At 41.7% G+C, this 65520-nt stretch overlaps 1 protein-coding gene, 1 non-coding gene and 1 pseudogene across 2 annotated transcripts; 1 reads left to right on the top strand and 2 right to left on the bottom strand.

Annotated features, from left to right (window-relative positions):
• Window positions 1-23828: 23828 nt before the first annotated feature.
• LOC122659226 lies at window positions 23829-27210 on the top strand (annotated as a pseudogene).
• A 630-nt stretch (window positions 27211-27840) lies between these two features.
• On the bottom strand, window positions 27841-35543 carry LOC122659225. Its single transcript, XM_043854360.1, has 4 exons — window positions 35299-35543; window positions 34986-35139; window positions 28018-28101; window positions 27841-27906 (listed from the first exon to the last, which is right to left on the bottom strand). The coding sequence occupies exons 1-4, from the start codon at window positions 35472-35474 to the stop codon at window positions 27841-27843; spliced, it is 480 nt and encodes a 159-aa protein (XP_043710295.1). The 5' UTR covers window positions 35475-35543.
• Window positions 35544-36823: 1280 nt separating this feature from the next.
• Window positions 36824-36896, bottom strand: TRNAR-UCU. The gene has a single exon. It is a non-coding gene; the product is annotated as a tRNA-Arg (tRNA).
• Window positions 36897-65520: the final 28624 nt, after the last annotated feature.

Raw genomic sequence — 65520 nt, 5'->3', positions numbered from 1 at the left:
GATACAATAATGATGATACGGAAAGGAGAATTGGAGTGCAAATGCTGTTCATTTCCATGTGGGTTACTTCTCAGAATCTGCTTCCATTTGCAGCTTGAAGGCATCGTAGTAACCCACCTCACGCATCTCACCTCTAGCTTTGTATTCTTGAAGTTTCTTCAGCCCTTCTCTGATCTTTTCCCGGTTGTTATCGATCCTATCTTGATTTCTCTATTTCTGCTTCTCTGACTCTCTAGCTGCAGTGAGACACAACATGGCTCTTGTGCTCTAGAAAACAAGCAAGTACGCAAGATATTAGCAGAGAGTATGAATTGTCCCGATAATGAAGAAAGGGAAAAAGGCAGGGAACAGCAAAACTCACCAGTCTGAGCTCCTTGATGGACGTTTCGATTGATCCCATCTCATTGCTACCAGCACCTGCTGAAGATAGAGGAAATTGCAGTAGAAGATGCTCTAGATCAACCACATCTTTCTTCCCCAAATTGACTGATATTTCGTTCCCATATTGCAAATGGTCCTTGAAATTTCTACAAGCAACTTCCGTGAGTGCTTCTCAATTTTCCCATTGAAGACTATAAAACAACAATTGGAGAATGGCATCTGGGTTCTTGACGGTGAACATGCTTCCCTTCCATGTGCAGAAAACATAGGTTCCGAAAGACCTATAAGGACTAAGCTCGATGAAGCTAGTAACTGTTTGCAACAACGAATTGGTACACCCCATGAATGTGCAAGCGGTGTGGCTGGCAAGGGACGAAGCATTTCTCACTACATCATAGAAGGACGACGATGCTTCTTGAGATCTAGCGATTGATTCCAGCTGGGTTGAGTTGAAGCATGGGAGAAGGGTCTGCAATTTTCCTTTGATGGATGAGAGAGGAGAAAAGAGGAGAGAGAAAATTGTGAATGGAAAGTAATTTTGAGGAAAAGCAAAAAGTAAAGAGAGGATATTTTTGAGGAAAAGCAAAAAGTTAAGGGGGGAAAAGTTACGTACACGGTTTACACGACCGTGTACGAAACCTTTCCCCAAATAAATATATCATCAACAATAACAAATGAGTTGAAACTTCACCTTGCGGCCCTTTGATTGATTTCAGATTCTCTTCTTTGGTGAGTCTCTTTAATACTCTACATAGAGCTTCCTCTGTGATAATAAAGAGAATAGGAGATATTGGATATCCTTGACAAAGACCTCACCCAACTCCAAAGAAGCCTACAGGTCTACCATTTAATGAGACATAAATCCTAGTAGAAATAAATAACTGATGAATCCAAGTAGAAATAAATGATTTCCTCCATTGAAGGGATTGCTTCAAGACTAAGGATATCCACATCATCAATGATCTTGGGAATACAATCTAAAAGCTCAACATGATGTTCGATTGGGTTGTACTATGAAAATTTTCATAATGGGTCAGTGATGTATTCTGCCAACTCCGAGGTATTTACCTCAATTGAACTATCAGGCTTAGATAGACATCTAATTTGGTTTTTGGATCTACGTAACTTCGTTGATAGGTGAGAAATTTTTGACTTCCTATCTGTTTGAGTTAATCATTTAGCCCAGCACGTCTCTGTCCAAAGTTGTTCTTCCAGTGTTAACTTCTTTGGTCAAAAAACTGATCATTCAATCATTTAACCTACCAAAATCAATAGAATCTTGAATGTCATTAAGAGCAACATTTGTTTCTTTCACTATTTGGCCCAGGCTTTGATAATATAGGCTTTAATCTTTTAATCTTTTGAGATAGCCTATAGATCGGGGATCCCTGATCGAATTTCCATACACCAAGAATTTTTTATAACTATCATCCTCCATCCATAATCTATGAAGCCTAAAGGGGCAATTTCGAGGCTTAAGAATAAATGTAATAGCTTGTGACATTCTTTGAGAACAGTCATGAAATAGATTAATCCAAGCCAGCTTCATTATAGATAGAACGGTCTAGAACAAACTTAATATTTACCAATCTTCATATTGTTGGTCGGTCCAGGTGAATTTTGTCCCATGAGAAGGAATCATGATGAGATTACAAGATTCAGCCCAAGCATCAAACTCAGTTGCAGATGGAAGATTGAAAGCTCCTAGTCCTTGTTTTCATGTGATTCAAGAGTAGCGTTGAAATCATCGAGAACAAGCCAAGGAGATCGACATGCCAATACTTCTGGTTTTGCCATTGCCAAGCATAAGTAGTCAGGGTGAAAATCCCTAATTATAGATTTCAAGGTCACTTTAGCATCATCCTGCTTTATTCCTCTAATACTCCAATAAATTAAGGATACACATTATCACTGATTTGAGGAGGATATATGGGCGATTAGACCTTTTTGGCAATTTGATCCTCTTTTCTTCTAGATTTTTGCTACACAATTTGAGAAAAACTAACTTCTTGTTCCTTCTCCAAAGCTGTTATTATCTACAACAGTTACTTCTTGAAAATTGATAGTTATAGTGCTCGATCGACACCATATCTTCATGGGTTGTATCATCACCAGCATTTTGTTGCTCTCCGGCCATCATGATCGTATGTAATACGATCATTGTTAATGTTATTATGTTGTCCAGCATCACTTAATTGGGAATTAGATCTTCCACCTCCTCTCGATTTTCTTCCTCCATTATACCGGCCCTCCCCTTGGAGGACCTCTAGCTCCACGGCCCAGGGGCTACCAACAACACGGCCAACACTCCTTCCCCAACCTTGACCTCTGCCTTCAGAAGGAGGCATAAATTCCTCATCTAGGCATCTCAATAGATCATCACGATCCTCAACATCAACATTGGCATCATTCCCTCCAATAGTATCATGCACGTCCACCATATGAGGATTAGATGCATGAGATGAAGAGTGAGACCTCTACAAAACATTCTTCGTAGGGCAATGTTTATCATCCAGATTGGAGATATCAGAATCAATCTGTTATTTTTCTTCTCTCTTTGAAATATTTGTTATGTGCGGCCGATCATTCTTACAAAATCAGTAATGGTCCTTATCCGCTCCTCACTAATTAAATTCCTCTAGACAAGGAGCACCGATTTGCCGATCGACAACAATACGGACAAAGTGACCAATCGTAGTTCCTCTAGTGAGATGATCGACTACAATTGGTCTTCCCACCACCTTTGCAAGGGAAACGAGAATATCCTCTAACCAATATTCAAATGGTAGATCTAGAAGATGGATCCAAATGAGTTGTGTCGTTAACTTTTTCGAGTTCACGTTGAAGTCAGGTTCCCAACGTTAAGTTGGAAACGCAGAAGGTGTGTTTTTTATGCTTATAGAGATTTTATTCTATATAGTAGCCAAGACTTCTTCGGGAGAACATCTGTAGATTAAGAATCTCCTTTACCGATTCGGATAATTTGAACCTTTTCTTTTAAACACCAAGATTAATCCTTGACAATCTTACGTAAAGACACCAAAGGAACCAGACGAAGACGAAGGTTAATCCATTCAATAAGAGCAAATCAAAACTTTAAAAAACACTTGGTCTTCATATGATTGTTGTAGTATAATAACCCTGGTTCGATTTCTTTCTTGGATAGGATCTGGGAGACCATCAAGAACTGGGAGAACGTTTCCTCTAGCTATGGAATCATTGGAAGAAGAAGCCTTACCCACTATCGCTGCATAAGAAATCTTTTGACCAATCTTAGGATCCATCGCACTCTTTGGATCATCATCAACACCTTTGATAGAGTCAATATTTTGAACACCAACCGCGCCTTTTACAGATTCTGGAAGCAATTGTATGAGGGTCAATTTGACAGAGTCATTGTTTGGCAAAGGAGATCGACGTCCTTCATGAAGCCGATTCTGGTTACCATCAAGATTGATATAGCAGATGAACACATCAGAAAGTCTATGATTCTCCTCTGTCCTCAAGGTAGAGGAAGTATTACAGTTATTGACGGCCGTTCGCCGTCAGGATCTGGCAGTCTGTCACCATCGCCATCACCGATAACCTTGTCATGAGAACCCAAAACCCTAATTCCTCCTGTCATACAATTAAACTCTAGATGTAGTATTACAAGAGATGGGCTATGATGTAATGATGTATAATACTCCCCCCCTCTCTCTCTCTCTCTCTCTCTCTCTCTCTCTCTCACACACACACACACACACCCACCCACACCGATTCTTTTTATAAATCTATATACTATCCAACCCAATTGGTGTGTGGGTTTTTCAAGATTTTTTTAACCAGGATATAATATGTTTAGATTTAAGGATTTGCTTATTAGGAGATGGAGATGGAGATAAAGATCATCTTGGAGACGATGATCAAGAAGGAGATGAAGATTTTCTTAGAGACAGAGATGGACATCCTCATGGAAATGATAGTAATCTTTGACATCACTTGTTGCATGAGATGTATAGTTTTAATATTACATTAATTAATTAATTTTCAATAAGCAGGAATAACTTTTGGAGGATATATTATTCTCATCCATCATGGAATCAAACTGACACATGTAAGATAGAATGCATTTTGTTTTCAGTTGCCTTCCCATTAATTACAACTAAGTTTATTTATTTTTATATATACATTAGATGTTTGCTTTATTTCTTTGTCATGAGAGAAGATACATACAAAATCACCTAATAATTCCCTCAGTAAGAAAGCAAGTGTGATATGGGAATTCTTAGAGGGTGAAAATCCCATTGCCTTTTATTTCCGGTGGGGATAGAAGTTTTGTTAACTGGGTCTTGCAGATGCTAATAGGATAATGCGTGAATTGACCAACGAAATGGTTTGCGCTCATCTCTTATGAGCTAGATAGTCGACACATATAGTGGGAGTGGGAGTGTAGTGCAATAGTGGGCATTCAATTCTATCATAATGATGTTATTCACTCAAAGATAATAGGTATGTGTAGGTACACACACCTATGGGGAGGTTATTCATATAGCACCCTAGACCACACGTGGATTTGGATGAGAGAGAAAAAGGTTTTGGGATTCATCACCTAGATGAGGGTCTAGAACTCATAAATATCTTTCTTTTTTCAGGGAAAGAGAATAAACTCTAGTGGATAAGGTTTTGGTTTGCCTATATCTCTAGGTAAGCTCACGGTTACAGGTTGGGAAGGTGTTAGGCACCCAGTCCGCCTGACTGGAGGCCGGTCTCCATGCTTACTAGTCTTACTAATTAGTCTTGTATCCTAACATGCTTTGTAAAGTAGTAAATATAATACGAGTTGCTGAAGATGCTGAAGCTGATTGATCTGATGGTTCCTAGTTACCATTGTAAAATGACTATATTTATAGCCATTATCAAAATCGATTGGACACTGGCAAGTTGGTATATTGGCTGGTATCAATCTGATTATTAAGTTTAACCTAGTTGCCCAGTCTGGTTGGGACTGGACACTTTTAGGAATCTCCAAGCAGTTGATCTAGTCAGGCCGATAGGAATTTAACCATTTACCCAGCTTCATCCAGTTTAACTGGACGGACCAGTACATAGTCAGGTTCTTCTCTGGCTTACTGGATTCTCATATTTCCAAGCAAAGCAAGGGGTTTAGATCTTGGTTCTTGAAAAAATATTTTCAAGCATTTTTAGGTATATTTTCAAATAAAAACCTACTTTAATTTCACTCCCCATCAAAGGTCATTTTATCAAAAAGTCTAAGTAATTAAGGATGTTCTGATAGTTTCATTTCTTAGGCCTTTTTGGTCTAGGAAAATCTCTAATGGCCTAAGTCATGAGAATCATTTTATATTCACTTAGGATTACATAATGAGATACAAGTTAGAATACAAAAGCCTAAGTTCTAGAGACACTAGCTTCAATTTGATGAAGTTAACTTGATATGTATCCTCTCAAAGCTCTTGACCCACTTATATTTTTTAACGTTTTTCAACTGGATGGACTTACAAGACTCTTGATCACTATTGAAGATGTCACTTCCTGCTGCATATAGGAAGGCCAAGCTCATCAGAATCTTGTTTGCCCAAGGATACCAATGCAAATGCAAACATCATGCACACTATGAAACTTAAGAGAGGGGTTAGATATACTAATAAGACTAAGTTTTTTCACATTTAAACTCAAGTACGGAATCACTAAAACCACTTATACACATGCCATGTCTCAGTAATTATGGGTGACTTTAATGCTATTTAGTACCCCCCCCCCCCACCATAAGCATGCGGAGGTAATCCCCCTTCTTTGAGCCAGATGTCATTATTTAATTGATTATAATTATCATATATACTAGAACACCTCCCATATATTGGGTTACTTAATTTCCACCTAGACGAATAGTTATAATGTGACCCCCAACACATGAAACAAAGACTTGACCATATTGTGGTTAATGTAATTTTTTTTAATTTTAAAATAGTTCATCTCCCCCGTACGTGTTGTGTGAGATGATCGATCACTACCCTATTTTATTGGATACTAACTCAATTCACATAGGCTTTTCCCCCATTAGCTAGTCCATTTTGGTTTGAATGCCAATGGTTACATCATTCCTCATTCTCTACGCTTTTTAAACCTTTATCGTTTGTCCCCCATTAGAGGCTCGTTTTGGACCGTATTGCACTCTTTATCTTGTTCATGCACTTCATGATACTATTATCCCTTTAAAAACAAAAAAAAAAAAAAAAAAAAAACACATTTCTCGATCTTATATATGTTGAAAATCCAACAAATTAATTTCATCTCAAATTCAGCATATTCAAGATGAGGTATGATTACTACACACCCCAAAGCTATTCTTTTAACTAAAAAGCATCATTTTTCAAGAATTCTGTCTCCAAACATTATACCAGGAACTCCGTTATTAAATGGAGAGATTACATATCGGTTGGATATATACAAGATGACAACATTAATGACACTTTTTTCATCATTCATACATGACTACTTCTCTTGAAATTGTGAAAACTTTATATCAGTATTTTCAATTACTTTTCACTTTCAATTGATTTCATCTCAAATTCATACTTTTTTCTTCAATTGAGGACTCTTTTTATTGGTCGGTCATCTTCAATCCCCAATCCCCAATCATGTGTGTAGAAATTAAGTATGGTTTCTTTAGTTTGGCCACTAATAAAGCTCCTACCCATGATGTTATTCAGTTTGAGTTTCTATCGTCGCATTTGAGATTGGGTGGAGCAGAGTATATGTGATATGGTCCTCTCTCTTTTTCACTTGGGAAGGATGCAACATTCGCTGAATTGTTCACATATACTTCTAATGCTTAAAAAAATTCTACGCCCCTTTCAGACTTTTGTCTGATTGTTGTGTGCAATGTTTCTTACAAAATATTAGTACAATTATTGTAGATTGACTCTGACCTATCCTTTCTATTCTCATTAACCTTAATCAGTTTACTTTCATTAAAGCTCACAACATATCCAAGACCATATCCTATTAGCTCATGAACTTTATTTTTGTACTTAAAAACAATTAGCTCATATTTGGTGCAATGGCTATTAAAGTGGATTTTCAAAGGCTTATGATCATGTTGATTCAGAATTTTTATAATGTGTCCTTCAAGCTTATCCGTTTCCACCTAACTGACTGAATTTATTATAGAATGTGTATGTTCTATTAGTTTAGCTATCTTGATCAATGCTTCCCCTTTTCGCACCTTTTTTCCTAACTATGGACTCCATCAAGGTGATCTTTTATCCTCGTTCTTATTCATTATGCCTCTCTAGCTCCTTATTGTTATGATAAATAAAGCAGTATCTGTAAGCAATACTACGGTCCAGGGATCAAACCATGGTTCCCTAGGGAAACCAATTCATTGAAAATTAGGGTTTTGCACACCCTGGGTTATCCCATGGTGTCCCATGGGTGCCCCATTTTAATTTTAGGATTTTTCATGGTCACCCATGGGAACCCTGGTGCGTCCCTGTCAGTGTTTCTCCTTCCCTCATGTGTCCCATGCAATTTTAGAACATATTAGGGACAGAGAAAAATACATCTCTAGTCATCACATGGCAAGAGGGATCCATCCCATACTCGAATGCGCAGCGGAACTAAATCGATTCGAGTTTCTTTCGCATCCCATAAATATTAAATAATTAAAACTGAAAGAATTAATCAAGAACTGCTAACCTGATGATCGAGCCTTAAGTGTTGCTCCTCCAATAGGCAGTGGTTCTTCCTCCAATAAGCACTCCAAACAAACAGATCTGAACCTCCAATGGCGCTATCAAGATTCTCCAATCCAATCCGAATATATCTCCAACCAGATCTGGGTTTCTAAAACCCTAGCTCTCAAAATTAGAGAGCAAGAAGATGAAATCACAAGAGAGGGAGAGAGGGAGAGAGGGAGAGCCAAAACCGTGGGAGGGGGTGGCTGTGAAAATCGTGGAAGCCTGTCTCCCTCCTGCGTTTTGGGTTCTATTTATAGATGGGTTTCCAAAACCCAGATGGGAAGAATCCCTGTGAGAGTCAAACACTCTCTCTCTTGATTTGCTCTATCTTTTTATCTCCTGATTGGCTTTATCTGTTTATCTCAGATTGGCTTTATCTGTTTATCTTAAAGTTATTTGCATGGTGAAGAAGCAGAATCTAATAGGGAAAGTATTAATTAATTACTTTATTTAATATCTATGGATAATTATAATTAGCACCATATCTATTAATTAAATAAAAAACCAATTAAAATAGTAAATTCCAAATAACTCCCTATATGATAACAAATTATCATATACAACCCCCCACTAATCAACACCATCATTATGGAATCTAAGGCATGTACACATGTACTGCCAAACCCCAATCCATAGTACATGTCTATATACGAGTGTCTGTGCATCTGATCGGATCTCGCAAAACTCGACAAAACACTTTGTTCAAAATAATCATAAATAATCTATCATTTTATGTAAAATAGATTTTTGCAAAATCATTTCCAAAACGGCACTGGATCTAGATTCTGATCCGACCATACACAGACAGTCTCAATCTTGGTGTTTTCCAATCGGGCAGCGGTGACCATGTTGGATAACTCCTTCACTCACAAAGTGTTCACGCATTCCTAGAACACAGGCTTTGACTCGCTTGAGTCTTAGTCATTGATGAACCAAAGAATGCGGTCACACTTTGCAATGACAAGGTTCCCTCAGGCATAGCGTGTCCTACATCTGGCAGTAATACATGAGGTAATCGACAAAGTAGACTCTTCGCCAATGCACACATCAAACATGTGAGCACTCGCATTCGTACCCTGACATCACATGTCTAGGCATACCCAATGCGACGACCATATGATAAGGGTGCCCAGCCCAAACCTTAGTCATGATTACCATTTTAAGTAAAACTTACGGACACATAATACTCAAAAAATTTATATCGCATGTGATAATATCAAACTAAAATGTATAAAAGTTCAATACAAAGGTGAACCGGGTTGAGCCGGATCAAACCGGGTTTGATTGACATACACTTGTCCAACAATATCATCTCATCGTCTTGTACGCCTAAAGTCTCATGATCTGGACCTCCAGTTTCCCACAGTTTCTCCATCGATGATAGCTTCTTTTTATTTAAGGACTCCGAGAAACCGTCATTCTTTTCAATATATTCTGACTAATTGTTGTGTTCTTTTGGGACAACAAATTAATTAATCTAAATGATCGATTTAGTTTAGTGCCAAATTTGTCCCTCGATGTAAAAACTTATTAGCCAACATCCTAAATATGTCTTTTGTAAAAGAACTAGGTAAATACATAGGATCCCCTATTATCATTGGTTGTGTAACCTCTAATATTTTTAATTCTATAATTCAACAGAAACATCACACTATCAATTAGTGGATGTCCCCATTACTTTCCTTTATTAGTAGGTATATCCTCATTAAGCGTATATTATCAATCTAACTTAATTACCTCATGCATGATTTTCTCATTCCTAGTTAACCATTACTAAACATTCTACTATATTGCGATCATTTTTCTGGGGCAAATCACACCCTCTCTATTCTATCAATTAGAACATTTCCTTGTCTAAGGAACAGGGATCTGGAGATTCCTCAGTTTCTCATGCGTAACAAATCTTTTCTAGAAAAATGGGATGGCGATTATTTCAACATTCACATCTTCTTTGGTGCCAAGTTCTAAGGAAACATATTTTTCTCAATCAACCATCTACGACGTTCAACTGTGTTGTCCTTCTTCTTGGGGTTAGAAGGGTTTTTTTATTAGGCTTGATGTTTTGAAACTAGGCCTTACCTAACATGTTGTTTCCGGTCACTATATTAACTTTCGGTCCTTCATGACTGGGTCTTTCCTAGTCCAACTTAAATTATGAGAACGAATGATTTTTCTTTTTCTTTTTCTTTTTTTCTTTTTCGAGAAGTAAGAATAAAAAAATGACTCAAATCATATTGACATAAAATACATAAATTGAATCATTCTTTCTCGAGCTGTACAAGGAGAAAACCTTCTATACAATTCTAGGGGGAGCATTGTTCATCTATATCTATCCTAATGAGCCATGTATCAAATCATTGCAATGGATGTTCGATCCCGAAGAGAAGGAAGACATTTTCAGAAAAATATTTCCTTACTTCTTCCCAACCCCATTTTCCTTGTTCAGTTTTCGACATCATTTTACATGGGCACTAGGATTTTACCTTTTTACAAAGTGTTTTGAAACCTTCGATATTGGCCCATATACAAGCTATTGCTATCTCCTTAAATGTTTGTTATAATACTCTCCTTTGGGATTAACATCAAGTGGCTGATTCCAACCTTTTCCCCATTTGGGGGGGGGGGGGGGGGGGGGGGGGGGGGGGGGGGGGGGGGGGGGGGGGGGGGGGGGGGGGGGGGGGGGGGGGGGGGGGGGGGGGGGGGGGGGGGGGGGGGGGGGGGGGGGGGGGGGGGGGGGGGGGGGGGGGGGGGGGGGGGGGGGGGGGGGGGGGGGGGGGGGGGGGGGGGGGGGGGGGGGGGGGGGGGGGGGGGGGGGGGGGGGGGGGGGGGGGGGGGGGGGGGGGGGAGGGGGGGGGGGGGGGGGGGGGGGGGGGGGGGGGGGGGGGGGGGGGGGGGGGGGGGGGGGGGGGGGGGGGGGGGGGGGGGGGGGGGGGGGGGGGGGGGGGGGGGGGGGGGGGGGGGGGGGGGGGGGGGGGGGGGGGGGGGGGGGGGGGGGGGGGGGGGGGGGGGGGGGGGGGGGGGGGGGGGGGGGGGGGGGGGGGGGGGGGGGGGGGGGGGGGGGGGGGGGGGGGGGGGGGGGGGGGGGGGGGGGGGGGGGGGGGGGGGGGGGGGGGGGGGGGGGGGGGGGGGGGGGGGGGGGGGGGGGGGGGGGGGGGGGGGGGGGGGGGGGGGGGGGGTGGGGGGGGGGGGGGGGGGGGGGGGGGGGGGGGGGGGGGGGGGGGGGGGGGGGGGGATTTTTGTGGGGGGGGGGGGGGGGGGGGGGGGGGGGGGGGGGGGGGGGGGGGGGGGAGAGAGATGTTGTTCAACACATTTATCATACTTTTTTCTTTTTCTTTTTCATTCATCCCTAGCTTGGAGGCATTGGTCTTATCTATTATGGAAACTCTCATCCCACCAAAAAATGCATCTCTTTTTATGACGAACCCTTGATGATAAACTGCCCACACGTGTTCTCCTTCATCACACTTATCATCAATTTTCTCCAACATGCCCATTACACAAACTCCTTATAGCTCAAAGACTATTGAACAATCTTTTATTATTGTTCCAAAACATTACCCTTGCAAAACTATCTCTGTCAACTTTTCTCTGCACGCTATTCATTTTTCTTCTTCTTTGTTTCTCCAGGTTATGTGTCATAAGTGTTATCCTAAAAAATTGAAAACATATCTCCCATTTTGGTTATGGAGCATATGGAAAGCAAAAAACCAACTGTCTACTTCAATCCTAACCTTTTTCATTATCCGGCACACATTCTTCATTCTATTTCTTTTCTTACTAAAGAATTTCTATTTGTTTGTTTTGAACATCATCCTACTTCCATTTCTATTCCCATGTTTCTCTCATGGTTCCCCCATCCGTCAGGTTTTCTTAAGATTATTACAGATGGCTTTGCAAAACCAAATCTTACTTACCATATTGGAATTGACAGACTCATATATATGCGACTCCAAGGGGACTAACTTTTATGCTTTCTCCGAATATATTGGCATTACAACTAACTTGGCCTCTGAACTATGGGCGCTTTGAACTACCTTATCCTATGTTGTTGCCGATAATATACAAAATCTTATTATTGAATATGATTCTCTTGTTATTATTCAATCTTTGCAGGATACCCACCGACATCTTCCACGGGTGTACAAGACAATTCTGATGGATTTTCAACTACTGCTAACCCAACTAAGATGATCCACCTTCAACACTGGTTCCGTGAGGAAATTTGACCTACTGTCTAGTGATCTCTCTGACCTTTTACAAGCGAGGTACATGATCTTCCTAGAATCCAACTTTTTCCTACTCGTAAATTGTTGGAGTCATGGGATCATCTCTTGGTTCAAATCATCCCATGGGGATGAGAAGATATCAAAGTTGAATTTTCTGGTATAATAAAAATTATTAAAACTATCTCTTTGTTCTTCCCATAAAATAAATTAGGGAAAAATAAAGAGAAAGATTCTCTTCCCATCACATGGATAGAAGAAACCATCCCATACCCAAATACACAACGGAAAGAATTAATTCAGGTTTTCTTTCGCATCCCATAGTTAACAAATACATAATTACTGAGGAATCAAAAGAACTTGCTGTTGCACCAAGAAATCGTCGAGCGGTCCTCTGCGAGTGCGTCACTGCAAGTGGACCGAGGGATCAACAGAAAGAACCGGTGTGGTTCCGGCCTGGGGCTCTCCGATGCCAAAGTTAGATCTCCGAGCAAACAAATGAATAGTGATTATTCAATATGAGTTTAGCTGTCCCCTTTTAAGGGTGGTGTACCTTTCCTTTTATAGTAGTGTATGGCGGTGTGGAGAGTCCCAGTTTGATGGCGAGTGTGTTGTTGAGTGGATAGAGGCCCTGAGTAGCAGGGCTCTATCCTGATTGGCCATCTCCCAGCGAGAGGGAGTGTCTTGGTGGTATCAAGATCCTTAGCGGATAGATACCCGCGTGTGGTGATAACGTCATTGGTGCTTGAATCCGTCTGGGTGATGTGACTTCTAAGCGATGGCCTAGACTCCTGGTGGTGACATGAGTCTGTAGTGACACGATTGGGTCATAGACGAGTGGCCCCGATGTCCGTGTACATCACGTCTGCATAAATGATGTCGCGTCTGGGTGTGAGGCCATGCCTGGGTGAGGCCGCGCCTAGGTGAGGCTGTGCCTAGGTGAGAGGCCACACCTGGGTGAGAGGCCACGCCTGGGTGAGGCCGCCCCTGGGTGAGGCCGGCGCCTGGGTGCAGGCCGTGCCTAGGTGAGAGGCCACGTCTGGGTGTGAGGTCACGCCTAGGTGAGGCCGTGCCTAGGTGAGGCCGGCGCCTGGGTGAGGCCAGTGCCTGGGTGCGGGCCGCGCCTAGGTGAGGTCGCGCCTGGGTGAGGCCGACGCCTGGGTGAGGCCGCCGCCTTTGTGAGGCCGGGCCTGGGTGAGGCCGGCGCCTGGGTGAGGCCCGAGCCTGGGTGAGGCCGCGCCTGGGTGAGGCCGATGCCTGGGTGTAGGCCACGCCCGGGTGGGACCCCCGGTTGGTTCTCCTTGGTTCTGAAGTAGGTCGCTTTGTGACACGTGGCAGCCGCTGACTAGTTCGGTGAATCTTGGATGTATCATTTGCCCCCCACTCTCTTGAGATAGGATGTCCAAGAGAGTAGATGCCTTTATATAGTGAGGGGTCCACTGCGAATGAACTTTCTTTGTGGGGCTTGCCTGTAAATCTGTTAGTGAGGTAGGAGAGGTTGGAGGTTCAAACCTTTCCTCCTACACTTTTCCTTCTTCTTTTTTGCTTTGTTTTTTGTAGATATATATCCCTCTTCTTGACTTTCTCTTTTTTCACTTTCTCTGCTTTCACTTCTCATTTCTCTTTCTTACTTTTTGTCTCCCATTTTGTTCTTCTTTGATTTCTCCTTTGCATTCCACTTTTTGTCTTTTATCCTCTTTTTGGTGCCCACCATGTGCTCGTCTTTGGGTCACCTAGACTAGTATCCATTTTACTTGATTTTGGGTCCTTGTGTTTGCTTTGTGCTCACTTGGTGCCTTGTTTACTTGGAGGGCTTGAGTGGTGCTTGGCTTGAGTGCCTTGCCTCTGGTGGTCTTTGTCACTTGATCGTGCCAGTGGTGTGACCGCTTCGTCGTGTGCCTGCCTCCCCGTGCGATCGCCTTCCCCCTGAGGTAAGTTCGACCCCTTCTCTTTCTTTTTCTTTTTTTTTTATGCAGGGCTGCGCCTAGGTGAGGCCGCGCCTGCCAGTGTGGCCGGTCCTAGGGTGGCCGCTCCTGTGGGGCGTGAGGCCGCACCTGGGGTGGCCGCGCCTGCGGCGTGAGGCCGCTGGGTCACTACGCCTGCGTGAGGCCGCGCCTGGGTAGCCGCCGCCTGCGGGTGTGAGGCCACGTCTATGGTGGCCGCAGCGTGGGTGTGATGGACCCTCATGCTTCTCCACTCTCCTTCTTCTTGTCTGTGATGGATCTACTGTTTATACTTTGCGAGTGGTCTTCATTTCATTTTTCTTGCTAGCTTCTTGTGTGGGAGATCGTTGCTCTGAGCAAGTAGCTAGTCTGCCTCATTATTTGTCCATGTCATCACCTAATAACTCTGATCCAGCTGCGGTCATGGTTGGATCCCTTGAGGAGTCTTCTTCGGGGTCGTCTTCCCCTGCGGATACTTCTTCTTCTTTGCCTTCTCCTGTTACTAGTGAAGGGGAGGAGGAGGTTTATGGAGATTCCACCCCTAGTAGGGGTCGTAGGGCCTCCAGAGCTTCTATTTCTATTGGTGACCTTAGGAGTAAGTTGGCTCTCATTCCTAGCGTCTTGACTTCCTTGGACTTGGCGGTTCGCATTCTGGAGAAGACCCCCGATTATGACTTCTCAAGGTTCCCTGAGGTCACTACGCTGCTACCTGAGACTGTTGTAGTGGCTCGTGTCTCTCCTGAGGATGATGTTGTGGTGACAGAGGAGGGTGCGGTCTTACCAGAGGAGAGTGTTGCTCGTCCGACTGAGGCTGATATGATGTCTCCTTCTGGATCAGAGGCTGCTCATCCACTAGAAGCCCCCTGATTTTATAGATGTTCTTTCTGGATGTTAACTTTTTGGATAATAACTTTTGGATTATGATGCTTGCTTTTGTATGTACTTAACTTTTTCTTTAGATGTTGATATGATTTGATCATTGTCGCTTTGATATTGATATATGCAATCTCATATAGTTGGCGGTCCATAGGGATGCCTTGTCTCGGTGGTCCCCGGACCTTAGTGGCATGACGCCTCAGTGGTGGCATAACGCCTTAGGCATAGAGCCTCGGTGATGGCATAACGCCTTAGGCATGAAGCCTCAATGGTGGCATAACGCCTTAGGCACAGAGCCTCAGTGGTGACGTAAAGTTTTAGGTATGAAGCCTCAAAGGTGGCATAAAGCCTTAGGCGTGAAGCCTTAGTGATGGCATAAAGCCTTAGGCATGAAGCCTCAGAGGTGGCATAACGCCTTAGGCATAGAGCCTCAATGGTGGCGTAAAGCCTTAGGCATGAAGTCTCAGAGGTGGCATAAAGCCTTAGGCATGAAGCCTCAGTGGTGGCGTAAAGTCTTAGGCATGAAGCCTCAGAGGTGGCATAAAACCTTAGGTATGAAGCCTCAGAGGTGGCATAAAGCCTTAGGCATGAAGCCTCAATGGTGGCATAACGCCTTAGGCACAGAGCCTCAGTGGTGACATAAAGCCTTAGGCATGAAGCCTCAGGGGTGGCATAACGCCTTAGGCATAGAGCCTCAGTGGTGGCGTAAAGCCTTAGGCATGAAGCCTCAGAGGTGGCATAAAGCCTTAGGCATGAAGCCTCAGTGGTGGCGTAAAGTCTTAGGCATGAAGGCTCAGAGGTGACATAAAGCCTTAGGCATGAAGCCTCAATAGTGACATAAAGCCTTAGGCATGAAGCCTCGGGGGTGGCATAACGCCTTAGGCATGGAGCCTCAGTGGTGGCATAAAGCCTCAAAAGTAGAATAAAGCCTTAGGCATAGAGCCTCGGTTGAGTAGTAGAAGAAGTCGAGTATTCCCGAAAATTTTTTCCCTTGAAACTGTAATGCCATCTACTGCTACTGTTGGTGGTGCTGCCACTCCGCTGTTGTTACTTCTACTGATAGTACTTCTTCAGGTGCAGTGAGTTTCAAGTACGGTCTACCTTCTTACCCCCTGGAGTCTTCAAGCGGTAGGTCCCTGGACGTATCTGCTTGGAGACTATGTAGGGTCCTTCCCAGTTGGCTGACAGCTTCCCTGCCTTCTGTGGCTATGATGCACTTGCCCTCCGTAGGACTAGATCTCCCTGGTGGAATAGCCTTTCCTTGACCCTGGCATTATAGTACCTGGCAGTACGTTGTTGGTAGGCGACGTTCCTTAGTAGTGCTCTCTCACAGACCTCATCTATAAAGTCTAGGTTCGCCCGTAGTCCGTCGATATAGGTACGTTCTTTGAAGTGTAGAACCCTATGGGACATGGCGCAGACCTCTACTGGCGCCAATGCTTCAATGCCATATGCTAGGCGGAATGGGCTCTCTCCTGTGGGTGTCCGTACTGTAGTTCGGTATGCCCACAGAACGCTTGGTAGCTCTTCAACCCATTTCCCTTTGGCTCCCTCTAGCCTTTTCTTGACTCCTCCCAGTAGTGTTCTATTGGTGACCTCCACCTGACCATTGGCTTGTGGGTATGCTACTGATACAGGTCGATAGTCGATGTTGTAGCTGTGACAGAATGCTTGGAATTTGGGGTTGTTGAATTGTTTGCCGTTGTTTGAGATGAGGATCTGTGGTACCCCAAACCTGTAGATGACGTCATCGCGGACGAACTTCTCCATCTCTGTCTCTGTTATCTTGGCCAATGGTTTAGCTTCGACCCATTTGGTGAAGTAGTCAATCGTGACGACCAAGTACTTTCTGTTTCCCAGTGCTACGGTGAAGTTGCCTAAGATGTCTAGTCCCCACATGGCAAAAGGTATGGGGTTGAGGATTGATGTCAGCTTGGTGGCAGGGTAGACGGGGTACTGGGGCGAACAACTGACATTGCTCACACTTCTTGGCATATTGGATGGCCTCCTCTTGCATTCGTGGCCAGTATAGTCCCTGGCGTAGGATTTTGTAGGCTAGGGCTCATCCCCCCATGTGGCTTCCACGTATCCACTCATGGACTTCTGCTAGGGCATACTCTGCCCCCTTGGGTCCTAGGCACCGGAGTAGTGGTGCTGTTGCCCCCCGCTTGTATAGTACCCCGTCTAGGACAGTGTACTTTGCAGCTCTCATCCTGATCTTCCTTGCCTCGGCCTTGTCTTCTGGTAAGATGTCGTTCGGGCGGTGGTTGAGTATGGGGTCCATCCAGCTGGGCCCCTCCTCAATCTCACTAACTTGCTTCTCCCGGTATGTTAGTTCATGTAATATTTTCACATACACTGCATTGGCCAGGTTTCTGAGTTCATCATTGGCTAGCCTGGACAGTGCATCAGCAGTTGCATTCTCAATCCTTGGAACTCGAACCATCTCAAACTTCGGTCATGGTTTGTCACCTACAGTCCTAGGACTCATCACCCTCATGCATGAGGATTTGGTTGTACCCGGAGTAGGCATCCATGAAACTCAGCATCTCATGGCCGACGGTGGCGTCGATCAATAGGCCAATCCTGGGCAGTGGGTACTCATCTTTTGGGCATGCCTTGTTCAGGTCGGTGTAGTCGACACACATCCTCCACTTCCCACTTGGCTTTGGTACCATGACCAGGTTTGTGAGCCAGGTTGGGAACTTCTCCTTTCTGATGAACCCTGATTGGCTTAACTTCTCGACCTCTTCCTTAATTGCTGCTTGTTAATCGAGGGTGAAGTTACGTCGCTTCTGTTGAATGGGCTTCCTGGTTGGGTCGACATGTAGTCGGTGCTCCGCTATGGAACGTGGTATTCCCGGCATGTCGAAGGTCGACCATGCAAAGACATCCATGTTCGCTTAGAGGAGGTGTCCAAGCCCTTCTTTCTATTCCTTGCTTAGTAGCGAGCCGACCTGAATGACCTTGGAGGGGTCGTCCCGACTGAGGGGCCATGGGATGAGGTCTTCCACTGGTCTTCCCCTTCTCTCTGTCAGTTCATCTCTCTGGTCACTGACCATGTTCTCTAGGCAGAGTGTCATTCCACGGGTGTTACCATTGTTCTTTTTCATGAAGGTGGCGTAGTACTCCCTTGCTTTCTTCTGATCTCCTCGGACTTCGCCTACCCCATTCTCGGTGGGAAACTTCATCTTCAGGTGAAGTGGCAATATGACTCCTCTAAGGGCTGTCAGAGATGGTCACCCTAGGAGGCCGTTGAAGGACACCACGAACTTGACTACCATGAAATTCACCATGATAGTCACTTGTCGAGGGTGTACCCCGAAGGTGACGGGTAGTTCTATGGTACCTCTGATGGAGGCGGTGGCACCTGAGAATCCATGGAGGTAAGTGGGCTCTGGTTTGAGCTGATCGTCCCCGAACCTGAACTGTCGATAGGCGTCCAAGGAGAGTACGTCAATAGACGCCCCTGTGTCTATCAATACCTTGTGTACAGGTCAGTTGGCTACCTCCACCTGTACGACCAGGGCATCTTCATATGGGAAGTTTAGTCCTTCCAGGTCTTCATCCGAGAAGGAGATCACCGCCTCGGCCTTGGCTATCTTGTTTGGCTTCTCTACCACTCCCACGAACCTGGTATGAGCTTTAGCTTTTCTGATGGACTCTTGCCCCGGTCCTCCAAGTATGGTGAGGATAGGAGGTCCCTTGGTGCCACTAGGTTCTATTGCATCTCTCCGCTCTTCTGGGCAATCTCTCTCTCGATCTGTTCTTCTTTCTTCTCATCTCGGTTCCACTCTGTCTCCGTTGTGACCTCTGTCTCCTTGGCCTGAGCGGTTGTCACGTCTCGCCTTCACATACTTGTTCAAGCTTCCTGCGCTTACAAGTTGTTTTATCTCTCTCTTCAATTGATAGCACTCCTCTGTGTCGTGCCCATTCTCTTTATGGAAGAGACAATACTTGTTAGGGTTTCGCTTCTCTGGTCCTGCTAGCATGGGTCGTGGCCAATGGAGTAGGTCACGGTCTTGGATCTGCATGAGTATCTGGGACTTGGTGGCGTTTAGTGGTGTGAACTCAGGGGTGCTTGCCCTCTCACTTCTCTCTGGGCGACGGTCTGTCCTCCTAGATGGGTGGTCGCCCTTCTCTTGTCGGCGCTCTGTCCTCGACCTCTTACCCTCTTTGCGGTCATCAGGTGCTGACCTCTTGTTGTCCTGCAGCTTGGCCTCGATTATTTTCGTTCTAGCTTGTAGTACCTCGGCCATATTTGTAAACTCATTGCACCGCTCCAGGAGCTCTTTCATAGTCCTGGTCTCATGACATGCCAGGTCCTTGATCAGGTCCAGATCCCTGATGCCTCCTGCTAGGGTTGCATGCTGTGTCTGGTCGTCCAAGTCTCGAACCTCCAGGGACTCCTTGGTGAACCTGCTAACGTACTCCCTGAGAGATTCCCCAGGGTTCTGTACCACGTTCAGTAGATTGACGGTGGTCTTCTTCTGCTTGACACTGCTTTGGAAGTGGGTGACGAACTATTTGCATAGCTCTGCGAACGAGCATATAGATCTCGATCGTAGCGTGGAGAACCATGATGTGGCTGCTCCCTTGAGGGATGCAGGGAATGCCCGACAGGAGACCACATCCGACCCACCATACAGCGTCATCATGCCATTAAAGTAGTTGATGTGGTCATTAGGGTCAGTGGTACCATTGTAAAGTTCAAAGGTGGGTAGTCGAAACCTGGAAGGTAGCGTGGCTGACATGATCTCTGCCGAGAATGGGTGTTGTCCAGGTATAAAATGTGTCTCGCCTTTGGTCTGCTTCTTCAACCCTTCCAGCTTCTCATCCAGGTCGCGGAGTCTTCAATCGAGCTCCTCGTCCCATGTCTGTCCCTCACGCCTGGCTAGACGTTCGCTGCGACCCCGTTCACGCTCTCTCCTGGATGTCCCCTCCCTCCTTGAGTGTTGGCGGGATGGTGAATGGTCACGTCGTGATGAACCCTGTCGTGAAGGTGAGGGGCTTTCCTCTCTGTAGGTCCGACTTCGTCGTGGTATGTGACCTTCTTCAAGTCGTCCGTCGAACACAGACCTCCGGACCAATCTCTGCGGGCTAGACACCCTCGCCCTGGGTGTTGGCATCCTCCCACATTCTGACCATGGCGAGAGGTCTCTTGTTCTCCTGGGACGCTGGGAAGGCTGCCCCCGCTGCGGAGTGGGGGTTGCCCGTTGCACAAGTCTCTCTGATCCCACGTCCCTAGGAGATGATCTCCTAGGGTTCGGCTCTTGTCGAGGTACGGACTCCACCCTTGCTGATGGCGACGTCCTTCGGCGGTGAGACGTCGCACGATGTGTCAAGTATTCTCGAAAGAGTCGTTGTTCATCGAGGATCTGTCGTTGCAGGTCGTTGATCTGACCCACAGTGGCTGGAGCATTGGGGTCAGGTATCACCTCCACCACCACATCGTCTGCCTCATCATTGTTGGGCTCATCGACCACAAACTAGTCATTAAGGGGGATCTCTTCCTCCAGAGGGACATGGTCCTGGTCATTGGCTCTGCGGCGAGAGCACTCTGGGGGTGGTGATCCATTCCTTGCTCCGTTGTTGGTGGTGGTAGTCTTCCTTCGTACCATTGAATGAATATGGAAGCGAGCTAGTAGTTGTAATGGCTAGCGTCGTTCCCACAAACGGCGCCAATCTGTTGCGTCAAGAAATCGTCGAGTGGTCCTGCGAGTGCCGTCACCTGCAAGTGGACCGAGGGGTCAACAGAGAGAACCGGTGTGGTTTTGGCCTGGGGCTCTCCTATGCCAAAGTTAGATCTCCTGAGCAAACAAATGAATAGTGATTATTCAATATGAGTTTAGCTGTCCCCTTTTAAAGGTGGTGTACCTTTCCTTTTATAGTAGTGTATGGCGGTGTGGAGAGTCCCAGTTTGATGGCGAGTGTGCCGTTGAGTGGATAGAGGCCCTGGGTAGCAGGGCTCTATCTTGATTGGCCATCTCCCAGCAGGAGGGAGTGTCCTGGTGGAACCAAGATCCTTGGCGGATAGATACCCGCGTGTGGTGATAACGTCATTGGTGCTTGAATCCGTCTGGGTGACGTGACTTCTAAGCGATGGCCTAGAGTCCTAGTGGTGACATGAGTCTGTAGTGACATGATTGGGTCATAAACGAGTGGCCCCGGTGTCCGTGTACATCACGTCTGCGTCCATGATGCCACGCCTGGGTGTGAGGCCATGCCTGGGTGAGGCCGCGCCTGGGTGAGGCCGCCGCCTTGGTGAGGCCGCACCTGGGTGAGGCCGCGCCTGGGTGAGGCCGCGCCTAGGTGAGAGGCCGCGCCTAGGCGAGAGGCCACTCCTGGGTGAGGCCGCTCCTGGGTGAGGCCACGCCTGGGTGAGGCCGGCACCTGGGTGAGGCCGGCTCCTGGGTGCGGGCCGCGCCTGGGTGAGGCCACGCCTGGGTGAGGCCGCCGCCTTGGTGACGCCGCGCCTGGGTGAGGCCGGCGCCTGGGTGCAGGCCGCGCCCAGGTGGGACCCCCGGTTGGTTCTCCTTGGTTCTGAAGCGGATCATTTTGTGACACGTGGCAGCCGCTGACTGGTTCGATGAATCTTGGATGTATCACTTGCTAACCTGTTGAGCCTCAAGTATTGCTCCTCCTCTAGATAGTGGTTCTTCCTCCAATGAGCACACTAGGTTAAACAATCTTGAACCTTCTTTGGTGTAGCCAAGGTTCTCCTAGTCAATCCAAGAATCTCTTCAGATCTTCAAGCACACATCAAGGTTTCCAAAACCCTAATTCTCAAAACTAGAGAGCGAGAAGAAGGGGAGAGAAGAGATCAAGAGGAGAGAGAGAGAGAGAGAGCCAAATTCGTCCAAAGGGGTGGAGCAAATTTTTGGCCAAGCCAGTGCTGGTCGTACCCTCCTTTGTGTGTTTATATAATTAGGGCTCTAAAAAAGCCCTATTTGAAATCCCAGTGAAAGTCCAACACTCTCTCTCCTCCTTGACTTGAACCTGTTTAAACCTGATGGGCTTCTAATTGGTAAAGAAGCAGACTCTTAAAGGGAATAGTAAATTATTTATTTATTTTATATTTAATGGATAAATAAAATTAGCATCATATCCATTAAATTGAATAAACAATTAATTAGCAAATCTCAAAAATTACCCTTACATAATAATAAATCATTATGTACCAACCCTCTACTAATCAACATCATCATTATGGAATCTAAGGCATATAAACATGTACTGCCAAACCCAATTCCATAGTACATGCCCATATCAAAGCGTTTGTGTACGTTATCAGAATCCACAAAACGTGATCACACATTTTTAATCAAAAACTACACATAACCTACCATTTTAAGTGAAAATAAGTTTTGCAAAAACCCTAAAATAGTATTGGATCTAGATTCTAATCCGACCATCCACAGACAATCTCTATCTTGATGTTCTCCAATCGAACAATGGGGACCACGTTGAGTAACTTTCTCACTCGCGAAATATTCGCGTATTCCCATAAACCGGCTTTGATTCTCTTGAATCTCAATCATTGATAATCCAAAGAATACGTTCACATTTCACAGTGACAAGGTCCTCTCCGGTACTGAGTCTTGGTGACACATGTTTATCTCAATCCTACAATTGACAATATACTTGATGAAATCAACACATTAAATTCTTAAACAATACACATCATAATGTGCACTCACATCCATACCCCAACATCAACATGTCTAGGCATATCCAATGTGATGACCATATGATAAGGGTGTTCAACCCAAATCCTAGTCGTGACTATCATTTTAAATTAAACTTACGGACACATAATGCTCAAAAAATTTATATCACATGTGATAATATTAAACCAAAATATGTAAACGGTTCAATACAATGTAAACCGAAACAAACCAAGTTTGATGGACACATAAATCAGCTCAGGAGAGAATGCTCTACGACCCACGACCAGCTTACTCAAATAGCGGCGAAAAGACTTGCTTGTTGTGCTACTTAAATAAAGTCATTTTCCTTTTGATATAAAAATAAATAAATAAACTGTTTTTGGAATAACACTTGGACTGATATCAGGCTACCAAACCCTTTTTAAAATTTTGAACTGCCTCGTTTTGTCTATGATAGTCTTCTTATATAATTCTTCTTAAAGTTTCTTGAGAGGTTTTCTCATGTGGAGTGTGAAGGGACCCAAGGGATTCAAACTCATTCCTTCTATACCTTCTGATCAGCACCGTTGTTCATATCATACGAATTTAACAGTACCATCCATGATCCTGATAATTACACGGCATATAGTCCAAGTCCACAATGAAGCAAAGCCAAGGCAGAAAAAAGGCACGAGAAACAAGAGCTGGTTAAATTCTTTTAATATTTTGCATTCAAAGATAAAGAAGCAGGCGCTGATTTTTAAATTTTTCATTGGAGAGTCCAAAGAAGCTGCTGATTTTAAAATTTGAGTTGCAGGATAGAAAGGATAATGCTTCACTCACTCAGAGACCCACTATAGTCCCTTTCCTATCTCCTTCTGATTCAAAAGTGAGAAAAGAGTGTTCACTTTACAAGCTTAATTCATAAAGGTAATGAGTAAGCAGTAAGAACCCAACTCTGAATCTCTTCATTTCTTCATCTTATTAACTTTGTTTTGTTCTGTTTGAAGTACTATGAGTGCTGGAGCTGTTCTGAAGACTTTTTGTTTCTTCTTCATAGTTATCTATGAAGTCTCTGGTTTGAGCTCTGATGGGGAAGTTCTGTTTTCCCTTTTCAAGAACTGGTTGGTACCTCCTTCAATCAAATCAAGCTGGAACCCCTTAGACTCCAATCCATGTTACTGGTATGGAATACATTGTGACCACAAACAGAATGTGATCTACATCAACATTTCGAGTAATGGGATAGCCGGTCCATTGGGACCGGAGATTGGCCGGTTAAGATATCTCAGCAAGATTGATATCAGCAATAACAGTCTTTCAGGTAAGATCCCGAAAGAGTTGGGGAATTGTAGTCTACTTGAACATTTGGATTTATCCAAGAACAATTTCACTGGAGAGATACTAGAAAGCTTGACAAAGTTGCAGAATCTAAGGTATTTATCCCTTTTTGAGAATTCACTTAGTGGAGAAATACCTGAATCATTGTTTTGGATTCCACATCTCTCAGAGGTTTATTTTAGTGTCAATGATTTCACTGGTTCAGTCCCATTGAACTTAGGAAACATGTCTGAACTTACATCTCTATGGTTGGATAATAATCGATTTTCGGGCACCATACCTTACTCCATTGGAAATTGTACTAAACTGACAGAAGTGCATCTGAAGAATAACCAGTTTGTTGGAGCTTCTTCAAGAATTTGATGCAAGTTTGAACAGTTTTATTGGTTCAATTCCTTTGGGTTCGGGCAAATGCAAGGAACTGAAAGAGCTGACTCTTTCCTCCAACAGTTTGAGTGGGCAAATCCCATCAGGCATTGGCAACTGCAGTAGCTTGACTAAATTTGCAGCTGTGAGTAATAGTTTAACAGGTCAGATCCCATCTTCCTTCGGGTTACTCTCTAAGCTTTCGTCTCTTTTCATGTCTCTAAATTCATTATCTGGGAAAATACCACCTGAGATTGGTAATTGTAGTTCCATGATTAAATTTGATTCATATGGAAACCGACACGAAGGTGAAATTCCAAGTGAATTGGGGAGGTTGCAGAATTTGCAGGAACTCTGGTTGTTTGACAATAATCTGACTGGAGAAATGCCAGTTAGCATTTGGAGGATTCCAACCCTTAAGGTTTTACTTGTTTATAACAACAGGTTAACAGGGGAACTACCATTAGAGATGACTATACTTCGATACTTGAGGAATATTTCCTTGTTCAACAACCATTTTTCTGGACTCATACCTGAAGGATTAGGTGTTAATAGTAGTCTAGAACAATTGGATTTCACAAACAACAAGTTTTCAGGCAAAATCCCACCAAACCTCTGTTTCGGAAAGCGATTAAAAGTTATGAATATGGGCTTAAATCTACTTGAAGGTAGTATACCTTCAGATGTCGGAAGTTGTTCAACCTTGAGAAGGTTGATTCTTGAACAGAATAATCTTACTGGATCACTTCCCAAGTTTGTGAGAAACCAAAATCTGCTGTTCATGAACATTCAGGGAAATAACATCATTGGAGAAATTCCATCAAGCATTGGGAACCTTACCAATATAACTTCAATTAATTTGTCTAGGAATAACCTGACGAGTCTCATACCTCGAGAGCTGGGGAACCTAGTGCACCTTGAGGTTCTTAATTTGTCTTGTAACCATTTGCAAGGTCCATTGCCTACACAAATCTCAAACCTTACCAAATTGTATTCACTGGATGTGGGTTTCAACTCATTGAATGGTTCAATTCCATTGAGTTTAAAGAGCTTGACAGAATTATCAGTATTGATACTGAAAGAAAATCAGTTCACCAGTGGAATCCCAGATTGGTTGTCAGAATTTGGAAAGCTTTCAGAGTTGCAGATGGGAAGAAATTTTCTTGGGGGAAGCATCCCTCCATCAATTGGACAATTGCAGAACCTGGTTTATGCTTTGAATCTTAGTGATAATGGACTGACAGGACCCATTCCCACACAGTTGGAGAAGTTGAAAATGCTACAGAGATTGGATATATCTCAAAACAATCTTAGTGGAAGTTTAGCACCACTTGAAGGACTCGACTCCTTGCTCGAGCTGAATATCTCATATAATCTCTTCAGTGGGCCAATACCGGATAAGCTGATGAAGTTACTTAACTCCTCTCCATCTTCATTTCTAGGAAATCTTGGACTTTGTATATCTTGCAGGCCAAGGGCTGGCTTATCTTGCAGTGGCAACAGCAATTTGAGTATATGTGGTCATGAGCAATCAACTGATCAGAAAGGCCTTACTAAAGTAAAGATCATATTGATAGCTCTTGGTTCATTTCTATCTTGTGTAGTAACACTTCTTTTGCCAATTTATATGCTGCTAAGGAGTAGAAGACCAAAACCAGTTGAAATGTATGATTGCAATAATTCTAATTTTCCATTGAATGAAGTGATGAGGGCTACTGAGGATCTGAATGAAAGATACATTATTGGCAGAGGAGGCCATGGAATTGTTTATAAGGCATCAATGGGTACTGACAGACTATATGCTGTAAAGAAAATTATGTTCGCAGGCCAAAAAGGGGCTAACAAAAGCATGATCAGAGAAATCGAGACCGTTGGGAAGATCAGGCACCGTAATCTGGTGAAACTGGAAGGTTTCTGGTTTGGCAGAGACTATGGGTTGATTTTGTACAAGTACCTAGGGAATGGAAGTCTTCATGATGTACTCCATGAGAACTATCTGGCTCCAGTTCTCCGATGGGAAATGCGTTACAGAATTGCGCTGGGAACTGCCCAGGGATTGGTTTATCTTCATCATGACTGTGATCCTGCTATTGTACATCGAGATATCAAACCAAAGAACATACTTTTGGACTCAGAAATGGAGCCTCATATCTCTGATTTCGGCATTGCAAAACTCATGGATCAGTCACCAGCTTCTGTTCACTCTGTCACAATTGCAGGCACCATTGGATATATCGCTCCAGGTACTCTTTCTGTCCTTGTGTTTCACTGTATTCTCGATTAGTCTTACCACTTCAAGTAATTTTGGATTGTCACAGAGTGTGCATTCACAACATCGAGGAGCAAGGAATCAGATGTGTACAGCTATGGAGTTGTCCTGCTTGAGTTGATAACTAGGAAGGAGGCAATAGATCCTTCACTACCAGAGGATACAGACATAGTGAATTGGGTGCACTCCAGATGGAGGAGTGGAAAATCCATTGATGCAATTGCTGATCCGAGCCTCATGGAAGAACTCATGGTCCCAGTGGTCATGCAAGAAGTGGTCCATGTGCTGCTGTTGGCTCTGAGATGTACAGGAAAACAGCCAAGTGATAGACCAACAATGAGGGATGTGGTGAAGCAAGTAGTAGATACAAGGGCTCAGGTTAGAAGACAAACAAGCTAGTTATGAAATCTGTTGCTGACTAATAACGCCCCCCCCCCCCCCAAAAAAAAAAAAAAAGCTTCCAAACTTAGTAATTAGTATTGTTCTTACTGTCAAACATCCTTCTGTTCCTAATCCATCTGTAACCTTCCAATTCCTAATGGCAGCTGCAAATAGACAATGTTTCCTCTATCAAAAAAAAAAAAAAAGAAGACAATGTTTCAATCTATTTCTCTTTTCTTTAATACTTAAAATCAATGTGTCAACATCAAGATTTAAAGCAAAGTGTTTGTCTTTGCTTTCTTGGCCTTGGTTTTTTTGTCTTTGAGTTCCTCTCTGTTTCAGTTGTAGGCTTCTGTGGCTGTTTGGTCCAACCCTCTTTTCTTCAAGATTTAAAGCAAAATATATTCTCTTATTTTTTATTTTTTCTCAAAAAGGATGTAAAACAAAATGTTACATTATTACATAACCTTGAACTGTAGATAATCAATATCATTGTGTATCGATGCCCTCTATAAGAGTTGTTGAACAGTGATGGCCACTGAGAGGGGGGTGAATTAGTGGACTCTAAAAATTCTTCCTTCAACAGGTCCAACTCCCAGTTCACCTGTTGATGTCCTCAGCACTCAACACAACCACTGAAGGTGTCCTCTCGAGTGCACAGTCACAAAGTCAATACTGCCTGACAACTTTGACCAAAGCACACTCAACCACAATCACTGACACTGTTGCCTCGAGCTGATGAAAATAATGTTGCCAAGAGCTAATCCTCACACTTTGCACCTCTCAATCAAGCACACAACCTTAGTCACTGTTGAAGTCCCTCCCTATCAGCATACATACACATACACAATCGTGTGACACACCTTTCCTATCAACCACAGGCAGGCATACAATTTCAGTGGCAAGGTCTACCCGGTGTGCATACACATCCTGCAGACAAGCACTCCAAAATACAAACATACATCCACAAAACAAAATATATGTGCTTCGGAAAGTTTCCTACATGCATGGAATAATAATCACACTGACCTCAGCATCTACTCATCACTATTTTCTAAGCATAGAACTGAGAGGCCGCACCCATGCCCAATTCAGGTAGTCAATACTACTAGTGTCCAGTACCCATTGAACACTCGAACATAAAATCAAATTTTGAGCTTCTATGAGTGCCCTACAATGAATTTCACATAACATAGGTCTACGACAGTACAACCTCGCTAATACAAGTAATAGAAATACTGTAAATCAAGTATACATGCTAACAAGTGTTGAAAGGCTTACAACCATGCTAGTCTCTGATCAGTGATGTCTAGCGATGAAACTGGGATCACAAACTGCTCACTAGAATCTTCAACTTCTCCTAATTTGATGGAGAACTAAAATCTTCAAGTGTGCATAATGTCTAGAGTCCATGAGTGGTCCCTAGCAGTGTGGGCAACCACTATTCTTCCCCCATTCTTTTCGATTTTTTTTCTTTTTTTCCTTCTTCTTCTTCGATCTTCTTCTTCTTCTCCTTCTTCTCCTTCTCTTTTATTTCCTTCTCCTTTTTCTTCTTCTTAATTCCCTTTTCTTTTTCTTCCCTTTCTATGTAATAAACCACAGTAAATGAACAATGAATGCTCACTCGCCATTTCAACAGCTTCCTTGAAGCTCTATGAATGCAAGGATGAGGTTGGTGATGGCATCAATGCACACAACAAGGACGGAAGGGTATTTCTTCAATTTCCGTACATATGGATGCTGCAACCCTCTTTTTCTCCTTTCTCAGAGTATAGTGCTCTCCAAGATGAGCATTTAGGAACTTGGAACCGCCAAATGTTTGTCGAATGAGAGAGTTATGACATGTAGAAGTTCGGCTAATGTGAGATCTCATAATGGAATCTCGGGAGTGAGTAGGGTGTACGGGCATAGCACCATAATGATGCCTAATCTAGTAGAATGCACGTGCAGGAGTATGCCTAATAGGGGTCATCAGATAAAAATCTAAAAACACACCTTAAATAACGTCCATCAGATCATGTCAGAGGTAGTCATATGGTTAGCATGATTTACGGACGGTCGCATCCCTTGGATTAGCATCTCGTGACGCGTCATCGTGTCACGAGTTAAAGTGTCAGGCTACGTATCAATCTCTGATTGGTCCGGTCAGTACGGCCAACTGCAGATCGTCCGATCTACAAGGAGTGCATGGGAAATCATTGTGACCATCAGATCTCTTCATTCTGTCGGGTTCAAACGTGGCTCGAGTATGATCTCAGAGAAAAGAATCTAGAACAAGTGTATGGTGCATGCGCTTTTCAAGGGAGCTGGACCACAGGGGTGTATTGACAGATTCAATGTCGTCTTCTGGATCGTAATCCAATTCCACGTACAAGATGATAGTCAAACAATCGGCATCTCAAAATGTCATACCAAATGCCCATGAAGCACCATAGAAGAGTCATAGGGGTCGCTTGATTCTGTATTACGTATCTTACCTTAATATCATTGTCCTATGAAGGATCGAAGATGAGTCTTGGGATCTTCTATTTCGTTGAATTATTATGATATGCACTTAAATCTAGCTGGAAGAAGAGCATTTGGGAAGAAACACATACCTTCTGCATCTATGATTTGCTCTTCTTCTGAATTGATGTTCTTAAGGGCTTGTTCAAGTTTCTCAACCTTCTCACGAAGGACCTTATTTTCAGGGGATTCCACACTAGGTAGAGGGCTTGAATTGATGACAACTTCATAATCGTGAGTTCCTACATTTGGTCTAGTTCCTCGGGTAGTTCAAACCGATGATTGTTGTGGAACTACCTGTGGTAATAAGCCCCTAATAACGATACTAGTCCATCGTTAAAACTGAAAGCATCCCAATTCCCAAGATACTAGATACTAAGCAAAGATTTATTAACATTCAAATAACAATTTAAACAAGTCTTTTTTTCATTGATTTAGATCTTTCCTAAAAAATGTCAATTGAATTGACTCCTTAAATCACGACGATTGAATATGAATGGGCTATTATTATTTCGAACAAGCCGTTATGGTGAAATTGGTAGACACGCTACTCTTAGGAAACAATGCTAAAGCATCTTGGTTTGAGTTCGAGTGACTTTGATTGAAGTTTGTCCATGTTGTTGGATGGTTCTTCGTTGTTACTCATAACTGAAGGTGTTGTAAATACTAGTGAAATATCTCTAATGATGATGGTTATGTGACTCTGACTAATCTTTAGCCAAGCGGCTCCACACCCGTGAGGGTGACTACCAGTGGGTTGTGAATGGTGCTTAAAAAGGTAACAAACTGATTAGATTTAGAGCACGGCCTATTCTAACCCATGATGTTTTAACTAAAAAGGTTCACAATATGGTACATAAACAATATTTAGTCAAATTGAACTCCCCAATTCTCATGGGTACTCCAAACGCCAATTATAGTTAGTTGTGTATCCTAGGGGTATGATTTCTATGTCCTTACATGATGCATGAATAATTCTGAAATAGGACATAAGGTTCCCCTACTGTATCAAGGAGCATCGGATAAGCCTACACCTGGTCTGCACCATGGTGGTCAAACAGTACGTTGATCATATACCCGAAGATATTGGGTTACAAGGTGGGTGTGAATTCGCCATGGGGCCCCATGTCTGTACTCCGATCCCATGGATAGCTCATGTGCTATTTCATGCATTAATGAAGGAGTTTGTGAAAAAGGTTTTATGCATGCTGCATGTTAATACATACAAATCCTAGCAAACATGTTTGGCATAAAAAGGCCCAAGCAAATACAAACAAATGGGTACAGTGATGTTTGACATTTAAGGCATCCCCAGTGGAGTAGCCACTTTGGGGACAAGGGGTTTGGGGGGAAACTTGCCCTCCAGGCCTTTATTGACAACGAGTCACCGTCGCTAGATTAGGGTCTAGTACCTTTACTAAAAATAAACAAACTAACTCCATTCGAACTAATCAAATCCAAAGGTTGGGATTTGTGTCAGTTTGCGGTCCAGGGAAGCTGTTAGGCACCCCGGTCCACCTGGTAAAAATCAAACTTCTACCCTAAGTTAATGTGTTATACATGGGCCAAACAATAGAGAAACAAACAAGCTAAATATCACACTCATTAAAGAGGGAAGGAAAATGACTTACCTTAATCTAGCTTTACCTATCTGATTAGTATACTAAATTTAAAGCATGTGTTCAATAAATGTAAGGGAAAATCTATGTCAAACATGCCATGGTCATTTACATATAGGTTGGAAGCACAATGAAGTGATTCCCCCATATTCATGACATTGTCAGGTTCCTACTAATTTAACATGATGTATGAGAGATTGTGCGATAGAGATACTTCAACACACATTGTAGACCTCTCATGAGGTGTTTAGTGTTAAAACATGTTTTCAATGGTTTACCCAAACCCTACCCAATCAAAGCAACACCTCATAATCATAAAATTGTAAGGGAAGTTCAGAAAAACAAACCCGAAAGATAATGTATAGTGGATGCTTGAGAAGGCCAGAAACTAGATTTCCAACTACGGAGAGAGAGGAAGCGGCCCGCAACTATCTAAGGTCCTCTATATAAGATAATCATCATGAGAAGAAAATGGGAAAAAGAACATTGTCTAGTTGTGTGGCCCCTATGCCTAGACATAGGAGTGTGTGAGATTACTGTTCCATCCCTCGTGAAATAAAAAATCCTATTTATGTTGAAGCCCCATGCATGCGCTCTCATTGGCCCCCACGTTGGTGCAGGGCCACGCAACCAAATAGAGATCTCTTGCCCTAAGAAAATTTAAATATATTAAACATTTTAAAATAATTAGCTAATATGTTTTTGGGAGAGGAGAGGCATACCGTGCAATTGCCACATACTAGCAAGAGGCATCAATGGGGCACAACACAAGGTATCATACAAAAGAGGCACATGTCATTTCAAAAGGAGATAAAACAAAAAAGGAAGAAAATTATTTGTGGGGAAGTGTGTGCCCTATGCCTAGACACAGAGGAGGCAAAATGATCACCCCACCCCCATGAAAGGCGGTAATGACCACCTTGTTGATGCCACTGTGTATGCTCCCATTGCCCCCACACCTGCAAGGGCCACACTCCCCACAGAGAACTCTTACCCAAAAGAAAACACAATGCTGACTAGCTAGCATACGACACACAGGTAGTGTGCCCAGTAGGGGTGTAAGTTTGGCCCTGTCGGCCCGAGCCTGCCTTGAGCCCAAACATAGCCTGAGCTAGATTTTTCAACCGTGAAGTCAAGTTAGGGTTGAAATTTTCAGGCCCGGTGTTAGGGGGGCTGGGTTAGATTTGAGGCATCGGTCTTGTGTTGGGTTATGCTTTACAATTTCGGGTTTACATCTAACAATTTTTGTTTAGTATCTAATTATCTATTGGTTTACAAAAGCAAAAAAAATGATTGAAAGTATTTAAGATTAAAAGTTTTGGACGAAGTTGTTTAACCCAAAGAAAAGTCTAATAGCCAATCATATATTTTTACCATGTGATTGGACTAAGCGTATATGGGCTTCTGGTCCTCTTGGACTATGAACTGAGCATCTCTCTGGCCCATCCTTCATCAATCTGTGTGCATCTTTACTTGCATCCCCCGATCTTGATAAACAATCTATTTCCTGGTTCTTCTCTATTTTCATTATTACTTGTTATTATATATGGTTTGTAAAGAACAATGTTGTTATGCGTGGTACTTCAGCTGACCCCTTACTGGTTATCAAAGTGTATTAAAATGGGCAAATAATCTACGTATCTCACCACCTACAATAAATTCATTTATGATGGAATCACCATATTATGGATCTCCTAATATATCTCATTCCTCTGTTTCTAAAACTATAATGAACCTACCTGGTTTAATTGTCGTAAGAGTTTCTGAACCCGCTTCTAAATTAGTCTAGTGGCACTTTAACATTTTGATAGATGGACAAAGTTTTCTAACAAATGCAGGTTTAATAAGTGTACAGGACCCCATGGAGGCAGAACTTTTTGGTCTTCTACAAGGATGGGAAAGAGCTAACAAGGAGCAGATCCCCATAAGACATGTCTGGTTATGCAACAATGACCTCTTTCAGCTTTTAATTTCCAAAGACTCCTACCTTTTACCCTGGAACCTTATGCATAACTTTTTTGTTTTAACTGAAAAAACTGACAGCTTTGAAAACATTACTTTTCATCTTTGTCAGCATCCGGCCTAGTCTAAGGCTCACCCACTGTTGTACTTAATTTCTTAAGGTTTATATATATGTTTTCCTTTCATCGAAAAAAAAAACCAATACCCAATTACATGTGCCTCTTATTTTTTTTATGCATTGGAGGACACAAATGGCAAAATAGTAGGGCCATTCAGGGTCAATCAGGACCAACCACACCCAGCCCGACCCAGTCATGATTAATCCAGACTGGGCAGGGGAGCCCGACAAGGTTAGGTCTGCACTGAGATATCTCAGCCGGACCTCAGGCGAGGTTGGGCTTGGGCTGAGATAAGAAGACTCAGGGTTGGGTTGGTGGGTTAGGGTTTTAAAAAACCCAGCCCAATCCCACCATGTTTCACCCCTAGTGCCTAGGGATGTAAATGGATAACCGAAATCCAAATCCGAATCCATATCCGTATCCGTTTAGGGACATCCATATTCGTTTAGAGATACCCGAAAAAACGGAAAAATAATCCGAATACTCCGATTAAAATCCATCCGAAAAAAAATTTGAATACTTAATAATAAAAAATTAAGTAAATAATGATTTTGAGGATTTTTAAAAATTCAACAGGTTCTAGAATATGATGAAAAGAAAATCATGATCTAAGAGATATGGATTGAGAATGAATTGTATCTGTTAGGGAGAGGAAGTTCTGGGTTACACAAGGCAGAGATGTAAACGGATGGTCGAAAATCAAAATCCAATTTGCATCCAAATCCGTTTAGAAGTATCCGTATTCGGTCAGGGAATATCCGGCTTCGATCACATCTGATCTGTATCCGATCCGAATCCGATCCGTTTACATCCCTACTAGTGCCCCGCCTTTGGAATACCTACACCCACCCCATATAACCAATAAATAATAGGTAAAGTACACGTACACCCCTAGAATGTACCCAATATTCCTCGTACCCCCCTAAGCGGCTCAATATTCCACATACCACCCCTCAATATTCCACGTACCACCCTTGCTTTACAACCCAAATGCCATTTAAGTCCACACCAGTTATTAAATGCTATAAAATGACCAAACTACCCTTTCTTCTATTCTTTCTTAAATTTGAAAAGACCTAATTGCCCTGACCTATTTGCTAAAATTTGAAAAGACTAAAATACCCTCATCTTCCCCAAACACCACCCCCCACCATTAACACCATCACCATCCCACCGCGAAGCCCTACCTCAGTGTCTCTCCTCCCCTCCTCTACTTCCTCTACCTCTCGTTGAGTTGGGAGCCGCAGGATTGGTGTATTCGTATGCATAGTTAGCAGCAACGGCGATCGACTGAGACGGGTGATGCATCGCATGGTAACCTAAAATCTGCTGCTGATGCTGATCCGAAGGCATGTGAATAAGCGGTGGAGCTGCTGTGGCAGCCGTTCTGTACACATGGGCTGCCGATTCGGGCTTAGCAGGAGGAGTTGCGGTCATGGGGGGATAAACAGGCGCAGCGGGCTCTTTGAAAGCTGCTGCTGCAGCAGAAGTGATCATGGCAGGGTTGGGTGATGTTGAGGGTCGACTAGATGGGACGGTTTGAGTGTCGCCTACATAGGATTGAACAGGCAAGTTGTAAGCTTGTGGTTGCCTAACAGGCAAGAAATACATTGGGTATTGCTGCTGATCGAGTTGGTGAGGAAGCTGCTGCTGCTGCTGCGCCGAAGGGTACATGAATCGCAAGGACCCTGTTGTCTCTAGCGGGAGATGCAGGTGCGACTGGATCTTGATAGAACACTGGTTTTGGGCGAGAATTGGCATCTCTACAACATTTTTTAAACAATTCAGAAATCGTTTTCCAATCAAATAAAAACTGAATCAATGTAATTTAACATCCCAATCCCTCAGAAATATAGAAATCGAGAAATCGAAATAAACATAAAAAGAACTAAGAAGAGAAGAAGCAGAGAGATTGAGGATACCTTGCAGCTGCATCTGGGGAAGGTAAATCAACTCCCATCTTCTGTTGCAATTGCGGCTGTGGCAGCTTCCGGAAACCAACAGGGGCTCCGTGACCTGATGGCTCATCGTCCGAGTAAACCCGGCCGGAGTTTTCACTAGCAACAGTGGTAGGGTTAACCGTAACAGCTGGCGCCATTGCTGCAGCTGCTGCGACGATGGTCGGAACAGGTCGCGGAGAAGTCAGGGAAACAAAACCCTCCTCTTAATTGTGGAAGCAGCGACACTCAGCTGTGAGAAATGTTCCTCTAGCCCAACCTTTTGATCATGCAAGCAAACACCATCCTCAACATGAACCCGAATCGGAGGCAAATTAGACATAGAAGGCGAAGAAGTTGTTGAACCAAAAGATGAATTGGTTTCCTTCATTGGAGAATCCGGCAGCGATTGAACATCTTGCCCAGATTTATTAACCTGCTTGTTACTGCCACCCAGGGAATCAGATTGAACCTCCCCATCACGGCACGGTGGGATGGTGATAGTGTTAATGGTGGGTGGCGGCGGCAGCGGCGGCGGTGGTGGGGGGTGGCTATGTAAAACAAAATGATGATTTGAGAAAGATGAGGGCATTTTAGTCTTTTCAAATTTTAGCAAATAGATTAGGGTAATTAGGTCTTTTCAAATTTTAAAAAAGATGGAAGAAAAGGTAGTTTGGTCATTTTATAGCATTTAATACTTGGTGTGGATTTAAATGGCATTTGAAATGTAAAGCAAGGGTGATACGTGAAATATTGAAGAATGATACGTGGAATATTGAGCCACATAAGGGAATACGAGGAATGTTGGGTGTATTCTACGAGGCTATGTGTACTTTACCCATAAATAATTCAGAGACAAAATAAACCACCCAGACGACCAGACCCAATCTCTATCTGCTTTTAAGTCATAGACTAAACCCATCTTTTTCTCAATTCTCCCTCGTGCTGCGTACTCTCCACTCCCCAAGTCCATGTGCTCTTGATACATACTGCGGCCACTTTCAAATATTTTGACTTCTCATGATCCTCTGTCTCAAAGGTCTCAAAGGAAGGTACTCTTTTTAAATTTTGGGCTGATAACGACTGATACGTATCAGTATCGTAATATATCATTGTAACCGTAATTTAATTCTGTGAACTAAAACTTTATCTTGAAGTAAGGGTGTCGATTTGAAACCAGACTAAAGAAGTAAAATCCAACCAAACCAAAGCAAATTCAGTTCCAATTTGATTTTGAGATGTAGAACCGAGTTCAGTCCGGTACCAGTTTCAGCATAAGAACCGAATTCCAAAATCATATGGGGGTGTGGAGAGAAGCAAGGGTTAGGGCGGTATGGGGGAGTGCAGGGAAGCAAAGGGTAGGGCGGTGGGGATTAGGATGGAGGGGAGAGATGCAGAGGAGGGCCATAGGGGGTAGAAATTTTAATATATATTAATATATTATTATAGTATAAATGTATAATATTTTTTTATTTTTTGATAAAAAATTTAATATTAACAATAAATTAATCACACCCGGTGGGACTCGAACCCACAATCGCCTGATTAGAAGTCAGACGCCTTATCCATTAGGCCACGGGTGCTTGTTGTTTTATAGTTTAATATATAAATATTATATTTACTACATATACAAATTAGATTTGAATCATGAAAGAACTAAAGAGATTCAATTTGAGTATGAAATTTCAGAATCGATTCGTTTCTGGATTTGATTCTAGATCACACCAAGACCCTATGGAACCAAATCGAATAATAGATTCTTAACCGATTTACACCCTTATCTTGAACCATCGCTCATGAAATCACTGGATCATTCAATAGCCAAATGAAAAAATAAACTCTTCTTCAGGGACTAGCATACTTAGGGTTTTGAGCTTGTCCAATTAAAACCTCTCTCAAATGTCTCAACCTTCCTCAAATTCTCTTTCCCCCTCTCTAATCGGCACTGTTTTCTTTGAATTAGATCAACATGCTACCATGGTTTTAAGAATGGGAATGGGATCAGTGAATTGGCGGATTCAGATCGGAATCAATCGTGACCGATCCAGCCAATTCTGGATGATTTTCGCCAATTCTTCTCCATTTTTGGTCAATTCAAATTGGAAACGGCATCGACCGATTCAGTTCCAGATTCTGTTTTTTGAAACCTTGCTTGCAACTCGTCTGCATCTTCTTGGTAAACCGACAGAGCCCTCTTGACCAGAGAGTCAGCTATATTCGTTTAACTCCCTTGAAACATAAGTTAACAAAAAACAGAGTGGAAAGATGAGATATATGATGTCTTCCAAAATAGACCTCAACTTCAGTGGTGAAGTCGTAATCCCCAGTTGCAAGAAATTAATAACACTCTTGTTAGGTTGCGTTTGGTTACTTGAGACTATGGGTGCAGACTCTGTCTCTGGATTAGAATCCATGAAATAAGTTTCTATGGATTCGTAATGTTGAAAAATTAACTGTTTGGTTACCCTGATTCTGTAACTTGAATCTTCCCGAATAATTATTTGATTACCCTGATTCTGTGACATGATTCGTCCTAAAAAATTGTTTGATTGCCTTGTGTCTGTCAGGTGGATTCATCCTAAATCTATCTAAAAAACTGTTTGGCTACCCTGATTATGTAAATTGGATCTATCCTGAATATATCTAAATAACTATTTGGTTACTCCGATTCTTTCAGTTGGATTCATCCATTTTAGAGTGTGAGGTTATTGGTCAAATTATATACTCTTAAGTAAAAATAATTTGGAATTTGAAAATTGGGTTAACTGAAATGCACCTTCATACCATCAAGTTAAGCCTAACTACTAATTAGTAAATAAAAAAAGAGAGACATATCAACCCTATATTGATGGTGTCAATTACTCAGGGCTATTCATAGCCAATTATTTTCCAACGTCATCCTAGTGATAACATGTTTTATTAAAGAGAGACACATACCGTATATTCTTTTTGTATCTACATATAACATTTTTTAAATTAAATTTTGTTATGGATTGTAAATATAGTTAAAAAATGGACAAAAGCATCTCTATACTACGCACTATCTATCTAATAGAGTTTCAAAGTTAAAACAAAGAAATGAAATGCAAGTCACTTAAAATGTAACATTTAAATAGTAGTTTTCAATGTATTCGTCATAGCATGCACACCACAATTAAAATTTAATTACATAACTCAAATTCACAAACTTTAGTCTTGAAATTGTTCCAATGCAATGCATTCAATGGTAGACAAGGTCTCTCTCATCATCTCTTCCAAAAGATAAAGACACTTTTTTACTTGTTCAAGTCAAGTTTTTTAACAGCTTCAAGGACTTGTTTCAATGTCCTTGTATGGTGCTCAGTCCGCCTTGATAGATGTCCGGAACTTCTAATTGCTGAACTGATGAAATCATGCAAATAGGCTGTGGTTGGATCCGGTGGTTGAGGTGGGGGGTAGACCCTGTTCGGTATTCGCTACTTACTCATTTGAACATGACGATTCCCCCTCATCTATGAATTTAAACATGCCACAATCCGAAGATTTGTTTTCCTGTAAGAAATATGAAGAACATATTTGTAAATATTTTTTTGTTTAAATAATTAATAAAATAAGACTTTTATCAATAATTTGACTTGTCAAATGAAATAAGAAACAATATCTACCGGGGTGGATTGCAGGCAACACTAGAAATCTCATCCTACATTTTATCCTTTAGTACACCTTCGAACCTTGCACTGTCCCATTCCACATTCACACATTTTAAAGTGGTCCATCCACATAAAAAAAAATAGTGTTGGCAGCACTTGTAGAATCTTCTACCCGAATTAGTCTTAGCATTCGATTTCATAATTATACATTCATGACCACACAGATGTCACAAGTTGGTACATTATCCATCTGGAAAAAATAAATATCAAAGAAGTATTGTTGAAGTGAAAATCTTTGTTATATGAAAAAAGTGGATAGTCTGATTTTTTTTTCACTGTCCCATTCCACATTCACACATTTTTTTTTATAATGAAAGTAAAACTTTGCTAATTAACAAGGAAAATATTGAAAGGATGGTGCAATTAAACAGACAAGGGGTTGTGAGACCAAGGGAAGAAGATCCAACAATTTTTTCTCTGACAGAGAAAATTCACACATTTGATGTGTAATTCACTACGTGTATTTATAGAGATCAAACACCTAACACAAGTACACATAGACAAAATTCCAGAATTTTTAGAGAAGTTCAAACACCTAACACAAGTGCTTGTAGACAAAATTTCAGAATTTTTAGGGAAGTTCAAACACCTAACACAAGTGGTTGTAAACAAAATTTCTAAATTTATAGAGATCAAACACCTAACACAAGTGCTTATAGACAAAATTCCAGAATTTATAGAGAAGTTCAAACACCTAACACAAGTGCATGTAGACAAAATTCCAGAATTTATAGAGATCAAACATGTAACACAAGTGCATGTAGACAAAATTCAAGAATTTATAGAGATCAAACACCTAATACAATTGCTTATTTATAGAGAAGTGCAAACACCTAACACAAGTGCATGTATACAAAATTCCAGAATTCATAGAGAAATGCAAACACCTAACACATGTGCATGCAGACAAAATTCCAGAATTTATAGAGAATAACAATATCACAAGTGCATATAGCTATAATTCCAGAAATAGTTCAGAAAAATAGAATAGTATCAACCAGTATCCCAAGATATCCTCAACCACTCTAAGAGTTTAATTGTCTATGTCATGCTAACTAAACTAAAAGATAAGTCTAGAGTTAATATTAATTAACACCATAATAAAGTATGTTTGTTAGTTCACCAACTCCTTCACCACTGTTAAGTCATATAACCAACAAAAACCCACAATGGGTACCACCAGTGCATCAGTCTTGATTGTTCTCCTCCCTCTCCCTCTGCCAGGTAACTTTCAAGCATCTTTAGCTTGTCTTCATTTCTCTTTGCCTGCAGAAAAATAATGGCCTTCTTCTTCTTTGCCATAAAAAAGTTCATTGCACGAAATCTAGTGTCAAAGTCAATGGTTGGAAAGGAATCAAGCGCCTCATCGAGTCTATCGACAAGATCATCTAGTGAGTCATTCTTAACCAAAGAATGCATGGCGGTAGCAATGGATTTTAAGGGACTTGCTACCTTATCAGGTCCACCCTTCTTTCTCTTTGTTCTGCCACTTATGGCAGATGACTGAGGACTACCACGACTATGACTCCCCCCTCCTAATTGATTGGCTGGGACACTATCTGTAGCTTCAGTAAATTCTTCATCAATAGCATCAATACAATCCTTATAGTAAGGGTAGAAGCTTCTACAGTTATCAGCTATTCGCTCATGCGTTATTGTACTTAGAGGCTTCAATAATACTGTGTAAAAATTCAATATTGCACCCAATACAAGATTAAAATACCTACTTACAGTCTCACCGGAATGTCCAAAATCATGCAAATTTTTACGATTCTTCATATGGTGGCCAACTGTTTGTAAAAACATGACTATCTGTTCCTCCACTTACATTGATTTGTCCCCTCTCTCGCACCAATTGACATAAACTAAAAAATGTCCTTCTACTCATTCTTATCATGTTTCGTACTGTCGCACACACCAAGAAACATTTTATTATAATGATCCGCTGCTATAGTAGCAGCAGCAACCCTTGATATAATTGCTTTCTTGCGCTTCTGATAACCCTCATCGTGTTCGTCATCAGTAGACATTTATACGTTGATCTACAATTCAAACAGAAGTTAACACTTTAGATGAAAACCTTTTCTAATAACCCCTCCTGTCTGCCATGGTTTTATATTGATTGAAACGAAGGGGATAAGAAAAAGCATATAATACCCTTATCATCCAAATCCATACATCATACTTGTTATGACTAAACAGGGTAATGGTGCTTAAATATTATACATTCGATTAGGTACTCACATTCACACTACCCATCATCCTCCAAAAACCATTCTTATCTAATCAAGTAATAATTCATTTTTCCCATCAGAGAGCATACCAATAATCATACTAAAAAGAATAATTTTTCTTTCATCTTTGAAAATCCAAAATACTATTGACTCTATTGATCTTATTTTTCTTATTCAAAACTAAAACCTACATCTAATAAATCTCTATCTATCTGTTCGGTTAATATGTATTAGGCAGAAGTACTAATCCCCACTCTATAGCACACCATATTCTTGAACATAGGCAGAATCTTTATTAAACTATTCCAAACAATCAAAGCCTTGTTTTCAAACTCTAATATTGACCCTATTTAATAATAAAGACCTCTAATATGTATCTAGCTCCAAAATTATAACTCCAATGACTGCTTATCTCCTTTCCTAAACAAATACGACATCTAATAAAAAAAAATTGACTCAAAATAAAGCTCATAGTCTAATTATACTTCGCAAATCAGAAATCACATCACAAATCAACAATTCATCAGTAAATTGGCCATAACTTAACCAATAAGAACACAAGCTTCACAGATTTTGAGTTTGTTATATAAGTAGGTCAAACACCTTTAAACAGTAACAACATCATGCAAATCAAATTATTTTTTACCATCATTAAAATAAGGTCAAAGAAATAACCCAATTCATGTAATGCAATGTTCGCAATCACAAAAAACTAATCCCATAGTTTATGGAGCATATTCAGAGAAGATAGATTATAGAGCATCATTTTTACGAAATCACAAAAAACAAATCAACTAACTTGATTGGGGCATTGGGATGAACCGAAAATCATTAAAACTGTAAGAGGAATGTACCATGTTGTGGCATTTTACATCAGAGAAGAGAGAGATCAGAATACAGAGCATCATGTCTAGAGAAGAGAGAGATCAGATTACAGAGCATCATGTCTAGAGATGAGAGAGATCAGATTACAGAGCACCACGTCTAATCTTATATCATCAAGATCAACATCAAATAAGAGCAACATCAAAGAAGAGCAACATCAAAGAAATGCAACATCAAACTAAAACATATGCTTACCACAATTAGACATCACAAACACAGAGCGAGAGCGAAAGAGAGAGACACGACATGAATGCTTACCTCGGTGATGAAGGGATTTAGGGGGTTGAGAGCCTCAATAACCCTACCAGATTATGAATGCTTTCTTTAAGCTTCAGGAACGCAAGAGAGAAAGAGAGACACGGTTTTTCAGATCCTCAGTTCGCAAGCAGAGTTTGGGTGCTTCACCTTCACAAACGCGAGAGAAGAGACACTCATTAGAGTAACAATAGAGAGGGATAAAGAGAAAGAGAGAGAGAGAGAGAAACACCCATTAGAGTAACAATAGAGAGGGATAAAGAGAAAGAGAGAGAGAGAGACGAGATAAGAGCCGGAGATGAGAACCGGAGATGAGCGCCGCAGTGGTGTTGCCTCTCTTCTCGTTCAGCCGCGGTTCCTCTCCTTCTTCTTCCTTCGAGCGCTAGGGCATATTGGGATTTTTGAATTGTGATTTGGTAATTTGAGAACTAGGGTTGGAATCACCCTGATTTTATATTTATATAGTTGGTACCTTAATTGTATATTTCAAATTGGAATTTACCTATAGAGGTAAATCCCGACGCGAATCAGTTTTACGTTGAAAAGTGGAATTACCCTGAGTCCGAAAAATCTACTTCATTTTCTATCAAATATTTTAATAAAATAAGAATCATGATCCCGTAGAATTAGATTCGTCAGACTCAAGTAACCAAACGCAACCTTAGGGATTCTCAAGAGATTAAGAAGACTCTTGGCATTTGAGAACCCGTAAAATGAAGAGAATTATAAAAAAAAGGCATTTTTTGTGAATTGTTTGTAAATTGTATCATAAGCCTAATGGTTGTGTGAGATCAACATCTTCATTTTATTTTTTACCAAAAAAAAAATACATTGTCATTTTAAAAACCGGATTCAGCAGATGATACCGTTTCATCTATAACAACCACCTTTCTTAAATCGCTATAATGCTAACAAGTGACAACCTCGCAAGGCTCAAAATATTGCATCAAACGATGATATTAGGAACCCAACCCTCATCCAATGTAATTGCATCATAAGGTATCCCCTGTTTCATTGTCTTCTTCTCATTTACTTTTGATTCCATGAAATCCAATTTGGGAGTTCCCAATATTGCTGCAACACCTGTGAACCCGCTAGAGTACTTTGTTTCTTTAATGGGAGAAAGAACTCTACTTGGTCTTGTAGGGGGTACATTTTCTATGCAAGCATCCTTCTAACCGTTGGATAAGGACAACTCGTTTAAGACCCTTGATTTAATTAAGGGAATAAAAAAAGATTAATTCAATTAAATCATTAATCAATTTATAAATTAAAAAAACTTTTACAGATACCTGGTTGTTATGTAATTAAGGTTTACAAATAAAAACTGATTTAATTATCGGAAGGAGAGAGAGGATTCGCTTAGAAATAAGAGAAGAGAGAAAGGTAGTAAGAGAGAAAGGATAAGGTAGCAAACACACTCCAAATCTCTTCTTTTTTTTTTTGGCAAAATCTTTGAAACAACTTCCACGATCCTTGCAGTTTAAATAAGGTAGATAATTATCTCTCTCTCTCTCTCTCTCTCTCTCTCTCTCTCTCTCTCTCTCATGCTTAATCCAAGAAGAGTTAATCCACGTTTTTTTTTTTTTTTTTTTTTATCTTTATTCTCTCTCTCTCTTCTCTCTCTCTCTCTCTCTCTCTCTCCCTCTCTTTCTTGCTTACTGAATCCACAAAATAATGGAGACTTGAAAGTGAGTAAATCGGACAACGTAGAAACATGGATGATGCTGCTATATGTATAGTAACTGCTTATACATGGAAGAATGTGAGAATTAGGAAAGTAGGTGTTATTTGAATGAAATTATTATTTCTCTGTGATTGCTCATTTGTATGTCATTGGATGCCATGTTGTTCAATGTTTGGCAGAGGATGTTGTAGACACCTCATTTTGTCTTTTCCTCGGAGGTTTCCTGTAACAATGATGAGTACCCTCCAAGGCCTAGAGTCGGTGTATCTGTGGATGTAGCGTCAGTTTGCATTGCCCGAATCCGTATATCGATCATCCATTCTCCTTGTCGGAGCCCAAACCAGAGCCTCCCAAGCCCTCCAAGATCCCCTGGAAAGGCTAGCCCTGACCCAGACCCCTTGGAACCAGCCTGGCCTAGCCCAAAACCTGGCCTAAACAGTCCAAGTCACCCCTATCGACACTGGAACCTGTTTCGACACTCAAAGGCCCCAAGTTGACACTGAACCCACCAACCGTCAACATCGGGCCATACTCTCTCAAAGTTGAACAGTGCATTTTAACTGTTTATTCTACTTCAACAATCAGTTAATGGCAATTGACACTCAAATACCAATCTTCAATGCCGAGTCCTGTTCATCGACAGCCACTCGATATCGACTATAGCCCATTTCGATGTCAACTCGGGCAACTTCAATGTCGAATATCTGCAAATCCGATTAACCCAAATTTATCATGTTTAGCTTCGATTGCGATTCCTTTCGTGTCCCAGCCTATTTTTTACACCTTAGATCTCAATCTTGGCTCCCTTAGGTCCCAAGAAACGTCCCCTAAGGCAATAAAACACATGCTACTCAGCCATTGGTCTTTACCTTGACTTGACACCCATCGTCGATGCAAGGACAACCCTTTTCGACGATCCAAATTAACTCCAGCAATCCTACACAAATTTGGGATTACACACACCCCTCTACATCTATAAATACACCCATTCTCACGTTGATGAGGATTACATGCACCTTCTATGAGCTTTGCCTAGTCCTACGCTCAAAGATAGTACTCCCCTACACCCATACTTAGTCTACATTCAAGAGCTTTGAGGCATACCACTCCCTTCACCTCTTGAGTACAACAATTACATTTGAGACTTCAAGATCAAGATTTGGAAACACCAATCTGGCAATCTCAATTTGACAACGAAGCGCTCAAGTATAAAGAGACAATAGAAGCCTTTCAAGCGACGAAACTTGCTCAACTTACAAATCTCCTGAGTTACGAAAGGAAAACCTCCACACTTATGCTTTGATCTTCTTCTACTAGGTAGGCTCTTTGTCTTCAAACCCTATTTAATCTACATTGTTTTCACTTTTATTTCATTTTGCATCTCTGGAGGAAGGTGATCCCATCTCTTTAGATGGTGATCACTTACACTCCCTATCTCTCCCCTTCTTTTCTTTCATTTATGTTGTTTCTTCTATGCACACAAATCTCCATCATCCACATCCCCTATAGTCTGAAGTTCCTCCATGCATTCATTCTTACCAGTTTCTTCATATGCCTTGCATGCATGTTCTCTGTATCCTATTTTTATTTCCATGTATGTTTATGTGTCAAATTCTTATTTCCATGCCATTCCATGCATACGTTGAACCATCATCTTCATTCCCAGGTTTTTTCTCTTATCCATTCTTAGCTTAAAGTCATTCATGTTTGGGTTATTTAGGTCTTAAGTCCTTTATTTTACATTCCTGTATACTAACCCTTGTCTTACAGCCGAATCTCCGGGTATGTGTTTCTCCATCTTCCCTATCTTTTACTTTCTTGCACTTTTACTTGCATCTTACGTTCCACCAAAGCATTTTAAACCTTTATCTATGCCTAGCAATAGAAAGACCAGCAAGTCCAGACAGACTGAGGTGCCTAATACCTTCCCTAGATCGTAGCTTGACCCGTACCCAGATCAACAGACCATTTGTCCCCAAAAAGGCGTTGCATGGAAGTCACTACATTACAATTTTGGGTCCTAAACCCTCCTCTAGGTGGAGACTTCATGACATACATCACATTCTATCATATTTCCTCCCACAACCAAAAAGGAGAGGGTGATGAGGCGGAGCCCGCAAGGCAATCCCCCCGTCGATTTGGCCGTTGTCCTCACAGATGTATATGGAAATGAACAACAATCAGAATTGGAGAGAGTGAGTTTGAGAGAGAGACATCGCTTAAGATTTAATTAAGGAATTTTTAAAGGAAATTTTTTTTTAAAAAAAACAGTAATAAACTCTCCGTGGATTAAGCGAGAGAGAGAGAGAGATAATTATCTACCTTATTTAAACAGCAAGGATTGTGAAAGTTGTTTGAATGGTTTTGAGAGTCGTGGAGTGTGTGTATACTACCTTATCTACTACTACCTCTGTCTCTCTCTCTCTCTCTCTCCCTCTCTATCTTCTCTTGTTTCTAAACGAATCATCTCTCTCTCCTTCCCATAATTAAATTAGTTTTTATTTGTAAACCTTAATTGCATGACAACCGTTTACCTATAAAAGTTCTTTTCATTTACAAATTGATTAATGATTTAATCGAATTAGTCTTTTTTTATTCCCTTAATTAAATCAATGGTATTAAATGAATTGTCCTAATCCAACGGTTAGAAGGATGCTTACGTGGAAAATGCACCCCCTACAAGACCAAGTAGAGTTCTTTTGTCACACCCCGAAACCACCCCCTGGGAGGATTTGACGGCTGACCCGAATACCCGTCGTATTCGGAGACCACCAGGATCAAGATGCAGTAAATACACGTCACAAGCACAACACAATTTCAAGATAACACGTGTTACATTGATCAGAGTGCAGGGAAAGTAAAGTGCTATAAGTGTTATACATATTAATTACATTGAAAGTTCCAACAGCTCGATGTTTCCAAGTTCACGACCATCGAGCCAACACACAACTATTCTAAAATATAAACAATGGAAATTTTTCCACAAAAAATGGTGGTAATTAGCAAAATAGAACATAAAGATAATGTCACGTCATCAGTCCTTATTCTCTAAGGACACCCTAATCGTCTGCTTGATTGGGGTCACAACCCTCAGGGTCAGCACCAGCACGATCATAGTAATCATCAGCCTCCGCCTCGAAGTAATGCTTCCTACTACTATCATATCCACCTGCATAATAATCTAAAAGAAAACATTCCACGAGGGTGAGCTCCATCGAGCCCCGTAAATGAAAAATAAGCCATGCATGTAAATGCAACACAAACATGATCCTATATGCATGAGGTTCAGTTTTATTATTAAATCCACCTAACAACAAAACTAAGTCCAGGTAAGAAGGTACTACTACAATCCCTAATACATGTATCCCTGGTACGGGCTTCTAACCCCATCCGCGATACATCTATTGAGTTGTCGGAGAAAACTAGTCGGCCCCAGCATCCCTTCCCAAGGTCAGCTCGACCAGCCCTCCAAGTTACTACTGTGCTACCACCAGCCCTATTGGCTGATGGAACAACCGACCCCACCTATCCTAATGACTCGATAAATCTACTGAACGACCAATGCCCTTTCAGGACATTGACCTCACACAATTGTGGTATCCAACACCTTAACCCCTGTTGGCAACGGTTCGTAGTACGGTTGATGTTGATCCCTAGTCACATGTCATTCTACATGAACATAGTATGAAGTGTACGGTACTCCCGTATCCCATACTACGGTACACCATACCTTTCATTTTCAAGCCGACTACGGCATCTATTCTAACAATCACATGTAAGCATACCAACAATAATATCATACCTCAATAATTTTCATGTGAATCTCATAATAATAATAAGAAATAAAAATGAGAAATAACGTAATCAATTATCATATTATAGCACAACAGCTGTATTACACCTACATGTATGGTATATTCCCACTCACCTTGATTACTTGCGTTCGTGTAGCTAGATTGGTTCTCAAGTTGGTTGTCGATAGGTTCGAAGATCGAGAAACTATGTCCTATGATTATTAAACCAATACACATGTGTTAGAAAGTGCCTAAGATCATGTGGAGTCCTAGGGTTACCCCGTGGTAAAGTTGGACAGGGTCCAGGGTGTGTTCAGAAGTGAAACAACATCTCAGGTTAATGAGACAGTCAACCAGGACACCAACCTGAGATGACAGTATTCCAAAAATTGATATAGTTATTCTCTGGTTGATGAACCAATCAACTGGGACACCAACCTGAGATGGTAACGTTCTAAAAATTTAAGTTGCAATCTCTAGTTGTTGATCCAGTCAACTAGGACATCGACTAGAGATGCACAGCAGTCCCAAAAATGCAGAGAACAGAATTTCTAATGGGGGTTTTGGGCTGAATCTACATTCAATTGATCACGGATGTTGTTGCGTGATCATTACTATGAACGGGACCATCTAAATCCAAGGTCAGGCTTACCTTGAAGTTGGAATCAAGAGATGGGTTTACTCAATTCCCTCTCAATAAAGAAATTAAAAGAATCCATAGGTTTAGGAGAAGATTAGGCAATAGAGGGGTTTAGGGGAAACAATTTGATGAGGAAGGAAGATGGGTTTCATAGAATCTAACATAATTAGGTTGAAGAGAAGATGAGGGGGGTGAAGATATTACCTTAGGTTAGCAACCCCTTCTTCTTCCTTTCTTTTTCTTCTCCTTCTTCTCCTTCTTTTCTTTTCTTTTCTCTCCTCACTCAATTGGCCTCTCTTTCTTTTCTTCTTCTCCTTCTCTTCTTTTCTTTTGTTTTGGCTCAAAAGATTAGAATCGTGTAAGTGAGAAGGTGGGGTTCAGATAAAGTCTTTAATTATTTAAATTTTAATATAAGTTGGTTTCTTAAGTTTGATAAGGTTTGATTATTTAAATCTTAATAAGAGTCGGTTAGATTAGATAGGTTTTAGTTTTACTTTCTTTATTAGGTGTATACATGTGTCATTAGATTAATTTGATAGGTGTCATTAGCTTACTTTGATAGGTATCATTAGCTTAATTTGATAAGTGTCATTAACTTAATTTGATAGGTGTCATTAACTTAATTCTCACATAATCTAATCTCAATACTAATTCCTTAATTGTGTCTTTTCTTGTGGGAATTTGTCTCTTTATGCATTGAGCCAATCCTTACGCAGATATTTGGATTTTGTGGGCCCCATGGGTCCTAGAATGTTGAGAAAAACATTCTAATCCAGTATTTGGGGTGCGGCGGTGAGATCCCCGACTCAAAATACTGGGCTCCGCGCCTCTAGGAGCAAAATTTACGATGGTACAATTCTCTGGTTGATGCAACAATCAACTAATACATCAACCTTAGAATCCAGTTTTTGTTTTCTCCGTGTCAGAACATCCAAAAGTTAAAACGTTCCACAAGCGGACCCATACGGACATATTTATAATACCAAAAACACCTAATACGAGGTTGGGGTTCTTTACCGCGAGTTGTACATCTGCGCGTGGATTTCACAACCGCACGGGGGAGATATCTATCATTTTGCTGACAAGCGACGGGTTACCACCGGGATTCCTTCTTCATCTTCTACCCTTTCAAACATCAAATCAATACTCCATAACGCACACGATGCCACGACTTCGGGTTCCGGATCTATATTCGGATTCAGGTTAGAGTTCGGGTTAATTTTTTTTTTCCAGGCCGTAACATTCTCCCCACCTTACAAAAATTTCATCCTCGAAATTTAACGTCTCCGAAAATCCGTATAGGTGAGGTTACATTTTCCTCCTTTCATCTTTTCGTCACCCAAACTTTCCTTAATTCGATCATAGTATCTTTTTATCTCAAATCGGCATGACTCTTTTTGTTTTGATTGCACCACTAAGGTTCACTTCTCTAGTGATCTAAATCACACCCGGGTTTGGTTGACCTAAAGCTCTACCTGATATAAGAGCCTAAAGGGAAACGAATTCCAAATGCATATTCCAATGAATCAACTGATCAACCTATCATCACGTATTTCACCCACTAATCTATGTTTCTTATGGTTTGGGATTAAAGGATAAAAATCTATACTGCCTTGTCTACACGGCTTTTTTTATGAAGGTCTTTATTATGGTTATTCAACACCTAACTCAACTTTAGAATGATTTGGAATATTGATGGAATCCCTACTGTTCACTCCCAATAACGGAGGAAACGTTCGGTGACCCATTACTCCACTCATACCTATTGTTGAGCAAGGTCTCGTCAAAAGTCCTTCGATTTTGGTCTCTTTCCATTCTCGGCTGTTCTTGGCTATACTTGACACTCGTTATTTAATTTCTAGAATTTGTTATTTACCACCCATTACTTGGTACACTTTAAACTTACCTGAATTCAGCCTAAAATGTTCTATTTATCTGGTTCACGATTATATAACCTTATCGAGACTTATTTACGTGTCTTGGTCTCTCACCGACCCTCTAGAATCCAGATACAAATCAAAGATTTCCTAATGGTTAAGACTCAAACACTTCGTTTAGATTCACAATATATCCAACAGAAATGCTAACCACTAATTACTATTCTAAGTTCTTCTAGGGCACATTCATCTTATCGCAAAACGGTGGAAACGAAAAGTGTGATGTACCAGAATTAATTAATACTTGATCAGGTGAGGATGATATGGATAAAGTACCTGTTATTGTAGCTGGATTTGTCTCAACTTTCTCCATGGTCAAGGCACATTCTTTCTCGTGAACTCTATTGCTTTGGGGCTGAAAAGGTCGAGCAATAGGTGGAACTTTTCGTCGTGCACAAAATCTACGATGAGGACAGTCTCTAGACATGTGTCTAGACAGTTTGCACGTATAGCAGTGGCTAGGTCCAGCGGGCGGATAGACAGGTGTAGGATGGATCTGCTGAGAAGAACCCTGACTTGTAGTCGGTTAAGGGGACGGAGCAGTTGTTGTAGCTTGGCTTGAGGCAGGGCAGTTGTACTGAGTAGATTTACTGATTGCGGGACGAGCGGGTCGTGAAGCTTGTCTCAATTCTAATTCATAGTATTGTATCGGGTTAAGGTTGTAATCAGGTCCCCTGAATGTCTTGTTAGGCCAATTATAGATTTGAAAGTATTAGGCCTCTTTCCCGTCACTTGCGATACCAGAATCTTGTCTTTCAACTGATCTTCCACAATCTTTGCCTTTTGAACCATCTGAGCATATGATTGGATATCCAAAATGGCCAACATGGCACTAATCTCAGGCTTGAGTCCTTTCTTGAACTTCTTCGATTTGCAAGCATCGATCCTCATGTGTTCTGGGGCGAAGTGGAATAAGTCCTCGAATTATTGCTGGTAGTCTAGCACTGACTTTGATCCTTGGTTGAGGGCTGTAAATTCCGCTTCCTTTTCATCTTTAAAGCTTTCTGGAAAATAATTTCTGAAGAAAACTTCCTTAAACTTCTCCTAGGTGGGGTTGGGATGAATAACTTCTAAATTGGGCTTGGTTGACTTCCACCAAACCGCGGCCTCATCTTGCAATTGAAATCTGAAACATATCAACTTTTGTGCATCTGTACACTCCAACACTTCAAAAATCCTTCCCATGGCACTAATCCATCGTTCGGGCTGTAGTGGGTTCGCGTCAATCTTAGAGAACGAGGAAGGTTGAAGTTTCTTGAATCTTTCCATAACTTTCGAGATAGAGTTGTCTTGTACAATTGGAGGCATAGGAGGAAAATTTGGAGAACAATTAGGGTAGGGTGCTGCTCTCCCTTGCATGGCCATCACAAACTGGGCGCTCATGCTAGCTAGCAACTCTTGTTGTTGTTGCTGGATTCGCAATTGGGTCTGTTACTGTTGTTGGATGGCCTGTATCATATTGGTCATGATGACTTTCGTTTCCCCAGCAGTCATAATCAGGGGAGGTGCAGGCGCATGAGCTGGAGGGACCTCAGGTGCATGTACTGATGGAACTTCAGGTACACTTGTGGAAGAGGTAACAACTTCAGTATTCTGAGCAATGGGTTCATTAGAAGGTTGAAGTGGAGAAGAAGGATGAGCCCCTCGAAAAATATCTTCAAGGGATTTAGTTCGAACCATAATTGTTCTCTGGGAAAGAATTTGGGATTCAGATTACTTGGATGCAATAGGAAGATTCAACATTTCATAGATACCAAGATAGCAGTTACGTACTTGAAATATGTGAACAGATTAATTTGGAATAAGAAGGTTGACATATATGGGTACTATGGAGTATAGGTTGAACTTTTGGGATGCTCGCTTCAAGACTAATTCGAATCTGCATTAGCCTCCGAAAGATACAGTTTAAGATCAAATCGAGGTTTTAGGAACTTTTTTTTTTAATTATAATTATTATTATTTTTTTATTATATACAAGAAAATCTAAATGTAAAAGTTTATGATCTTAGATTATAATATATTGTCAGTTTTTTGCACCTAGCTAGTCTCCTATGGTGTTCTTCTATCCCCATTTATATTTATGTTATTTATTTATTTATTTATTTTTTGCTTTAGATCACATTACCTTCACTTTTCGCTAGTGAGTGTAAATAGAACATCTCGCTCTGATACCATCTTTTGTCACACCCCGAAACCACCCCCTGGGAAGATTCGACGACTGACCTGAATACCCGACGTATTCAGAGACCACCAGGATCAAGATGCAGTAAATACACGTCACAAGCACAACACAATTTCAAGATAACACGTGTTACATTGATCAGAGTGCAAGGAAAGTAAAGTGCTATAAATGTTATACATATTAATTACATTGAAAGTTCCAATAGCTCGATGTTCCCAAGTTCATGACCATCGAGCCAACACACAACTATTCTAAAATATAAACAGTGGAAACTTGTCCACCAAAAAGGGTGGTAATTAGCAAAATAGAACATAAAGATAACGCCACATCATCAGTCCTTGTTCTCTAAGGACACCCTAATCGTTTGCTTGATTGGGGTCACAACCCTCAGGGTCAGCACCAGCACGATCATAGTATTCATCAGCCTCTGCCTCGAAATAATGCTTCCTACTACTATCATATCCACCTGCAAGCTAATCTAAAAGAAAATATTCCACGAGAGTGGGTGAGCTCCACCGAGCCCCGTGAATGAAAAATAAATCATGCATGTAAATGCAATACAAACATGATCCTATATGCATGAGGTTCAATTTTATTATTAAATCCACCTAACAACAAAACTAAGTCCAGGTAAGAAGGTACTACTACAATCCCTAATACATGTATCCCTGGTACGTGCTTCTAACTCCATCCGCTATACATCTATTGAGTTGTCAGAGAAAACTAGTCGGCCCTAGTATCGCTTCCCAAGGTTAGCCCGACCAGCCCTCTAAGTTATCACTATGCTACCACCAGCCCTATTGGCTGATGGAACAACTGACCCCGCCTGTCCTAATGACTCGATGAGTCTACTGAACGACCAATGCCCTTTCAGGACATTGACCTCACACAAGTGTGGTATCCAACACCTTAACCCCTGTTGGCAAGGGTTCATAGTACAGTTGATGTTGATCCCTAGCCACATGCCATTCTACATTAACATAGTACGAAGTGTACGGTGCTCCCGCATCCCATACTACGGCACACCATACCTTTCATTTCCAAGCTGACTACGGCATCTAATCTAACAATCATATATAAACATGCCAACAAGAATATCATACCTCAACAATTTTCATGTGAATCTCATAATAATAATACGAAACAAAAATGAGAAATAACGTAATCAATTACCATATTATAGCCCAACAATTGTATTACACCTACATGTATGGCATATTCTCACTTACCTTGATTACTTGCGTTCACGTAGCTAGATTGGTTCTCAAGTTGGTTGTCGATAGGTTCGAAGATCGAGAAACTATGTCCTATGATTATTAAACCAATACACATGTGTTAGAAAGTGCCTAAGATCATGTGGAGTCCTAGGGTTACCCCGTGGTAAAGTTGGACAGGGTCCAGGGTGTGTTCACAAGTGAAACCACATCTCAGGTTGATGAGGCAGTCAACCGGGACACCAACCTGAGATGACAGTATTCCAAAAATTGATATAGTTATTCTCTGGTTGATGAACTAGTCAACTGGGATACCAACCTGAGATGGTAATATTCTAAAAACTTAAGTTGCATTCTCTGGTTGATGATCCAGTCAACTAGGACATCGACCAGAGATTCACAGCAGCCCCAAAAATGCAGAGAACAGAATTTCTAATGGGGGTTTTGGGCTGAATCTACATTCAATTGATCATGGATGTTGTTGCGTGATCATTACTATGAACGGGACCATCTAAATCCAAGGTCAGGCTTACCTTGAAGTTGGAATCAAGAGATGGGTTTACTCAATTCCCTCTCAAGAAAGAAATTAAAAGAATCCATAGGTTTAGGAGAAGATTAGGCAATAGAGGGGTTTAGGGGGAACAATTTGATGAGGAAGGAAGATGGGTTTCATAGAATCTAACATAATTAGGTTGAAGAGAAGATGAGGGGGGTGAAAATATTACCTTAGGTTAGCAACCCCTTCTTCTTCCTTTCTTTTTCTTCTCCTTCTTCTCCTTCTTTTCTTTTCTTTTCTCTCCTTCTTCTCCTTCTTTTCTTTTCTTTTCTCTCCTCTCTCAATTGGCATATCTTTCTTTTCTTCTTCTCCTTCTCTTCTTTTCTTTTGTTTTAGTTCAAAAGATTAGAATCGTGTAAGTGGGTAGGGGGGTTTAGATAAAGTCTTTAATTATTTAAATTTTAATATAAGTCGGTTTCTGAAGTTTGATAAGGTTTGATTATTTAAATCTTAATAAGAGTCGGTTAGATTAGATAGGTTTTAGTTTTACTTTCTTTATTAGGTGTATACATGTGTCATTAGCTTAATTTGATAGGTGTCATTAGCTTACTTTGATAGATGTCATTAGCTTAATAGGTGTCATTAACTTAATTTGATAGGTGTCATTAGCTTAATAGGTGTCATTAACTTAATTCTCACATAATCTAATCTCAATACTAATTCCTTAATTGTGTCTTTTCTTGTGGGAATTTGTCTCTTTATGCATTGAGCCGATCCTTACGCAGACATTTGGATTTTGTGGGCCCCATGGGTCCTAGAATGTTGAGGAAAACATTCCAATCCAGTATTCGGGGTGCGGCGGTGAGATCTCCGACTCAAAATACTAGGCCCCGCGCCTCTAGGAGCAAAATCCACGACGGTACGATTCTTTGGTTGATGCAGCAATCAACTAATACATCAACCTGAGAATCCAGTTTTTGTTTTCTCCATGTCAGAACATCCAAAAGTCAAAACGTTCCGCAAGTGAACCCACACGGACACATTTATAATACCAAAAAAACCTAATACGAGGTTGGGGTTCCTTACCTTGAGTTGTACATCTGCACGTGGATTTCACAACCGCACGGGGGAGGTATCTGTCATTTTGTCGACAAGTGGAGGGTTACCACTTGGATTCCTTCTTCATCTTCTGCCCGTTCAAACATCAAATCAATACTCCGTAACGCACACAATGCCACGACTTCGGGTTTCGGATCTATATTCGGATTCGGGTTAATTTTTTTTTTCCAGGCCGTAACATCTTTCTCACTTAAACAAGAATCATAGAGTGTGTGTATACTATCTTATCTACTACTACCTCTGTCTCTCTCTCTCTCTCTCTCTCTCTCCCTCTCTATCTTCTCTTGTTTCTAAACGAATCATCTCTCTCTCCTTCCCATACTTAAATTAATTTTTATTTGTAAACCTTAATTACATGACAATCGGTTACCTGTAAAAGTTCTTTTCATTTACAAATTGATTAATGATTTAATTGAATTAGTCTTTTTTTATTTCCTTAATTAAATCAACGGTATTAAATGAGTTGTCCTAATCCAACGGTTAGACCAAGTAGAGTTCTTTCTCCCTTCTTTAATATATTCCATTTTTTGGAATAAAAAATGTTTATATTCCATTTGGAAATGCGTTCTCTATCTGGGAGTGTGGCCCCTGCGTCATCATGGGGCCCAATGGGAGCACGTGTGAAAGCATCAATAAGAGTGAGGTTTCCATCTTTCATGGGGTAGGGCGGTTTTTTCTCCCCATCTTGTGTTTGGGCACAGGAACCATGCTCCTAGACAGAGTTCTTAATTCCATTTCATTTTTAAAATTTCTTTATGCATGGTCGCGCCTTCAACTATTGGATAGGGGAGGGAGGGGGATTTGTTATTACACTTCTACCCCTCACACCCATCCAACGGTTGAAAAACACGACTGACTAAGTGTACATATACAGTCATGCATAAAAACTAGGTCCTATTTTAATTGTTCTCTTAAATTGGTTTTAAGCATAGTTGAAAAACAAAATTTTTCAATTCGATTGCTCGTTTCATAACCTGGTGACTCGATTGAGTAAAACTGGGTTGAGGGGAGTCATTTTTTTTCTTATTTTTTAATATATGTTTTCTCCATCTCCGAGTGGGAGGGACTGAGGCTATGCTTGCTTCACAAGTGAGAAAAAAGAAGAGGCTAATATTAAAGACAACAAATAAAAATTCTAGGGTTTTGTTTAGTTGTTGGAAAGTTTCATAAACACTTATTTAAAAAGTGCTATGGACAACATTTTCCTCCACCCATAGAGGATGGTTCACAAACCCCTCCTAGGTTTTTTGTATGTTCCAAAATACCCTCCTGATACCCATTCCCACCCTATCCCGTCCCTTGGTGAATGGGATCCCATTCACCGTGGGTGGAGGGAAACTCGGTCGTTTGCATTTTGTCTTTAAGTGCTTTGCTTTTGTCCCCCACATGTGCTCTTTTGTTTTGGGATTTTAGTCACACATTGCTTGGAAATAAGTAAGGAGAAAGATATGTATATATATATATATATAATGGAGTTCTATAGGGGTGTATGCCTCTATTGCCCCTTAGAGGAAAGACTCCCCCTTCACAAATATGTCGGGGTCTAGGTGCTTTTTCACACACATTCAGTACGAGGGTATATGGAAGAGACCTTTCTTTTTATATTACATTATTTTGTCATGGGCTGGACTTGGACTTGGGCCACCTTCTTGGGGCCATTTAAATGGTAAATTAATTATTTAATATTTTTTGTATGGACATGTCTCTATGTAAAGACATAACCATATGTATGGAAGTGCTCTAAGACACTGATTTGGAATCTTTAGAGAAGATTCCATATGATTAAATCGTCACCATTGAAGTCCATTTCTTCTAGCATTATACCCTTTCAAAGGGTTACGTTGAAAGAACACCATCACCTCTCTCTCTCTCTCTCTCTCTCTCTCTCTCTCTCTCTCTCTCTCTCTCTCTCACACACACACACACACAAACATAGTGTAATGCCCCAGACCCACACCACTAGCTTGATATTGTCCGCTTGGGTCCATGGGCCTCATACTAGGGTGGGGTGCTTGAGGTTATCAACTTTCTCGTTAGGTGATGTGGGACTAAGTTTGCACTCCCTAAACGATTTCCCAAAATCCTCTGGTACTAAGCTGTTTCTTTGTGGGACCCCTCAACGATCTCCCAAGCTAGCTGGTACTATACTATCTTTGGGGTGTCACATTCTCCCCCTTATAGGCACAACGTCCTCATTGTGGCCCTACACGCTGTCGGGGTCTGCTCTCATACCATTTGTAACGTCTTAGACCCACACACTAGCATGATATTGTCCGCTTTGACCCATGGGCATCACAATTTTAAAAGGCCTCATACTAGGGTGGGGTGCTTGAGGTTATCAATTGTTCAGAAAATTTCCCCCTAGGCAATGTGGGACTAAGTTGCACTCCCTCACTGATCTCCCAAACCCCCTAGTACTAAGTTGTCTCTTGGTAGGGACCCCTCAATGATCTCCCAGACTGGTCAGTACTTCGTCATCTTCTTGAGTGTGGACCCCTTAACGATCTCTTGATGGGGACAAAGATCTTGTTGCGCTACAAATAGAAAATTAGTAAATATAATATAAATCAACTCTATCATAAATAAGGAAGCATTAGAATCTTACCAAAATTCAGTCGTGCTACAAATCATAAGTTAGTAGGCAACAAGATCCACATTCAAAAAATACTAAAAACCCTAATAGAAAAGAAACCCTAAAAGAAAGTCATTTTTATTCTAGGTATGAAATATTATGCCAGAAATAAATACAAATTTATAGAAAATTCCTAAAATGGTGAAAAATCCTATCAAGAATGGTATCGTTAGATAATAACTGAAAATGAATTTTTGTAAAAAATGGATTTGGCTGAAAATAGCAAAATAATCAAAATACCCCTCCAACACCTCACAATTAAGTGGCCATGAGTTCAAGTCTCCTTGGGGCTTACCTATCCAAAAGTAAGAAAAATATATATCCTAAAATGCATGAGATATTACTAAAAATACCCCCCCCCAAAAAAAAAGGGAAAATCCTAACTAAACATTAATCTACCACAAGATGTCAATAAACTAATTTTAGGATTTTGTAAAATTTGGATCAAGGAAATAGTGGTCTAAATTCTCAGCCACACAAAAAGTGCCAAAATACAAGATAAATACTGAAAAAATACTTACATATGCAAAAAAAAATCATGAAATTTGGTACGAATGAAGAACAACAATTTTAACCTACTAATGGGACTAAAAGTATAGAACCAATGTAACAAATTATTTTTAAATGCATAAAATCTAAATCTTGAAATTCAAACACTATACAAAATGATAATATAAAATAAATCCTTGATAGCAAAGGATAATTAATAAAAAAATCATTTTGGCATGCTTCTGATGCCCTATGGAGGACACTAACAACATACTCTTAATGCAAAAATTATAGTAAACGAGAAATAACTCTGAAATTTATGGAAAATTATGGGAGGATAGAAGCTTTTGATACCTTCATGGCAACTAGATTTGGGTCGAGGGGATACATGAGCTCAAGCAATGTCCATTGGAAGTTGTGCTACTCAAAGAAGAGCTCTCAAGAGACAAGGAGACTTATCCCAATTTACTGCTTAGAGACTATCCTCCTCTCTTTCATAGTAATTTTGCAATGGCAATCATCCTAAACCGTTGGATATGGACGGAGAAATCAAATTTTGAATTCAAGGCCAAGATTGCCCATCCTCTCTGGTTCCTAAAAAACCAATAAAATTTCGCATTTATGACATAAACATGGGTGACACCAAATAGGGATTTTGGTCAGCCCAAGTTGATCTAAGGTAGTCTAACCAAGGTTTGATCAGATTTTTTTTATGGGTCGAAATCTTTGAAAATCAAATCTTCTAATCAGTAAGTCCAAAAATTCTGAACCGATCAGGTGTCATTTAAAAGGTTTTTCTAAGTACTATCCAATTGTATGAAAATTAGAACCCAGTTTGTTCAAAAAAAATTTTAAGAAATCAGCTCAAGTGTGGGTCCCACACGCCAAAAATAAAATCTTTTACACAATAATATGCAAATATACTCATTTTCAAACATTTTTAATACAAGACTTTTAATAATAAAAAGCATCTAATCTTGAAAAATGGGTCAACTGCAAAGTCATTTGACTGAACAACCCCACTAGGGGTATTTTGATATTTTTCAGGGTATTTTCATAATTTCTCTAGGATGATTCAAGTTTCTAAACCAAGGTCGTGGAAGCCTCTTCAGCCAAAATTAGGCCTCATATCGCATCCTAGCTAGAATAGTATTTCATTATCGCTCTATTCATTCCCAAGGTGAAAAAATGGGGTGCCTATACTAATTTTGATCTAATTTTAAACCCTACAAAATGTTGTGATATAGGTTGACCCCATAAGGATGAATAGAGTGAAGAAGTTCTCAAACGCGGATCATGTCTTTGTACAAGTACTGTCCCAGGCCCTCCAAGGCCACTCACATTAGTGGATTCCATGTGAGTGGCCTTGGAGGGCCTTGGACGGTACTTGTACAAGGACATGATCCGGTCTCGAAGTTCTCAAGCTTTTCTCGAAAGTAAAGCCTCGTTCAATGGGCCGGCATTTTGAGATTTAAAACCCCAGATTTCTTTGATATACAAATGAAAGACTAGATGACTGTAGGAACTAAACCCTTATCTATGTTGGACCAAAAAAGTTCATGGCTAAATACTTAGATTGATCAAGTGTGAACCCGATGAAATACTTGAGTTTGAATGTGATTCCAAAGAAACATCGTGAGAAGTCTTGATCAATGTCATTTGGAAATTGATCACATAGTAGAAAGTCCAAGTATGTGTGTATCACTTGGAAGTGGATGTAGGCAAAGAAGCTGAACCACTCTCTAAATCTTATTATGTATTGTTATCACCTAAGGATATTATCCGGTTGAATCTGTACTTTTATTCCCACATCCTTTCCTCTTGATTAATAGATAGTTTGAGGAAAGCAATGAAATGTTTCTCTTGATAGAACCAATTCTAATTTCGAAGCTGGTGTGGGGCTACCTAAAGAGAAGATAACTAAGCCTTCAACTAACTAAATCTCTTATGAAAGTTTCCAACTATGTGTCGGATCCAATAAGATGAAGATTAACTTAGCTAAGAGAGTTTTTTACAGAGCACCAATGAATGGGAACCCGTAAACTAAACTGTCATGAAGTGGTCTCTCCATATTCTACAAAGATGGATCCAATAACCAGAAGAGAAAAGGATAATGGTCTTATGATTAGAGGTTACAACTGGTTCCTAAGGGGGGGGGGGAAAGGATTTGGATTTTCTGTTAACTAGTTTGATGAACATACAAAACGATCTAGCCTTTCTTTAATTCTAAGATTTGCATGCCTACGATTGCATCAAGTGAAAGGTGGCCTACAAATAGGAATATCTATCAGGGCAGCATCGTTAACAAAATCCATGTACAGGGCTAAAGAACAAGTCGCTCTTTTTCTTTTCACTAGAGAACTCCAATCGCCCATAAGCATTTGAGATGATAAAGGGAGGACCATTGGGCAGTATGCAAAGACGGATAAGAGTTCACCTCATCTTAATGGATGTCATTTGAACCCATGCCTTTAGACTTTGTTAATGGTACCCTAATTGTGTTTTGTCCTCTGAAGGTGGTGGCTGCCACATCATCCCTTTTGGAGTTCTATTGTGTTGCGGTAAGATTTGACCCGAACTCTCCTGTGACCGAGCCAACCTGCACAGAAGAATATAAGAAGCTAAGGAGTATCGTCCTGAGCTGGCGAAATAGCTTTGATGCCCAAGTCAGACCTCTTGCAACAGATTATCTCAAGTAGAGAAAATGAGAAGCCAAGTCCCCTTTACCTGGGCTTGGAGTTGTTATTTATAGAATTTGGATGATAGATCGGTGTAGACCTTTCATCGATGCTAGACCATTGTTCTAGTCTCCAATTGTATAGGTGGAGGTCTTCTGGTGCGGACACCTCTCATAGAGAGTCATACGAAAGGCATGACCTTGGATCATACAAGATGCATGATGTGGGTGAAGTGATTCTGTCCTTAGCTTGATTGTCAACTTGGGTCAGTCTGGCATCGGGTCGGTCTAGAATCTGATAGTTGTAATGAGCTAGATATGGATGATCTGAGGGTCGGCTTAGGTCAGATTGGGTCGGCCCGGCATCTGACTGGTATGATGACCTGAATGAATATTTTAATGGTTGGCTTAGGTCAGATCGGGTTGACTCAGCATTTGATAAGTATAATGAGCTGGATGGATGATCAACTCGGGTCGGCCTCAAATTTGATGTTTTTCATATGTCATCCTCTCACTGGTTGATAGTAATTTAGTTCATCATAAGCCCCCCACTCATTCAGGGTGAGGTCTCCCTGAGTGAGTAGTCACAAGTCCATAGTTTGGGAAAGTTTACTTTACACCACATGTCAGCCTGTTGCTCGGTTCTCTACAATCGCATTAAATTCATTCATCTATATTTCTGCGGGAAAGGGTGACGCTTTGAGCTTAGACATAATGCTTCCTTCTTGTCTCCTGAGATCGGTTCTTCACGCCTCATGGATGAGGATATTACCAAACCGGAGGTTGGCCTCGTCTCTTTCCAACCTTGAGGTCGGCCTCTTCTCTTTCCAATCGAGAGGTCAGCTCATCTACTCACGGATGAGGTCTTTACAAACCCGGAGGTCGGCTCGTTTGCTCACGGATGAGGACTTTATCAACCCTGAGGATAGCCTCGTCTGTTGTCAGCCTGAAAGTCAGCCACGTGTGCTCCCAACCCGGAGGTCAGCTTTGCCTGTTGCCAACCTAGAGGCCGGCCTCATCTCCTCACAGATGAGGTCTTTACCAACCTGGAGGTCGACCTTGTCTCTTTCCAACCCAGAGGTCGGCTCGTCTCCTCACGAATGAGGTCTTTACCAACTCTGAGGGTAGCCTCGTCTGTTCCCAACCCGGAGGTTGGCTTCGTCTGTTGTCAACTCGGAGGTCAGCCTCGTCTCCTCACGGATGAGGTCTTTACCAACCTGGAGGTTAACTCATCTGCTCATGAATGAGGTCTTTACCAACCCGGAGTTTGGCTTGTCTCTTTCCAACCTGAAGGTCAGCTCGTCTCCTCACTGATGAGGTCCTTACCAACCCTGAGGGTAGCCTCATCTATTGCCAACCCGAAGGTCGGCCTCATCTGTTCCCAACTTAGAGGTTGGCTTCATCTGTTGCCAACTTGAAGGTCGCCTTCATCTCCTAATGGATGAGATTTTTACCAACCCAGAGGTTAGCTCGTTTGCTCACGGATGAGATCTTTACTAACCCAGAATTTGGCCTCGTCTCTTTCCAACCCAGAGGTTGGCTTCGTCTCTTTTCGACCTAGAGGTAGGCTCCTCACACCTCAAAGATGAGGTCTTTCTATGCCGATCCGTAGATCAATTCTTCACACCTCATAAATGAGGTCTTCCTTACCAACCTGTAGGTCAGTTCTTCAATCTGTTGCGGCAAGATTTGACCCAAACTCTCCTGTGGCTGAGCTGACCTACACAGAAGAACATAAGAGGCTAAAAAGTGCCGGCCTGAGCCAGCGGAATAGCTCCGATGCCTAAGTCAGACCTCTTGCAACAGATAATCTCATGTAGAGAAAATGAGAAGTCAAGTCCTCTTTGCCTGGGCTTGGAGTTGTTATTTATAGATTTTGGATTATAGATCGGTGTAGGCCTTCCATCGATGCTAGACCGTTGTTCTGGTCTCCAATTTGTATAGGTGGAGGTCTTCTGGTGCAGACAACTGTCACAGATAGTCATACGAAAGGCACGACACTGTGTCATGCAAAATGCATGATGCGGGTGAAGTGATTCTGTCTTTAGCTTGATTGTCAGCTTGGGTTGGTTTGGCATCAAGTCGGCTAGAATCTGATAGTTGCAATGATCTAGATGGATGATCTGAGGGTCGGCTCAAGTTAGATCGGGTCAGCCCGGCATCTAACTGGTATGATGACCTCGATGGATAATTTGATGGTCAACTTAGGTCAGATTGGGTCGGCCCAGCATTTGACAGGTATAATGAGCTAGATGGATGATCAGCTCGGGTCAGCCTCAAATCTGATATTTTCCACATGTCATCCTCTCACTGGTCGATAGTAATTTGGTTCATCATAAGCCCCCCACTCATTCAGGGTGAGGTCGGCCTGAGTGAGTAGTCACCAGTCCACGGCTCGGGAAGGTTTACTTTACACCACAGGTCAGCCTGTTGCTCAGTTCTCTAACATGGTAGACAATCGCATTAAATTTACTCATCCATATTTCCTCGGGAAAGGGTGTGACGTTTTGAGCTCAGATGCAATGCTTCCTTCTTATCTCTGGAGATTGGTTCTTCACACCTTATGGATGAGGACATTACCAAACCAGAGGTCAGCCTCGTCTCTTTCCAACCCAGAGGTCGGCCTCGTCTCTTTCCAATCAGGAGGTCAGCTCATCTACTCACGGATAACTTGGAGGTCGGCTCATTTGCTCACGGATGAGGACTTTATCAACCCTAAGGATAGCCTCGTCTGTTGCCAACCTGGAGGTCGGTCTCTTCTGTTCCCAACCTAGAGGTCAGCTTCATCTATTGCCAACCTGGAGGTCGGCCTCGCCTCCTCATAGATGATGTCTTTACCAACCCGGAGGTCGACTCGTCTGCTCACGGATGAGGTCTTTACCAACCCAGAGTTTGGCCTCGTCTATTTCTAACCCAGAGGTCAGCTCGTCTCCTCGCGGATGAGGTCATTACCAACCCTAAGGGCAGCCTCGATTGTTCCCAACCCGAAGGTCAACTTCGTCTGTTGCCAACCAAGAGGTTAGCTTCATCTGTTGCCAATCCGGAGGTCGGCCACGTCTCCTCACGAATGAGGTCTTTACAAACCCAGAGATTGGCTCGTCTGCTCATGGATGAGGTCTTTACCAACCTGAAGTTTGGCCTCGTCTCTTTCCAATCCGAAGGTCGGCCTCATCTCTTTTTGACCCGAAGGTAGGCTCCTCACACCTCACAAATGAGGTCTTCCTCGTCGACCCATAGGTCGGTTCTTCACACCTCACAGATGAGGTCTTCCTCGCCGACCTGTAGATTGGTTCTTAACACCTCACAGATAAGGTCTTCCTCGTCGACCCATAGATCGGTTCTTCACACCTCACAGATGAGGTCTTCCATGCCAACCCATAGGTCGGTTCTTCTAGAAGTTTTTTATTGTTATTCTACTACCATGACGAATCGTCTCCATAGCTTTTCTGATGCGATTTCTCACAGACGGTGCCAATCTGTTGCAAGAGATCTGACGTAGGCATCAGAGCTATTCCGTCGGCTCAGACCGGCACTCCTTAGCCTCTTATGTTCTTCTGTGTAGGTCAGCTCGACCATAGGAGAGTTCGGGCCAAATCTTGCCGCAACATATTGCTATAGGCTTTTTCATCAATAAGAGACCTTAGTTCATAGCGGTGAAAAAGATTTTGGAGAGACTATGGTCTCACTGTAATGACCTCAGTATATATATATATGCTCGAAGATCCTCATTTTAAGGCATTGGAATATTGAATCCAGCCTTCATCTACAAAACCTCAAATCCTTACTCCTATGGATCACATAACCCTATCTACCATTCCAGTACTGAATGGAGAAAGCGCTCAACATTCTTGGAAGTGCTATCAAAAAATCTATAGTATCTAAAGCTAACATTGTGAAAAAGAACGATTATCCTATGTTCACATCCTTGTGGAGGTCAACACCACATTCTCCTTTGGTTCTAGTATTCGAGTTAAGCCGGAGAGGGACTACATTTTATTAGCATGGTCTCTTCAATTGGATACCTCTAGATGTTCGCATTGCAATGCTTTTGGCCATGGGGAGATAAATTACAAGTTCAGCATCCTAGTGCTTCCTAGAGAAGAGCACAGCCTTGAAGTTGTTCCGAAGATGGTAGAAACATTGTTGTTGCTTTTGAAGATTTGTATGACTAGTAATCCTTCTATTTCGAATGATACGCTACTTAATAGTAAAGAGTCTGAGGTGATCCTAGAGGTACTTCGGTAGTGGTACCTTCTCTATCTCCCTCAGTCGTTGTT

This window comes from Telopea speciosissima, chromosome 4 (assembly GCF_018873765.1).
Source record: "Telopea speciosissima isolate NSW1024214 ecotype Mountain lineage chromosome 4, Tspe_v1, whole genome shotgun sequence".
In the NCBI taxonomy this organism is placed as follows: domain Eukaryota; kingdom Viridiplantae; phylum Streptophyta; class Magnoliopsida; order Proteales; family Proteaceae; genus Telopea; species Telopea speciosissima.
Note: the sequence above shows the minus strand (reverse complement) of the source record. Positions and strands in the feature narration are given on the sequence as shown.

Bases quoted from the DNA above. Each gene is read 5' to 3' on its own strand.
- LOC122659225 (XM_043854360.1), bottom strand. From the start codon at position 35,474: ATGGCGCCAGCTGTTACGGTTAACCCTACCACTGTTGCTAGTGAAAAC. The intron at 28,102-34,985 runs GTATTTCTTGCC...GCTTGTCTGCAG, and splicing joins GATCAGCAGCAATACCCAAT to GATGTGTATGCACACCGGGT. The intron at 27,907-28,017 runs GTATGTGTATGT...TATTTTCATCAG, and splicing joins AAGGTGTGTCACACGATTGT to CTCGAGGCAACAGTGTCAGT.